Genomic DNA, 68783 nt, shown 5'->3' with positions numbered 1-68783 from the left:
AGAGACGGGGTCTCGCTCTTGCTCAGGCTGGTCTCGAACTCCTGAACTCCTGACCTCGAGCAATCCACCCGCCTCGGCCTCCCAGAGTGCTAGGATTACAGGCGTGAGCCACCGCGCCTGGCCTGTTTTTTTTTAATTACAAACTCAATTGAATTATCCAAGAGTGTTCTAAGAAGTGACAACAAGTATGCAAATCGACAAGAAGTACGAGAACAGGAATCTATAGATTTTTATTTGCACAGAGGATACATATGAAATTTTAATTCCGAGATGTGGTGCCATTTAGTTGCTTCCTGTCTTAAATGTCTTCAAAATTAAAATCCTAAGTAAATAAACTCCTGATTTTGGGTTCTTGTATAGTTTTGAACTTACAGCCACAGTGAACCAAGTTGTGATGCTTAGGCCAGGGACACGTGTCAGATCCGCCTTCCCTTCCTTTGTCCTCCTCCACCGGGCTTGGCCCAATTCCTGGTGACTTTCCCATGCATTAGCCTTGTCTGTAATTTATTTGCTTGCTCTGACGGTCAAGTTGACCCAAACATAAATCAAAAGAGCCCAACAATTAATTGATTGTCAAGCAGTCAACTTGCTTGGCTGCTTTGTGCGTTAAATTGACTATTAAAACATCTTGTAAAATACTATGACATTGAAGACCCAGCCCAATCAAAGTCCTGGTGACGAGGATCTTAGTTAAAATACTGCAGTGTAGGGACCCTCACGCCTTTCTTCTTCCAGAGTTAAAGCTCCTTTTGCAGTTGGTTTCCACCTCCTGCTTGCTTGATAGGCCTGGGTTATCTTCATCCTTCCCAGAAAAAGTCAGGGATATATATTACAGGTCCTGTCCTTGAAAACACTCTCTTTAGACATTACAGAAAGGTGGATATCAACTTCGGGAAAAGTTTGTCTCCAAAATTCTGTTTATTTCTCTTTCTTGGCATAACATGCCTTATATATATTTGCATAAGCATTTCACCCTAAAGGGAGCTTTTTCAAATTCATTTTCTTTTTCTTTCTTTTCTTTTTTTTTTTTTTTTTTGAGACAGAGTCTCGGTCTGTTGCCCAGGCTAGAGTGCTAGAGTGCCGTGGCGTCAGCCTCGCTCACAGCAACCTCAAACTCCTGGGCTCAAGCAATCCTACTGCCTCAGCCTCCTGAGTAGCTGGGACTACAGGCATGCTCCACCATGCCTGGCTAATGTTTTTTTCTATGTATTCTTAGTTGTCCCGCTAATTTCTTTCTATTTTTAGTAGAGATGGGGTCTCACTCTTGCTCAGGCTGGTCTCGAACTCCTGACCTCGAGCGATCCACCCGCCTCGGCCTCCCAGAGTGCTAGGATTACAGGTGTGAGCCACCGCGCCCGGCCCATTTTCTTTCATAATTTCACCATATCTCCATGAAGTTGGCAGGAGTCACTGTCCCTATTGCACAGATCAGAGTAGCTGTGCAGTGAAGCCAAGATCTTCTCACCTTGTTTGTGTTTATTCTTTCCCTTTCTTCTTCTTCTATCCCTTATACCCAGCCCACCCAAATTGTAAACACTTGAATGTAAATCATTTAGGTCCTATTAACCTCTTACTAGTTTATGGACCCAGCCCGGTAGTTCAGCCACAGGGACCCAGTAGCCAGTTCTCTAAGCTGAATCTGATAGAATAAGGTAGACCTTAACAGACTTCTAAGTCACCTCTGCTTCTGAGTCATACATTGTGAGTTATCATATATTGAGAATTCCTGCATGTGAAAAATGAGATGTCCCGAAATTATATTAAGCCGAAGAAATTTCCCTCAAACAGGTTTATTAAATGCTTGTTAGGGACACAGGAATGATTTTATTGGTTTGGGTTTGCATGAACCATTGCATATGAATTAGCACACAAAGTTTATTTTTATACAGCCAAAGATAAGCCTGGATTCTGTGCATGTGCTTATTTTTGAGCTAAAGGGTCTTCTTTTATAACAAAAAAATGGAAAAGAGAAAACTTTATATTGAGCATTGTATTATTGGACAGAGAGTGTGAACCAAGAGAAAAGGGCTAGCGAAATGGCTCTCTCTAGGAAAGAACGAAAAAGCTTCCCCACAACCAAAATCTTTCTCCCTCTGGAGTAATCCCATGCCTCACAAGCAGGGAGGCAGTGACGTAGGTCTGCATGGGGAGAAGTAAAATCAAGAAAGAAAGAACAGAAATCTAATACCACTGAAACACAGGATAAGTTTCCTACATTTATCTGACCATTTCTGAACCTCTACTGCAAAAGGCTCCTCTCAAAGGGAAGACTCCCTGCAGATAATATAAAATAATGGCACTTAACGAAAAACTTAAAAAAGAAATCAGGGAGGAACTGCGATACATTGAATGAACACTTTTCTTCACTCACCAGGTAAAAATAAGAAGCTCCTGTGTCCCAAATTGTCTGAGACTGTCCCCATCATGTGTCCTGTCCAGTATAATTATTAACAGCACCCCTTTCACTCTCCAAAGTATCTCTGGTTTGTATGGTCACCCTAGGTATAAATAATTGCTATTCACAGGATCAATTTACAATCAAATGTATATGACACCTAATAATTTCTCAAAATATCCAGACAGCTGAAGAAGTATCATGTAATGTTATCCACCACGAACTTTACTATTTAAATCTCCCCTGCCTACTTGTTGTATTGAAAAACATCTGGAATCAGAATGGAGACTCTAAAAACAACTCTGACATTGCCAAATATGCTACATAATCCCAACTCACAAATGTCCAGCTCTGAACACTAGCCTGCTCTCGTCTCAAAATGGACCACACTTAGGATTTGATCCCAGGCGATTGATCCTTTCTACTTGTCAGCATTTTTGTTGGATGTGTCAGTGAACAAAACCATTGACAACTGATGCTGCATCAGAAGTTGTATTTTGGTTTCATTTGTTGCTGCTGCTGAGGAATGTAATTGGAGGCTTGTTTCCTTCATTTGCCAATCTTAGCAGTCCCACAACTTCTGCTAAGTTGTTCTAAGTCATTTCTAAATTGGAAATGTTTCGATAACATTTTCTTTTCGAGTCAGATGGATAATTAATTTTCTGACCTTTGTTTCTGGGTTGGTCATCCGTCCCATAGGTCTCAGCCTTTCCTCTAGCACACAGGACACATGATGTTCACAAAGAGTGGTACCAACAGTTTCCTGTGCACTAAATGTAACCTCACCCCTTCCTCTCCCACTCAAACGAGCACGCCAGAATGCAAGGACGTAATGAGTGGAAACAACCCAAATGCCCATCAATACATGATTGGATTAGTAAGCTGTGGTATATGTATACCATGGAATATTACTCAGCTATAAGGAATAATGAAGATACGACATCTCTATGGTTCTCCTGGAGAGAGTTGGAACCCATTATATTAAGTGAAGTATCCCAAGAATGGAAAAACAAGCATCACATGTACTCACCAGAAAATTGGTTTCCCTGATCATCACCTAAATACACATCTAGGAACGACACCAATCGGATATCAGACTGAGGTGGAGGGTGGGGGAGGGGATGGGGGTATGCCTACACAATGAGTGCATTGCACACCATTTGGGGAATGGTAACACTTGAAGGTGCTGACTCGGGAAGGGGGGGCTGGGAGGGAGGGATATATACCTACATGATGGGTGCAACTCGCACTACCTGGGGAACGGACACGCCTGGAGCTCTGACTTGGGGAGAAAGGCGGTACATGGGCAACGTATGTAACCTGCAATTCTGTATCCCCCATAACAATAAGATGAAATAAAATAAATAAATAAATGAAGATTAAAATGAAAAAAAAAGGATGTAATGAGTATGAAGTTATCAGACAGCTAATGATGAATCCACTCCAACTTACAGAAAGTCATCTACAAAGTTTACTCATTCAGTTATTACATCTAATAAGCTGCTTGCAACACTTTCCAATTGATCCCTGTACTGGATTTATAAAACACTTGTGCTATTCCACTTAACATCTGGGAAGATGTGTTCCAAAAAGAACAAAGCATGATATAAAAAGTGACACCTGCTGATACCCAACATATAAAAAGATACCTCTTAGATTGATAGCCACTGGCAGAAAGGAACTTTCCCTTTGATTAAATCACCCAGCCCATCAACGTGTACTTCAGGCTTCCTTTTGCAAGATTACCTATTCCTAAAGCTATTCTTTAAGGATCAATGGGGCACAAATGTGTACACTGGCGTTGTCTGCAAAACAGAAATGAAGAGTTTTAATGGAATTTAAAATATTAAAAAGGGCTTACAAAATCTAGCCAGAGATCTAAATGCAACTCATATATTTACTCCTCAGTGCCCTGCACTGCGATACATGTTTTGGAAGATACATAATTGATCAAGACATACTCCCTGTGCTCAAGGAGAAAATAATAACACCTACTAAAAAATAATAACAAAAGCAAAACAGCAGTGACAACAATGCCTAGAAACTATTCTAAGCCCTTATCGTGTATTGATTCATCTTATTCAAAGAATGAAACATTCTGTAAAAAAAAAAAAAAAGTAGGTATTATTGTTGTCCTAATTAGACAGGTGAGGAAATTGAAGCACAGATAAGCTAACTGACTCACCCAAGGTCCTATAGCTAGAAATGAGCAGCGAGGAACCCACCAGAGCTGGAAACGCAGCCTGGTTGCTTGCAGAGGTGCACTGCTCTGAACGAACAGAGACAAAGTACTCCCCGCTACGCAGCAGAATAAAGGAAGGAGAGAGACTACCTTTTGGAAGGAATGATCTAGTACGGGCTCCCCTGCAAATAAAGAGCATGAAAAATAACCAATGATCATCTCATTTTTATACATGCTTTTACTCTGCCAAGATTTTAAAGATTGTGTTTCCTGTACGTGCCCTGGAGTCTAAGGAGTATGCATGGCTCTGGAAGCGTATGCATAAAGCCATATGTATATGCACATAATATATGTGGGTTAGAATAATTGATCAAATGGAGACCTGTTTGCCCGCCACACACACACATACACACTCCCTAATACTCCAAAGAAACAAACAAGGCGAAATATTGAGTAGCAGAGTTCTCATTCCATCTTAAGATCTTGATGATATCAAGACAAACCGCAGTGGCTTTGCGCTGTTTATGAGATCATGTAACCTCTTGACTGAATTATAGCTTTATAATCACACTCTCTCTGTTTATTACCCCATGTACAGCAGTCCATTATCTACAGAACTGTCAGGAAATATCTTCCCAGCTGCTGAATTACCCTAATCACAATTCTCTTCTTACCCAACCTGCTCCGGGCCAGGAGGCTGCGGGAAGGAGCAGAGGGCAGGAGGGAGTTCTGATGTTCCGGTGACAGCGAGAAGAGGGTGCTTGACATTTCCTCCACACTCTCCACCAGCCCTGCCGCCGTTCACTCTCCACTTCACCCTAAGCCTTTATTAACCCAGTATGGAATATGGCAATTTCCTAAGCCATGGTCATTAAAGTAAATACCACTTCTCCCCATAAGGCTCCCATTAGCGGCTGTGTTCCTCATAGTTGTTTAGCTCATGATATTTCATGCCAAATATTTTAGAGACAGTGTTCAGAAATTACCAAGCAGCGAGACTGTGAAACGCAGTGTTCCCATCTATCAGGGAAGGGAGTCAGACTGCTGGGATGTTGTGTTTTGTGTTCACTTTACATACATTACGTGCTTCTTGCTGAGCCTGCCTTTCCCACAAATATTGAAGACTGAGCTGACTAATGACTCTCTATTAACACAAACTCATGTTGGTGATTATGCATCTTTGCAAAGTACTTAATAAACACTATTAAAAGATTTTGCTTTACGGCGATGGCAATCACGCCAGGTGTGATATTGTGTTATTAGACAAAGGCAATCTTGGAAAGCTTTCAAGGTAATGTTTAAAAAGTAATCCTTTAGTAGGTTGCCTAGCAAGATGCCCCATAAACACTTAAAACACATAAGAGGTTTGAGTTCAGATAAAGAATGTGTTGCCAGATGGAGACAGTAATTACCCTGTCCCCAAACTCAAATTGCGTTTGCCCTGCATTTTGCCTACAAAGTTGACAATGCAGTATCTGGCTTTTCGACTGAGCACACCATTTCATATTTCCTGCTGGTACACATATATTAACGAATGGGTGTTTTTATTAACAACTGTGTAAGACAAGAATACCTACTGCCTGATATAGATCATAAAGGACAAGAATAAAATTTAATTTGCAATAACTCTTTGGAGCCAGAGTAATAGTTGCCCAGGAGTTCTTTGTCAGAGTATCTTGGCTTTCCATTAAGTACTCAGCCACTAAATTCTTTTCAACTCTGGCAGAAGCAGCCAGGGAACACTTTGGGAGCTCTATAAAAGGCATTCTCCTAATCTTCAAATCGTTGGAAAAACTCTTTAGCATCTGTTAAAATATTTTTTCCTCCTAATCTGCCTGAAACTAATAGGGAGAAAATCCTGAGATGTTTCTTAATTAAGCAATAAGAAATGGTGACGGGTGGTCTGTGCCGACTTAATCACAGTTGTAAAGCACAAAAAAGGGAAAAGAGTTAAGTACCCCTACACCCTCAGGCATCTGATATTTCCCTGAATGTGTCTTACTGCTGTTATTAAGAAGTCTTTTCTTATTTCAGAATAGGAAGATCCAAATGTGGAAAAACCCAAATTCAAAGGAAGGGTCAAGGCTGTGAGTGGTGCATCAAAAAACCCAGCAAACTCTTTCCTGTGGCCTGGAGAGGGGATGAAGGCGTGACGAAGGGGCCAGTGCTAGGGCAAGAGGCCCTTGTTTCTGTTCTGTTATTAGTTAGCCCAGTGGCTTCCAGGGGTGGCCTGCAAAACTGCCTTCTTGACCAAGCAGGCAATGCAATTATAGGAACTGCAAGGTGAAAGGCAACAGGGAAGGTGCTGGCTGTGGCTAAGAAGCATGAGCCAACTCCGCCTGAAGAAATTCCTCTGCAATGCCAAGGTATGCGCTCAGCATGCATCTGGTAAGGAAAACAGGTCTGAGACCAAAACTTCTGTTTCCCCCCCTAGCAGTTTGCAACTCCCTCTTTTAAATCACCACTTGCCAGGTACGGTGGCTCACACCTGTAATCCCAGAACTTTGGGAGGCTGAGGCAGAGGAATCACTTGAGCTCAGGAGTTCAAGGATGCAGCAAGCTGTGATCATTGCCACTGCAATCCACCATGGGCCACAGAGTGAGACCCTGTCTCTAAAAAAATTAAAAAATAAAATAAAAACACCATAAAGATGAGCATCTAAGCCCTTAACCTATTTTTTAATCCCCATTTTCAAGCTAGGACTTAGACTCTCTACAAACTCCTTACTAGCAAATCCTGAGAGTCTAGCATATCACTTAAACATGCCATCTGTTCAGACCACTGACCTAGGAGTTTTTCCTGCTATGTTTAGTCAAACCTGAGACCAACAATAGGAATTAACTCTGGAACAGTCTTTTATACTGTTATTAATATATACTATACTTACTGACAAAAAATTTACCCATGCCTTGGTTGACCTCATTTTATTGAATGACTTAACAATAGCTATATTAGCAACAACAACAAAAACCTTTATCTACTCTGCCATGGTAATTGTCAATTTTTATCTGAAAGGGATCAGAATATGCCACCCCAATGTAGGCCACTTCAGCATAAGGATTATTTTGAGCTGAAGACAATTGAAAAACAGCAGACATAAGAGGAACTCTCTGCCCTCTCCCTTTCAGCCTAAAAGCAGGGCAAAAATTTTTCGTTGTAAAGATGATATAAATTTCCATTTGTAAAGGTGTTCCCCTCTTCCTTACTGGAAAGAGAAGATTACACTTATCTGCATAGCAACCTCACCAAACAACTCTTTTGTTGTTGTTGCTGTTGTTGTTGAGACAGAGTCTTGCTATGTTGCCCAGGCTGGAGTGCCGTGGCGTCAGCCTAGCTCACAGCAACCTCAAACTCCAGGGCTCCAGCAATTCTCCTGCCTCAGCCTCCCAAGTAGCTGGGACTACAGGAGTGCACCACCACACCCGGCGAATTTTTTTTCTATTTTTAATAGAAATGGGGTCTTGCTCTTGCTCAGGCCTGTCTTGAACTCCTGAGCTCAAGCAATCCTCCTGCCTCAGCTTCCCAGAGTGCTAGGATTAAAGGCATGAGCCACCATGACTGGCCTTAAACAACTCTCATCTGCTGTACATTTCCTAGTCACCTTCCCACAATTTACTTACCCTAACAGGACCAATCCCCCCTTTCCTTTATCTAGTCACTTCTCCACAATTTATCCCCCTTCGTTAGGATGGTATATAATCTCCAAATTCTAACTACCCCTTTGAGTTACTCCTCAGTGAGTTCTCCTGTGTGTGTATGCATTGCATGTGTAAAGACATTGCTTTGTTCTTTCTGTCAACCTGTCTTTAGTCAGTTTAATTAACAGGCTCCAGCCACTAGAACTAAGAAGGTAGAGGAAAAACTTTTTCCTCCCCCACGTATTCTTATAAAAACTAGATGGAATAAGTGTGCATGTCACCAACTTACTTCATGTTATTTACCGTTTCACTTTCATTTAACTTTTTACTCAAACAAGAGGCCAAAATCTGGTGGTTTGAAACACTACATTAAATACTGGAATTAAGTACAGTGCTGATGTTCTGTAATCCATTATTTGTGGATTCCATATTTGCAAATTCACCTATTTTCCAAAATTTGCAGCACTTTTACAGCACTTTTACAGCACTTTTACAGTCATTTGCAGACATGCATATGTACAGAGCTGTGAAAAATTTGTCATCTGATGCACACATCCCAGCTGAGGCTCAACAGAGTAACGCTCTGCCTTCTTATTTCAACTCTCATACTAATACTAGTGTCCTTGTCACGGTCTACTTAGTGTCATGGTTTTTTTTTGCATTTTTGTGCTTCCTGTTGATATTGCAATTTACAATGGGCCCCAAATGTAGTCCTAAATTGCTATGTAGTGTTTCTAAATTTAAGGAGTCTGTGATGTGTTTCACAGAGAAAATACATGTGTTAGGTAAGCTTTGTTTAGGCACGTTATAGTGTCCTTAGAGGCAAGTTGAATGTTGTCTTTAAATCGAAACACACATGAAACAAAGTTATGTGCTGATCTCTTAATGAAAATGTTATGACCAGAGGCTCGCAGGAACCTAGCCCCGTATTTCCCCTAGGCACAATGAGTCAGTCTTCACTGCAACTTCATAAAACTTAACCACCGTGAATAATGAGTAACCAACTGTATCATCAAAATTAGTTGCCTCCTGTTCTTTGCTACTCAGCTGACTCTAACCAAGACTGATAACAGTTGCAATGGTCTTGAGGCTAAGTCACATCCATTTTAATAGAGGAGTCTCTCTAGTTTCCTCCTTAGCATCTTAGATTATAGATTTTTTTTAAAGGTCTTCTGATCTCAACTACAATGAGACCTCCCCAAGGCAACGGTTTCCAGCCTTCCCCTCTACATATGTGGCTTTCAAAGTCAACAGGTGAGACTGCTAGAGCCCAGAAGAGCCCAGCTCCTGGGGTTTTGGCCTGCCTATAACTCCACCCTAAGGACAGAGAGGGAGTAAAATGAACTATCATGAGGAATACTTGGGAGCCTCTTCTAGACTTCTGGTGGCCTGGGGATTCCACTGATGTTGTATAAGCTTTTGTAGAATAGAGTGGATTCCACTCTGACGTCAGTACGTACCCAACATGCAAAGCTGCTCAGTTTCCCAGGCTCACTGAAAACAAAAATGTGGGCACCTCGGGCAGACAAAAAGTATAAGTATAAGTACTACAATGTAAACCTTTTTTTCTTTCTTTCATAATCCCTCAACTTGTCATGGTGGCTTTTTTTTTTTTTAATTTGCTATTTAATGCTGTTCTAAGTAAAAAAAAAAAAAGAAGTTAAAATATTAGCACAAACTTTATTCTTCATCTTTATATTGTGCACTGCCAGTTTTACAGCATTTAACTCATATGTGGAAATCATTGAAATCTCACAATCTGTATTTCATAGTTTGTACAGGCATATGGATTCTGTTCTTACCAGAACAGTAAAAACACAGCACAAAACTAACCCAAGGGTTTTCATTTCATATCTTGATACACAGATTCTACCAACGCTCTCTATCTTCAGTGTATTGATGAGTAAGGAAGAACTGAAAGGAAAGAAACTATAATATGAGTTGTTCTATTTTGCCTTTTTCTTTTTTAACATTATCATTTTCAGAGTAAGTGGTTGACTAATAGGGAAGTAATACACCTAAGGAAAAATATGATAGGGTTCCTTGGTCATTTGCCTTGCTTAGAACACGGTTGCCTTCTTTCTGCCTTCGAAGCAAGTCCTCTTTCCAATGGAAGCTCAGCCCTTCCATGCGTCAACACCTGCACTTAGTCATAGCTGTGGCTTACTGGTACTCACTTTGAGTCTTGCTGAGCTCCCACTGGAATTCTGTGTTCATGGAGCATCACAAATACTACATGTGAAAGAGGTGACAAGGAACAGCAAACTCACGATGCATCTATCCTTTGCTCATATATATGTTACATTGTCCCATCATACTTTACATACAAAGCACAAATTCAAAGGTAAAATTATCAAGAGTTTCCAGACGGTGACAATAGAGCATCGAAGTGAACCCAGGGCCCTTCTGAGCATGGGACCCTGTGCAACCACACAGGACACGACCCATAAAACTGGCCCTGGCACCCAGCCCAGGCTGGGCCGTGCAACTGAGACTCATGTGTGGCCTCTAGAGTTATTTACAGAAAACATCCACTAACCTAGACAGGGCAGTCTTGAAAACAAGGACCCATTTCCTGGAAAACAATGAACCTTTGCAATAGTGAATGTGGTCATTCAGCTTGAGTAGATGCCAGTTATCAAAACGGAAACTCCGGACCTTTGCTTAGAGCTGGCTGAGCAAATCGCAGGAAGTCACTGAGATGATCTCATGTACAGAAAAAGAAAATCTGAGATCCGGATCTGAGTGAGAGGCCACACAGACCAGCTCAGCTCTGAAAAATACACGCATCTTTAGAAAGAGATGAGTATTGGTTTCAAAATTGATAGTGCCTGCAGGGAGTGATTTGAAGAAAAGAGGAGATTTCTGGTGTATAAAGTGGAAAACTGCTCAAGGCAGGAAGATTGAAGTCAGGGCAGGGCGGTAAACAGAACAAGAGAAGGAAGAAGGAAATGAGCCTGTTTTAGAAGCGGCCACCTGAGTACCTCCCAGAATGAGGGAGGGTAGATTTCATGTGAGGTGCTGTTAGTTGAACCCCATAGGTGAGAATGAAAGTTTAAACTTCAGAAAACAGGAGGAAGCCATTGCCAAAAACTGAGACTGCAGGTGGTGAGGGGAGGATTTAGAGCCAGATTTCTGCTTCTTAGCTCAGTGTTCTTTCTGTTGCATTAGGCAGTTTCTCCCCTTGAGCCTGAGGGAGTCTTGACGATCATTTGATCTCAACACCCCTCCCCCCAATTTTACAGATGGACAAAATGGAGCTCAGAGAGGTCAACTTGGCTGCCCAAGATCACTCTGCCGGCACACAGAAAACTTGGGATTAGGTCTCCACAGTCTCTTCCCTCCAAGCCCACAGTTTTGACCCTCCCCACATTCCTTTTCCTGCCTCATTGCCATTTAGTCTTTCCCGTCTTCCTGATCTGTAGGACCATGTTGCTGATCTCCTCAGTTTTATTTTAATGGTTTGGTGATCGCTTCCTGCAAATGAGTTTCCAAACTAGTAGTTCCAGCTCTGATCTTCCTCCTGAGTGCCAATTTATACCTTTAATTCCCTAAAGATCACTAACTAAAATAATCAAAACTGTCATTATTTATTCATTCAATGATTCAACCAATATATAAGTTACTTCTATATGCCGGGCACTCTTCTGGGCACTGGAAATGAACCAACATCCATGTCTTCACATTGCTTACTTTATAGTGTGGGAGACAGACAATCAACAAAGTGAATAAGAAAAGGGATAGGATGTTAGATAATGTTAAGTGCTAAGAAGGAAAAATAATCAGAGAGAGGGATATACAGTGCCAAGGTGAGGAGTTGAAATTTTATGTAGGGTATTCAGGGAAGACTCCACCAACCAGGTGACTTTGGGGTGTAAGTATGGAGAAGAAAGAGAGCAAGCCATGCACGCACGTATCAAGGAGGAAAGTATGCCAGAGTGGGAACAGCATGTACAAAGGCCCTGGGACAGAACATGCTATTGAGGAAGAGCTAGAAAACTGGAGTGGCTGGCACAGAACGTGCAAAGACAAGAAAAGTCTTAGGAATTAATTCAGAGAATTAATTCAGAGAAAGGGGCAGATCATGTGTGCCCTTTAAATCTTGTATGGTTTTGGCTTTACAATGGCTTGTAAAGGAGTGAGGAGAGCGATGCGGCGTGGCCCGAGAGGTTCAGTGGGGAGCAGCAGAACGACTGCTGTTGCAGTGGGAGGCTGTGTGAAGAATTTCTCAGCATATTGCATATCATATATTTCACTTGTTTGTTTGTTAACTGTCTGTCTCACCCTTCCTCCTGAGTCCAAGAATGCATAAACATAAAGAAATAGATTTTTCCTGTTTTGTTCACTGTTATATCCCAAGCTTCCAGAATAGTGTCTGACACATGATCAATGCTCAAAACATAAATATTTAACACTTGAATGGTGTCAACTCTGTTGATCTTTTACTTTGTGATTTCTAAATTTGGTGTGGTACTTAGAAACATTTCTTTCCTATCATTACATTATAAAGATATTAACTTATTTCTCTTCTAGCACTCTCATAATTTCATGTCTTAAATTTAAATTTTAATCCATCTGCAATTTATTTTGGTGAAAGGAATAAAGTTAGGAAGCCAACTTTATAATTTTCCAAATGGCTAGCCATTTATCCAAGCTCCATTTATTATGTAATCTGACTTCCTCCTACTGAAAATCTGGTGAGATTTAGTTCTTATTCTGATATAAATATGAGCTATTAATAAAAAAACTATTTCTTATGCCTACTATGCCCAAAAGCAGAGGCATCTATGTACCATATAAAGTGGTTAACTATAGAACACTAACTAAATTTTTTTTTTTTTTTTTTTGAGACAGAGTCTCGCTTTGTTGCCTGGGCTAGAGTGAGTGCCGTGGCGTCAGCCTAGCTCACAGCAACCTCAAACTCCTTGGCTTAAGCGATCCTACTGCCTCAGCCTCCTTAGTAGCTGGGACTACAGGCATGCACCACCATGCCCGGCTAATTTTTTCTATATATATTTTTAGTTGGCCAGATAATTTCTTTCTATTTTTAATAGAGACAGGGTCTCACTCTTGCTCAGGCTGGTCTTGAACTCCTGAGCTCAATCTGCCTGTCTCAGCCTCCCAGAGTGCTAGGATTACAGGCGTGAGCCACCGTGCTCAGCCCTAACTAAATTATTAATACCTGCTAACACAGGGAATAAGAGTTATGTCTTTTACTTTTCATAACCAACAATTATTCCCTTCTGATTAAAAAATTGGGAGAAAGAAAAGGAACAGATAGGAACAGAAGGGGTCACAAAATAGCCTATAGTCTACACAGGGACAAACTTAGGTGGTTCACTTCTGCTTCTGTTGAACGGGATGAAAAAAGCAAGCAAGAAGCTAGAAACAAGAAAAAAAAAATACTTTTTCTCCCATCCCTGTGAAATATTGCCATTTCACATTGAATATTTCTCATTTCACTGAAAATGAGAAATGGAAAAAATGGCATAAGTGACCCATCAGGAAAGAAAGCCTGTGGGAGTCAAAGACATTTTGCTAGAAAGTCAATAACCAATATTTATAGAGTTCAGAAGGATGTAGCACTCCTGGATCAGATTCAGGATCCAAAATTTGGGTTGAGTTATAAAACCAGATGCTCCATCAGAGATTTAATTTATTTTGTTGGGTTGGGTTGATTTCTTTTTCTTTTTTTTTTTTGGCTCCAAAGAAAAGGATAGCTGAATGCCACTTGGGACATCCTAGGGAAGGTGAGTCACTGAAAGGAGGTTTCTCTGGGAGTGGATGCAGGGTCCCATGAAAGACCTTGCTTGGCTTCTCTTGGAAATAAGAACAGGTAATGCCATTGACTCCAAAAAAAGTATAATCAGGCATTTTGAGTTCTAAAATGTATGCAAGAAAACCTGCCAGGCCCTAAGGGAAAACACTGCCCTTTCTCTGCAGGAAAGAGATGCCAAATGCCTTGTTCCTGAGGCAACTGATGCCTGAATGTGGCACAGCTGCCACCTGAGAGGGCCACATCTTGCACAAACGGGGAGGACAGAACCCATCAGAGGGCTACAGTAGACAACTGTGCATGAATCCTTTCAGAACAAGCAGACCAGCATGACCTGCCAAACTGTTTACAACCAGTTTTCAGGCCGGGAGTGGTGGCTCACCCCTGTAATCCCAGCACTCTGGGAGGCTGAGGCGGGCGGATCATTTGAGCTCAGGAGTTCGAGACCAACCTGAGCAAGAGCAAGACCCCATCTCTACTAAAAATAGAAAGAAATTATATGGACAACTAAAAATATACACAGAAAAAATTAGCCAGGCATGGTGGTGCATGCCTGTAGTCCCAGCTACTTGGGAGGCTGAGGCAGGAGCATCGCTTGAGCCCAGGAGTCTGAGGTTGCTGTGAGCTAAGCTGATGCCAGGGCGCTCTAGCCTGGGCAACAGAGTGAGACTCTGTCTCAAAAAAAAAAAAAAAAAAAAAAAAACAGTTTTCAAAATCCACATGATGGGATAATGAGAAGTAGCAGCAAGGGTGAGTTAATAAATCACCAGTGCTTTTCTCCTAAGGGTGGAAGTCAGACTGAGGACTACACAAGCCCAAGGCAATTTTGAGAAACTCAAGAAGGAAAATCTAAGAAAGAAATTCTAGATTTCTCACTAATGTAGCAAGTGGGTCATATAGCAATTAATTGGAAAAAAGAGATGTGATCATATCTGGGCCCCCCTCCCCCCCAGTTCGCAGTCTCAGTCATGCCTGTTACCTTTGGAAAAACCTTTATAATTAGGGTTAGGAATGTGATTTCCATTCATTAAGTGTCGAATTGGTAACAGTAATAACCAACAAAACGGCCAAATTATTTCTGCCTTTGTTTCTTTAAATTTTGTTTTGTGAGTATATAATCTCCAAGGGGAAGAATGTAGCTTATTTTTCTTAGGTTTAATAGTTTAAATAAATAGACATTCTTCTGATATTTTAGGGCTTAATGAAAAGAATAGTCCTGACTGAGATTGTAGATTAAAATTAGCCTCAGCCAAATACCATGTGCCTGACAGCAGTCAATTCTATTAATAATTCTAATGATAGTAAATATCCAATGATGTTGGAAAGAAAAGTCTGAAAATAAATATACATTCCCAGAGAGTTAAAAAAAAAATTCTAAAATTCCTAATTACACCCCACCATTTTGATATAATTTCTGATGATATGTTTGCAGGATTTTGTATTATTCTCTCTATTCTTTGCTTTCATAGTTAAACCCACAGTTAACTAGTTTACATTCCACTGGAGCTAAATCTACCCCAATGGGTTTGGGTTTCCATCTTTGTCCCAAATGTAAGTTTGTGAAACTCATCACTAGTATTCATCTTTCTTCTTCTTTTTTGCTTCATTTTCCATTCACTTTTCTAAAACATTAAGGGGTAAACATTAAATAGGCAGATAAGCGCACAAATACTGCGGGGGAGAAAAGCCTAACAATTGTGTCGAAACCAAGCTGTTGCCTGGCAGGCAGCACCTGGTGCAGGAAAGCTCACGATTTCATGGGTTCAATGATATATGCAAATCCCATATGCAGTTTGTAAGGCAGGCTGAGAGTGTCAGTGCATAATTTCTGGAAGAATGTGTTCTACTACAACAGTCAGATGTGTGAAAGACAACAAACCAAATATGCATTGATAAAAACGACCTCTGCAAAGTTAAAATTACAAATCAAAGCTTTAAAGGATCTGGGTGCGTGCTAAGCGGGGAGAAGCTGCTTCGCTTCTCTTGCCTGTTCTGTAAGGTAGTAAATAGCTCAGGCTCCACGCTGAGAGGTGGGGGAGCTCGAGGGCTCTTTCTCTCCCGATTCCCCAAACCCTTTCTGCTTCTCTCCCACCCCAAAGCTACATCAAAGATGCAAACCAAGAAAAGGGCCCCTGAACATCCGATGTCTGTCTGTGGTAAATCCACTTGGGTCGCCATTCAAGTCGTTCACCTCTTAGCAAGAATTGGAAACTGGGAACATTTTCTGCAGCTTCACTAGCACAAAAAATGAAATTGGTAATGAAGCAGAAGCACCATGCCAATTGCTTAAAGTTCACTCACATTTAACATTTCACACACCATTTACGTTCCAGTTCTCTCTCCACCAAGTGGAAAAGGCAACGGTGCCCTTTGGGGATGAGCAGGAGGGTCGGCTCTCCTTGAAGTGCCTTCTCCCTGTCACTCCCTTCCTTCCCCTTGCTCCTCACTCAGTGCGAGGGCTTCACGAATACTGAAACCACCCTGTGCCTCAGTGACCCACCCGAGCACCAAGAAATCACGCAGGGGCTTCCATCACAAATAAAAGAGCAACAATCTCATGGAGCTACGCCCTGCTCAGTTATTCAGGTGTCTTTGCAGACTCTGCAGAGCAGGCGTTCTGGATCCAGGATTCCCGGTCTCCCTCAGTGAAATTTAACCTGCAGCACTGGTTTCACATACCAGGCATTCCAAAAAGATTTGACAAATAGTATCAACCATTATTGAGCGAATTCTCTGTTCCAGGCTGTTATAAGCTAAATTGTGTCCCCCAAAATTTACGTGTTGAAGTCCCAATCCCCAGTACCCCAGAATGTAACCATATTTGGAGACAGGGTCTTTAAAGAGGTGTTAAGTTAAAATGAAGCTGTTAGAGCAGATTCTAATCCAATCTGACTGCTGTCCTTATAAGAAAAGGACATTTCAACACACAAAGGGACACCAGGCATGTGCACACACACAGGAAAGACTGCAAAGAGACAGCAAAAGGGTGGTTATCTGCAAGTACAAAGAGCCCTACCAGCTCCTTGATCTTGGATTTCCAGCCTCCAAACTGTGAGACATAAGTTTCTGTTGTTTAAACCACCCAGGCTAATCTATAAGCACTGTTTTGAAGAAGTTACTTATATTAATTCAATGCATTCTTACAATAGCCTGTCTGTGTGTGTATGTGTGTGTGTGAAACAAGAGAAGCATTATTAATATCCTTTTGCAGACAAGAAAACTAAAGCCCAGAGCAGTTAAAAGTTAAAAAAAGATTACATGGCAAATAAATGATTGAGCTAGAATTTAAATGCCTGTTCTCTGTCTGCCTCCAGAGGCCACATGCTGAACCACTACATGCTACTGTTCCTCTATACTTAATGGTGTCCTTCACTATGTCTTGATATATTGCTCTGTTTCTCTTGCAATCTTTAAAGAACAAAGAAAAAATTTTTTTTACTCAGCTGAAGACATGGATTATGGTGTCTTGAATTAAATAAACATAGAGGCCAATGCCTCTGTTTCCTTGCTTTCTTTTTACATTCCTTGAAGATGAGTTTATTAGCTAGGATTCTTTGTATTGCAAAAGAACCCAACTCAAACTGGTCTAAATTTAAAAAAAAAAAAAAAAAAAAAGATTGGCTGCTTCAAACTCTCTCTCAAGCAGGTAAAATGACTACTGTGATTCCGGGCCTCACATCTTTATACTGTATGACTCAGGAGTGAGACCAGGTCTTTTGGCTTTATTTCCCAGAACCCTCAACAAAGATTCCTTTCCAGTTTTTGGCTTTCAGTTTTATATTCCTGACTAAGACGCTGTGGCCAAGGGTATGGAATAGAGTAATTAGTTTAAGACAATTAGGTTCCCACCCACATCTCAGAGCTGAGGGTCTCAGGCTGGAGGGGGAAGGAACTTTCCAGAGCCTCGCTAGAGGTTGCTGAGGCTGGGGGAGGAGGAATGGGGAGTTACGTTTGATGAGTACAGAGTTTCTGTTTGGGACGTTGTAAAAGTTCTGGGGTGATGGTTATACAACATTGTAAACATACTTAATGCCTCTCAATTGTACACTTAAAAATGATTCAAATGGCAAATTTTATGTTCTGTTTATTTATCATATTTTATCCTCAGTGTGTCCCATTGCCTTGAAAATGGCCTGTGAGAGCCCTCCCTAACCACTGAGCCAGTGCCAGCACCAAGAGAGAATTATATTCGGATTGTATTGAAAACTAACTATTAATAACTTGTGCCTGGACTCAGGAAATGCGGTGTTATTCATGGGAGCTGAGCACCCTTATCTTAGACTTCCAGAGAGTTCATACAGGGAGATAATCAAGGTCAAATCACTTCTTGGTGGTTTGAATGGGGGGGGGGGGAATAGTGGGCTCTTTAACTGATATGTTCTAATGGCATTGTTAGTATTCAGAGGAAGGGAACAAGTTGGGGGGCGGGGAGCTGACAGATATAAACGGGAAATGAGCCGCCGCCCTAGAGGAGTCCTTGTCTCTGCTGTGCCTACGCATAGTTACCCAGTTAGGTGTGTACTCAGAAGCCTCGGTAAACCCAGAGAGCACCAGGGGTTTTCCCTCTGACAGCTACAACAAAGGTGAGCAGATTGCTCTGCGATAAAAGCCACTCAGCTGCATCCTCTCTCGGCGAGGGGAAAACCGACCCGAGGCAGCATCTATCTAGCTGCACGGCGAGTTCGCCCCGTAATTGGATGTTCTGAGTAGCTGTTGCTTGAAAACAATGAATTTACATCCATTACTCCCAGCGTCAACTTCAGAATGATTTTATCAGGGCCTGCTTTTGTGCGGCTAAGCTGCCAACTGTGGGCTGTGACAGACTGAAGCAGGAAAGGCACACATTTGCATGTTACTGGGTCACAGGAGCTCTTTGATTGTCGGAGACCCGATAACGCTGTCACGCGCCGTCTGACGCGCGCCAGATCTGCGCTGGTGCCGCTGACAGCAAACGATTTAGAGTCAGCACAGGATCAAAGACGCGGGAAAATCTCCAGCAAAAATGTTAAAAACACAGAGGAGCCGGCATCTTGATAAGAGGACGTCACCGAGGAGAGATAGGCGCGGAAAGAAAACGACCTTGGGTCTATAAAAATGTTACAAGCCTCGGAATTGTAACATGCCAGAGATGAAAAGAAAATGTGCTGCTCAGATATGAATTTTCAAGCTAGGAACGGCTGAGAGTTGTGTGCCTGCCACAGCTGAGGAAGAGGAAAAGGATGCTAGCTAACTGCTCGGATGACGATGGAGAGGACATTTCTGTTTTCAAGGCCGATTGTTTGCTTGTATAAACAGGGCGAATGACTTGCACCAACACACACATGCTTTAGCTGAGCATCCCTCCTTGACGTGAGATGCATGACTTGAAATATAAAGTTTTTTTTTAAGAAGAAAAACTGATGACTGGCAATAATCAAGACCACACCTGCCATTTGTTTTTGTTTTTTTTTTTTTTTTTTTTTTTTTTTTTGAGACAGAGTCTCACTCTGTTGCCCAGGCTAGAGTGAGTGCCGTGGCGTCTGCCTAGCTCACAGCAACCTCAAACTCCTCGGCTTAAGCGATCCTCCTGTCTCAGCCTCCCGAGTAGCTGGGACTACAGGCATGCACCACCATGCTCGGCTAATTTTTTCTATATATATTTTTAGCTGTCCATATAATTTCTTTCTATTTTTAGTAGAGATGGGGTCTCGCTCTTGCTCAGGCTGGTCTTGAACTCCTGAGCTCAAACGATCCGCCCACCTCGGCCTCCCAGAGTGCTAGGATTACAGGCGTGAGCCACCGCGCCCGGCCCACACCTGCTATTTGAAGAAGCAAATAAAAATATTGGAAATGAAACTTTAAGTAGAAATGACAATAAAAAAAATTTGCTGTGTTGGAAATTAAGTCTTCAGCAAAATGTGCCATGTAATCCCATAGGTATCAATGGGAAGCAAGTTAATGGTGGTCCTCGGGGGAAGACTGCATCTCCTGCCAGCATTTGAAGCGTTTCCAGTCTGACTCTTCAATTTCTCCACTTATGTTTTTCCTTTTCCTTACTCTCCATAAAAACAGCTACTATCATCAGGTCTGGAATATTCATCCAGAGAAGGATAATAGCAAGTAGATACAACTGGAAAATTAGAGCCCCGATTTTCTCGCTTAAACAAAAAGTCCCAGAATAAGCAAATAAATGACCTACCTCTGTTTTCCCATTAATTTTTACCTATGTATATGTACTAGAAGGGAAATCTTTACAAACCTTGAGACCATATTTTCTTTATCACTGGAGTCCCTTCTTCAATCACCTAATATAAAGCCACTGTGGGCTCCCAATAAATATTTGCTTTGGACTGACTACAGTGGCTCATACCTGTAATCCCAGCACTTTGGGAGGCCGAGGTGGGAGGACTGCTTGAGGCCAAGAGTTCAAGACTAGCCTGGGTAACATAGCAAGACTCCCATCTCTACAAAAAATTTAAAAAATTAGCCAAGCATGGTGGCACATGCCTATAGTCCTAGCTACCTGGGAGGTTGAAGCAGGTGGATCGCTTGAGCCCAGGAAATCAAGGCTGCAGTGAGCTATGCTCACACCACTGCACTCCATCCTGGGTGACAGAGCAAGACCCTGTCTCTAAAAAATAAAAGAATTATTTAAATTGGTTTTATCACCATCATGTCAATAGTCCCGTTTTAAAAAGTGAATTTTCCACAGTAAAAGACATTTTCAGACACTACTCACATCCATACTTGATTTCAAATATTTATATCTAGTTTTAATACACTGATCCGATATTTGCTTTAAAAACTTTCCCCCAATTTTTCCTCTTAATAACAGGTTTTAAGAGAAAAAGAAGCTACCCCAATCTCCAGCTGCAGTGTGATCATATAAATAATATCTAACTAAATAACATTCTATGCCTATTTGCCAAGGCTGAAAGAGTTTTGTCCAGTGGCCTGAATTGTTCCCCCAAACTTTTATGGCTTGCTGGTAAATATTTAACATTTCAACATAGATTTAAAAAGGAAATTGTGAGACCTTGTGCAGGAAATTATTTGCTTCTAACTGTTGTGCTTTATCTGTTCTGATTTCTGAATTCATGGCAAATCTTCCAGCATTTTTTTTTCCCTGTGGCCAGGCAATTAAGCACGGTAGAGGAAAATAGCTGTGAGAACTTTGTGCAATTTTCTAATAAAACACAAGAGGGCAGGTTTTGCTTTATTGTAAGCCTAATTCCACTCCAGTGGTAATCAAGATGGTCATTGTGCTAATTGCAAATTCAGAAATGCTCGATAACATTCCAAGTGAATGAGTAATCAGGATGTGTAACTCTGGCAGTGAAATCTCTATTATTATAATAAAGAAGGCCAAGCTCAAGCATTTCTACTTAGCATTATTTACAACCAGAACAATTACACTTGGGAGGCACTGGGATAGTTTTAGCTGATGTTTATAAACCGCCAAAGGAGCAGAGAATGGCTAAAAAGATAGAAGGACCAAATTCAGTCATATTCCATCCAAGAAGTCTGACTTCAGTCGATGTGGCAAATAACACGGTGGGTTAATGGTTTTTACCAAGGAGATGTAGTCCTGGTGAACATATATAGAGCCTGGACTTATGTTTTTGTTTGCTTTGTTTTGACATGTTTTAGAAAACTTTAAACTTATCCTCTAGATCATGATTCTCTTGTGTGTTGTTTTCAAGATTTCATTAAACTTACCTGCCAAAGCAAAATTAAATTCACAGGGGTTATTTTCAGCTTGAACTGCTGTTACAGCTAAAGTCAAAGCACTGAGTCATCTTTGGAGACTTTCTAAAGCAATGCTGCTTGAGCCATCCGGGAGAGAGACACACTGGTTTGCCCAACTAAATAATTTGCCTACTAACTGCTTCAACTGAAACAAAGTTTTTAGGATGTCAAACCATGGTGGGCCCTAAAATGACATATGTGAGGAATTAGAGGAGAGGTGGGGGAAATCTTAACTTTCTATCTAGCCCCTATACACGGTAGAATTAAGGCCTACCAATGGTGGAAAGAAGATGCATCTAGAAAGAAAATACGGCTGAAGAGCGTCCCCTTGTGTTAGGTTGCATAGAGTCACATTCCACCTAGCATTTGTACAACTCAGAATCTGAAGGATAGGTTGCTGCTAATTTCATGGCAGAGAACAAGAGTCCACTCTTGTCTATTTTGTGCAGCACATGTTAAAACAGATGCCAGAGACCCTGAATGAAAAGTTCTACTTTGAGATTAGTTTATTCACTCATTTATTCATTCAAAGAATATTTATAAAGTACTCAGGATAAGCAAGGGACTATAGAAATAGGGTTAAAAACCTTGGATTTTGTCCTTACCTTGGAGAAAGCAATGACCTCACACTAGGAGTGAATTGGCTATTTTATGCACCTACATCAGCTAACCACCACCACTTTCTGAATACTTAAGGTAAGGTCCTTTGATGTTAATATAATGACAGTTGAGCTGTAGAGAGGGATGTACAACTGACCTCTAACTTCAAGTCTAGACGTGGAAGTGAACACCACGTAACCATTAATTCCTTGGCTCTAACTTCCTCCTTCTGAGTTCTCCAATAAGTTGACTGACCTTGAAAGATTACCTGGATGATCACCAAGTTAGTACCCCTCCTCTCTGGCCAGTGACTTGAGATAGCCCCCCACTTCGACCCCGGGATCAGTCATTAGACTGTGGAGATATCACAGGTAACTTCACCTGTGAAAAGCTGGCATCTCCTTTTCCAACCTGTACACTAGAGATCCAGGAAGTAGCAATTGCTTAGGGACATCAGAAAGTAGAATATCAGTTTAAGAAGTTATTTTCAGAAGTCAAATAGTTATTATGCATTTTACATGTATATATTTATATAGATTTGTTGAGTGCTCAAAAGATGGGAACTGATACGTACAAATGATGAGTACAAACTGAAAAACAATAAGCCCAAAAGATGAACAATAATCTGCAAAACATTTATTTTTATTTTACTCTTATTTCTACTTCTTGTTAATGCGAGATTAGAAGTATTCATTAGAAGTCTTATAATTAGCAATGTTAAATTCTAAGCAAGATACAAATGAATATGAAAGAATTTTAGAATTAGAAGAGAATTTAATTCATAAAAGAAAGATGTTATTGAATTTCATTTCTGAATTTTGGCTTTATACACGCATTTCTATTCAAATCATAATTTGTATACATATAATTTTTTAATACTGAAGATGTAAGCATACAAAGTGATCTGTTCATTTTCTTCAAGGTTGAATTTTTTTCTCTATCATTGAGAAGTATGGCCCTGCAATATTCAGTGACATTTTCTGAGTTTATTTGCATAACATTCAATGTAAGTAAATACCAACTTTTTATTCTGCAGGTTTATCCTACTTTTAGATTTGTTAAAAGGCATTCACAATTGATTTATTGTGAGGTTAGAAAATGCTAGAAAATTGTATTCCTCTTATATGAACTACAAAATTAGAAAATTATTTCTCTTAGGAAGATATTATAAAACATAATACTTATAAAATGTTGCACACACTATGGATAAAAGTACCTAAATGTACATGATTACTATTTATTTCTACCTCAGATAAATCTTGTTTTAGCCAAATCTTATGAGAATGTGATGTATAAAAATTCTGATACACTTGAAAGATAAGCTAGAGATGGTTATTTGCTTTATAGAATTATTCATAATAGTTCACCTATAAAAAGTAATTTCCCCTGGTGCTTTTAACACATAATTGATTTATACATAACTTTTCAGGAACATATGTACCATGCACAATTATATCTTCATTTTAATGTATTTCTCTTTTGGTTTAAAAGCAGGATTTAAAAATGTGTTCTCCAACAACCCTGAGCTCAGAGCATAAAACTTCCAGAGGGGAGCGTGTTAATGATGCACTGTTGTATTTTCCGTGAATACTATTCATGGCAGGAATTGAGATCTATGCATGTAGCTGTGGCTAAAAAGCCCAAGCAGAGCTTCACTCCATGAAGGACTCTGGGCAATCATGATTCTCGTTGCTGTGCTGAGCCTACTGTCATATATACACCTGTAACTTTATGAGACTCAACCTCAAATTCAGTTCCAACTGGGCTTTGTCCACTTCCCTGGCTTTAGCAGTCCTATTCCAGGGAATAACACCAGTTCTTGGTGAACCTTGCACCCTTAGTCCCCTGGCATGTAGAAGGCAGCTCCAGGGCCTTCTTAATACCCACACTTTACACACATCCATTCCAGTAAGAGGGGCCGACATGAGCCCACAGACAGGCCACCCTCTAGATGCACAAATATCAGATATAAGCAGATGAAATTTGCCCCGAAATTTCAACAACCATTGACTTCTCAGAAGTGAGGCCTGTCAAGATAAGTCTGAACATCATAATACAGATTGCCTCATTCTTATTTCTCATGATCGAATGATTGCTTAGCAGAACATCACCATTTAATTCTGAATTGTATTTTGTACAGACGGTTTGCTTTCCAATGATAAGACTTCATTGATTAGCATTCCTAACTGTCAGTACAGTGCAGCATTAATGATTCTAAAGTCGACCCTTAAATACAAGCCAAGTGCATTACATGGGAATAATTTTTCATCTGAGGCTACCTAGCAAAGGAATTGGTGGTTCAGGATCAGCCGAATGAGACCGAAGAGTAATGCGACTCTAATCAAATTGTCTCACCTTCAGGATTAGAGTCTCCCCAGCCTTCTCCAACCAGCCTTCCCTGAACAGAGGGATTCTATATTTGTTAATAGATTTAGAACAGTATATTAATTAAGCTCTATAATTTTATTCTTTTCTCTGTTTATCACTATAGGATCAATGTTTATCCAACTATTGAATCTTGTAATAGGTCTAACTGTTAAGAACTGCAGATTTTTTAAAAAAAATCTGTAAAGTCTAATTTACACAATAGAGCTGCATTGATCCTTCATTTAATCATGCCACATCCTACATGCAAAAAAGGCTTATTTTTATCTTCAAAGCTGGAGGGTAAAAAAGCAGAGAAAAGAGGAAAAAGAAGCTAAAGGGAAGATGATCAGGAGGACACCCAGAAGCATGCATGTTTATAGCTAAAAGGGACCTGGGAGAGTCATCTAGCTCCTGCCACCACCACCTCCACATGATTACAAATGAAAACACAAGTGCTAAGAACTGGGTCACGGTCTTGTCAAGGTCTCAAATTACACTGACTTACAAATTTAAATGAATCCACTTAATTTTTTTTTTTTTTTGGTGCTTTCAGAACAGGAGGAGGCTGAATGGATATGGGGAATTATTATCAGATACCATAAATTGTCAACTCTATCTTTATTTCTTTTTTTCTTTAACTTTTATTTTTATTTATTTATTTATTTACTTGAGACAGAGTCTCACTCTGTTGCCTGGGTTAGAATGCTGTGGCGTCAGCCTAGCTCACAGCAACCTCAAACTCCTGGGCTCAAGGGATCCTCCTGCCTCAGCCTCCCAAGTAGCTGGGACTACAGGCATGCACCACCATGCCTGGCTAATTTTTTCTGTGTATTTTTAGTTGTCCATATAATTTCTTTCTATTTTTAGTGGAGACGGGGTCTCGCTCTTGCTTAGGCTGGTCTCCAACTCCTGAGCTCAAACGATCCACCCGCCTCGGCCTCCCAGAGTGCTAGGATTACAGGTGTGAGCCACCGCGCCTGGCCACTCTGTCTTTATTTGATGATAGAGATAGCCCCATGCACTTTAGCTTATGTTTGTTAAACAAACAAGCAAAGCAGAAATTACAGCTAAGCATCTTCTGTATTTGGGATCATCATTACAATAGGAGGACCCTGCCAAAGACATTGAACTAAAAGAACGGTGAGGATTACTTTGTTTATTGTCAAGGTCAGACCTATGGTTTGGCCAGCTTCTCTGTGTAAGGCAGAAACACGCTAGGCTTCTTCTGTGTATCTCTTGTTGCTTAAATGTGTCTCCATTAGGGGTGTATATCCTTTTCGAAGTCTTCTATATTGAACGAAAACCAGCAGCACAAAAAGACCAGCCAAAGCCACCAGTATCCCCATGACCACTGAGACGGTTGTGGTCCAACCTGGAATTTCTTCAACTAAAACGAAAGCAGAAGAGAAGGGTCTATAGTCAGAATTTTCATCAGCTGAATCCTCTTCGAAAGAAAAGAATAAATTTATTTGCCTCGCACATGCTTTTTTGTTGATAAAGCAAAACTACTCTTGCTAGAATAAATTTATCTTCCCCTTTCTCAGTATTTATCATATCCACAATTGTTTTTCTTAAGCAAGTCGGAAATGGCATTCCATTATTTAAATACAGCTTATTGCATTTTTAAAATTTGTTACAACAAATGCTTATGCAGACTAAACCCTCCAAGGAAGTATATAGCTACTTTTGTAAGTTAGAAACTCATTTGTAAAAGTGCATGCTAAAATGGTATCTGGGGAACTGCAAAATATACAACCCTCAGGTAGAGAAATTCTGCTATTGTCTCTGCCTTTTTTATAGGATGATAAATGTATGAGAGGGATCTGATTGGCTATTATAACAGGAGACATTCAATAATAGAAGCAGATGATATTTGCACCCATTTAAATCGTTGTGAATAAAATCTGGATCTCCACATAATAAAGCCAGTCCTCTACTCAAATATATTTTAAAAACACACTTTCACAAAATTAATGGATTTCATTTTAAAGATATGCCTATTTTTCATTTCTTTAAAAATTATGTTTTCCTTAGCCAGCTGTTTTTAAATTCAGTTCCTCTGAATTTGTTCTATACCCTACACTCATCAAAGTACTAAAATTCTCTCTCTTGGCCAGGTGTAGCTTCTTGTGCCTGTGATCCCAGTACTTTGGGAGGCCAAGGCAGGAAGACTGCTTGAGCCCAGGAGTTGTAGACCAGCCTGGGCAACATAGCAAGATCCCATCTCTAAAAAATTTTTTAAATTAGCCGCTCATGGTGACACGTGCCTGTAGTCCCAGCTACTTGGGAGGCTGAAGCAGGAGGATCACTTGAGCCCAGGAGTTTGAGCCTGCAGTGAGCTGTGACCGCGCCACTGCACTCCAGCCTGGGTGACAGAGCAAGTCTTGTCTCTTAAAAAATAATTATATGAAGACTCTTTTTCTGGTCCCTTTTCCTCTAATCTCATAGAAGGCCCTGTCTCATCCTGATGGGATTCCTCCAAGAGGATTTTAATTTGTCTCTTCTTGCTACAACCCAGCAGCACCTGTTGCCAATTTCGTCTTCTTAAAATAGATTTTTTATTCTGGCATTTCTTTGCTCAGCAACGCAAAATGACTGCCTTTTGTTATTGTCCAGATCCTCTACCTAGCTTTTCAAACATTACTTTAAAAAAAAACAATTGTGGTAACATGCATGTAACATAAATTTACAGTCTTAACCATTTTTAAGCGTATAATGCAGTGGCATTAAGTACATTCACGTTGTTGTGTGACCATCACCACCATCAATCCTCAGAACTTTTTCATCTTGCAAAACTGAAATGTTGTGCCCACTAAATGGTACCTCCCTATTCTCCCCTCCCTGCAACTCTCAGTCATCACCATTTTTCTGTCTCTATGAATTTGACTATGCTCTATTCTCACGTAAGTGGAATCATGCTACGTTGTCCTTTTATGTCTGGCTTATTTCATTTAGCTTAATGTCCTCGAGTTTCATTCTTGTTGTAGCATGTGTCAGAATCTCCTTCCTTTTTAAGGCTGAATAATAAATATTCCATTGTAGGTATATACCATATTTTGTTTATCCATTCATCCATTGATGGACACTTGGGTTGCTTCCATCTTTGGGCTATGTAAATAATGCTGCTATGAATGTGGGCGTACAAATACCTCTTTGAGACCCAGCTTTCAATTCTTTTGGGTAAATACCCAGAAGTGTAATTGCTGGATCATATGGTAATTGTACATTTAATTTTTTGAGGAATCCCCATACTGTTTTCCATAGTGGCTGCACCATTTTACATTCCCACCAGCAATGGAGAAGGATACTAATTTCTCCACATCCTCACTTGTTATTTTCTGGTTGTTTTGTTTTGTTTTTACAGTAGCCATCCTAATGGGTGTGAGGTGGTATCTCATTAGGCTTTCTGCCAGCATTCAAGACCCTGAGTTCTTAGGGTCTCTCACAGATCTGACCTTAATTCACAGTAACGCTCTGCCCAAACCTTCCACCACAATAAGGCTTGAGAGACATCAGAAAGAGATAGACTGAGCTCAGAAACCATCTTGATTAATTTACAGGCTGAGACCTAGGGGAGACAAAACAGGCACAAGTGGGGAAAAAGCACCAGCAGATAGGCTGTGTGTTTTTTAGCTTCTTGAAAACTTCAGATTTTCTTTATTGTTTTACTTTTCTTTTCTCAACCTGCCTTAAGATTCTTTAAATAGCACTTGGAGCCATGTTGGGGCCTGGGCCCAAAAGAAAAATGCGTATCCCCCATATATACTTAAACAAAATATCCTCCCATATTTTGAACCAAGTGAGAAAAGTCAATAAAAGATCTACAATTTAAAAGCATGACTTTAAAAAAATTAACTCAAGAAACATATACCTATAGTCGCATGTCACCCCATCTGTGGCCAAGCCGATGTCAACCCTCATAAACCTACCCAGCAGGGGTGGGATAGGCTAATTGGAAACAACTGACCCAGTTACAAAATAATGTGAGTGTATAAAACAAACAAACAGCAACAGTCTGACTTTATTTAAAACTTTGATGGTGTATTATTCATCACGAATTTTTTTCATTAATTTTGATTTTTTAAAAATACTGCATTATTTTGTTACTTTCTTCTATTACTGAGTTTTCTGGCCTCCCCTGAATTTTGTGCTCAAGGCAAATGCTGTACTTGCCTCACCGCCAGCCCTGCCTTCAAGGAATGGTCTCTCAGTGCGGCTAGTTCCTGTCCACATGTGGTTAGTTCATTTGTACTTTATTGGTTGGGCATTTCAAACCTTCATAGGGCCATTTTTGATTAATTCAGAAAGAATCGTCAAATCAAGTGTAGGATTAAATAGTTCCCCTGTGGAATAAGGTCTCTCAATCACTTTCAGCTTTCTAAAGCAACAATCGGCTAACTATTCTTTTTCGGATGTTTAATTGGTAGTTTAAAGGCTCATTTTGCTAAAAACACATATTCTAGAAAATGGACAATAAACTTAACTAGACCTGAATGTTTCAATTAAAGGTCTTGGTTTACATTAAAAAGAAAGAAAGAAAGAAAGAAAGCTAGCTCGCTCCTTTAGAAGATGAATGAATCACCCATTTAGAAGACGTGTTAGTTACCTGGCAGATCGATGGCATAGCTGTAGCCAAGTTGGTCTGCAGTTAAAAACAGTTCCTCATTCGTCACCGGAGGGAAGAAAGGAACCATGTTGTACATCCTGTTGTGACCAATGGGTGCCAGCTCCTGAGGCCAGGCATCGGCAGGAGGATTGAATCTTTTCATCCACTCATCAAAGACGGCATCAGTAAAGGCATGAAGCACCTGCAAGAGGGTCAAACGTGGTGTTTAACATTGATCAGTCTGTTCTAATCAGACCAGCCTGACTGGAGCGTTCTCTGAAATGGAATGGAGGTTCTTCACGTGAAGATCTTCTGCATACCCAATCCAACCTTAATGGCATGTACACTGGTATTTTTAATTAACGTACGGACATATCTCTCCAAGCAGGAGAAGTGAACAAATCAAAGTTCATGTTGTGGCTATAACATCGATTTGGGAACGTTTGAGGCCTTCAATATTATGTGTTCATTATCAAATTCAGAAAAAGGCAAGTATGATAAGATATCTATTCCAGTCAACGTTCAGATGCTTTGGTTTACCAGGAGAGAAAGAAGAAGATGCATTTACAAGTTGAGTATTTTTAATGTAAAAATCCGAAATTAGAAGCCCCGAACTCCAAAACTTTTTGAGCACTGACATGACCTTCAAAGGAAAAGCTCATTGGAGCATTTTGGATTTTGGGTTTTCTGATTAAAGATGCTGAACTGGTATAATGCAAATATTCCAAAATCTGAAAAAATCCAAAACACATCTGGTCCCAAACATTTCAGATAAATGACATTCAATCAGTACCAGGATTATAATACAAATGGACAGTAAAAAAGAAAAAGAAAAGAAAATCTCCAAATTGGGGTTTCAAATTTTTTCTTACCAGAACCCTCCTTCTATGTATTCATTTTATAACCCTCTCACTTGAATTCTTGGTGTTATGCCAGCAAAAGAAAGTCTAAAAATGTAATATGCATACTGCTCATTTTAATTTTCTCAAGAAAGCTGTTAAAGTCCTTTTAAAATACAGTAATTATTATATATATTAAAATATTAACAGCAAAATTTCCACATTTATAGCCCTGATTTTGCAACAGGATATAAAAGTGAGAGTTCAGCCCAGCCTTCATGTCTGGCCATTAGAGCTTCTCTGTCATTCCCAGACTGGAAGTTCAAGGGAGGCCAGGGAGAGGGTCTGCCGTCCTTCCCCCCAGGTCACCAGGGCTTGTCGCCCCAGGGTCTCTCAGATGGAGGCAGTGAGGTACTCCTTTCAATAAATTCATTCCTCCTTTCACCACTGTACCCTCCACCTTATTTGTAGCACTGATCAAAGTATACTATAAATTGTTATTTGTATATCTATTTTCCCTAACAAGACCCCTAACTCCTTAAGGTCAAAGATAAAGACTGAAGTCTCAGGCTTAGTAGCAACCTGGGCAGAGTCAATGCTTAATAAGTATTTGTTGGCTGATGACACAGGGGCATGCAAAGTAGATTTTATTTATTTAATTTTATTTTTTTTAGAGACAGAGTCTCTCACTATTGTCCAGGCTGGAGGGCAGCCTTGAACTGTGGACTCCAGCGAGCCTACTGCCTTGGCCTCCCAAAGCACTAGGATTATAGGCGTGAGCCACTGAGATTGGCCTAAAGTAGTTTTATTTGCATAAATGGTTTACCCTTATTCACTTGCTTTCCCATACACACTTAATCAACTGATTCTGCTAAAAAAAAAAAAAAAAAAAAAAAGAAAGAAAGAAAAGAAAAATCCTTTCCTAATGAATTGGTAGAATAACTCTTCAGGCTTATATATATATACAATTCAACCTAACAGAACCATTTCTAGCTGAAGCTGTTTCCTCAGTCTGCAGTGCTTTCCTTATGTTTTCTGGCATCAGACTCCTTGTGGTCCCTGTCCTGTGACAGCGACCCTGATTGCCCCCAGTCTGAATGCTTTGCTTCTCGTACAAATCTCAGCCTCTTTGACTGAATTGCCCTTCTGCCTTGTATTACTCTTGTTTATCTTAGTACCTATTTTCAAATCTCACCCAAGGTTCCTTCCCTCCTTACCTGTACTTAGTTGCCCTATTCCAGGCAGCAGGGAGAGCTTTCTACCTGTGTTGTCTCCTGAGGCTACAGTCAGGATAGAAAAAGGAATCAGGTGACTTACGAATAGGATTTTTTTTCCTGAATGGATTTTTAAAGTTCATGGCAGAAGTAATCATCTAAAAAACCAAAGCATCAAATGATAAGACCTGGGCTTTTGGAGAGATAAAAGACTTTCAAATTCTCAAATCTTGGCTTTGAGTAAGGAAAGTCAAGCCCCAAAGGAAGAAAGGCATAGAGTTTACTGCGTAAGCATCAGCTTTGGAGAAATACATGATAATGGAAGTGATCAATGTTTCCCACGGGCAGAATCAGAAAAAGTTATCTTTGACGAGGGGCATCAGTCCTGGAAAAGGAACTAAGCATTAGTTGTACCCTGAAAAGGGTACATCATGCCATGAACCCTGGGAACTCCAGCTAGGATTGAAAGGTTTCCAGAAAGCGAAGTTGAGCTTCATCCTCCATGTGTAGGCTGGGGAGCCTGAAGGCCTGAAAGAGAAGTCTTGCCTGAATCACGGAGGCCAAGAAATAGAAGTGGAATGTGTAAGGGTGGTGAGCGGGTGAGCGCTGTTGGTTGCTTAACCAATATCCATTCTTCCCTTTTTCCTCAGGAACTTCTTTTATATTTTGGGTGAAGCAATGTGCCAAACTACCCATGAGATTTAGATGCAAGCCACTATATGGAACTTCTAGGAAAGCTTTTTAAAGGTGGTTGTCTCAGCTGAAAGATGTCCCTTTTTGCTTTTCCATTTCTCCTTGTTGCTCCCTGGAACATGAGCATGATGGCTGGAGCTACAGCAGCCATCTTACAGCCAATAAGCAAAGTTAAGAAAGGAAGCCACTCACCAATAATGGTAAAACAAAAAGACAGAAGGTGTCCATGATGACTGTGGAGATACTACACCAACCCTGAACTCCCTACCACTGGAGCTCTCTTACATAAAGAGAAAATTAAATCTCTTTTTTGTTCAGGCTTCTGTAATTTGAATTTTCTGTTCTAAGAGGCTGAACAAAATCCTAAGTGATAGACAGAAAAAGGGCCTAGGGGTGTACACAGGAGTAAATTTTCCAAACAAGGCCATAGAATATCTCTTGACTCACATGCTCCTCTTGAATTTTGTCAGTCCCTTATCAAGGATTGGGGTTCAGCTGGCCCTCCCCATCAAAACTTGGTGAATTTCTGACTCTCTTGTAACCAATAAAATGCAGCAGAAGTGACATTTTGTGGCCTTTGAGGCTAAATCATAAATTGTACTGCAGCTCCTGTCTTGTGCCTGAGCCCTGAGCCATCATATAAGCAGTCCAAATGTCCAGAGGCAGCCATAGTGTAAGGAAGCCCAAACCAACCCACACAGAGTGAACACATGAGAATTCCTGAGATTTCAGGAAGAAAGAGAGATGGCTGGAAAATCCATAGCTGTTCCAACACCTGTTCCCAACTGGCTGCACCTGCATTGAAAGACCCTGATCCAAAACTGCCCAGTCAAGCCCTTCCCAAATTTCTGACCCACACAAATTGTGAGAAATGAAATGGTCATTGTTGCTTCAAGCCGCTAAGTGTTGGGGTGATCTGTTATGTAGCAATGGATAAACAAAACAAAGGGAAAAAGCCTGAGTATAGTCTCACAGGCTCACCCTTAGCCCAGAATGTGGAGAGAAGGGAGTTACCTGGTCCTCAATGAGAAGGCAGAGGTACTGGGAGAGGTCAGTGATGAGGCTTAAGCTGAGAAGGACACAGCCTATGGACTTGATTATTAGGGATCACAGAGGTCTGCAAACATCTACAGTGGACACCAATACATGGCAGGTGAGAAAACAGAGAAGATAATACATATAAAGTACCTAGTACAGTGCCCTTTATGTAGGAAATGTTTATGAAATGGTTGTTATCACTATGACTATATCATCAGTACTATTATTATTTTAACTAGAGACAAGGACTTACGGAAGAAGAATAAATGAATTTGCATTTTTCAGGTACATGGGGCCTACTAGTATGTCTGAAATCACACACTTTGTACATATAACCCGTGTAAAGCTAGGCATTTTGGAAAGCACATGGCACACAGCTAGCGCTTAAGAAATAGATTCATGGCCGGGCGTGGTGGCTCACGCCTGTAATCCTAGCACTCTGGGAGGCCGAGGCGGGTGGATCGCTCGAGGTCAGGAGTTCGAGACCAGCCTGAGCAAGAGTGAGACCCCGTCTCTACTAAAAATAGAAAGAAATTATATGGACAACTAAAATATGTATATATACAAAAAATGAGCCGGGCATGGTGGCACATGCCTGTAGTCCCAGCTACTAGGGAGGCTGAGGCAGGAGGATCGCTTAAGTCCAGGAGTTTGAGGTTGCTGTGAGCTAGACTGACGCCACGGCACTCATTCTAGCCCGGGGAACAAAGCAAGACTCTGTCTCAAAAAAAAAAAAAAAAAAAGAAATAGATTCATATTTATCAGTGCTTGCTCTATATCAAATACTATTCTAAACACTTTACCAATAATAACATATTGAATCCTCAAAACAACCTGATTTGGTAGATACTATTTGTGTTAGTTTGGTCAGACTACTGCAACAGAACACCACAGACAGACAGAGGTGGCTTAAACAACAGATACTTACTGTCTCACAGTTGGAGACAGTTGTCTCACTTTTAGGAGGCTAGAAGTCCAAGACCAAGATGTCAGTAGGGTTGGTTCCTTCTAAGTACTGTTAGGGGAAATCTATTCCATGTCTCTCTTGTAGTTTCTGGTAATTTGCTGGCAACCTTTGGAAATCCTTGGCTTATAAGTCTCTGTCTTCATCCTCACACATGTGCCTATGTCTGAATTTCCCCTTTCTATAAGGACACCACTCATACTGGACCTACCCTACTCCAGTATGATCTCATCTCAATTTAATTCCATCTGCAACTACCCTATTTCCACCAAGGTCACATTTTGAGGTATTAGTGGTTAGGAATTCAACATATGGATCTGGGGGGACAAATTCAATCTACAACAGTATTATCCTGCTTTACAGATAGGGAATACAAGGCACACAAGTGTTAAGTGACTTGCTCAAGTTCACACAGCTAATAGATAGTGGAACAAGAATTTGAACCCAGGAAGTCTGGTTCTAAAGTCAGAGTTCTTAGATACATACTTTGCTTTCTCTAACCACCACGCTGTAGTACGATTATTAATACAACTCTCAGGGCCAACTAGAATAAGAAAATTGACTTTGAAGCCATATCCCCAAATCGTAACAGTAGGGAAAAAGCATAGAGTTTGACCCATGAGTCCTACACTGACCATGAACTTTTAGATACTATCTGAATTCAAGTTAGAGATCAAATTGTGATTAGAACAAGAGATAAAAAACTCTCAGGGCTTAAGAAAGATGCAGATTTAGTGCTGCAAGAGGCAATTAACTTTTGGAAAGTACAAGAATTCACCCTGTACAAAGTGTAAATAATTAAGGAGAAGAAAAGACTCCAAACAATTCATAAACTGGAGAAATAAAAGAATAGGGGAAAATAATGAGACAGTATAGCTCTCAGAAGGGCTATAAAACATTTTATTAATACAATAAATGCTCTAGTAGGAACTATATACAGACTACCTAATTTATAGAATGTAATTTTTTAAAAGGCTGGTATGTGCTGAGAAGATGAAAAGAATACAATAAACAAAACTGCTACAAGCAATAACATATTTACAGGCTAGAAAGAGAAGTAGTACAACCTATAGAATAGGTATTTTTGCTAATGTTGTGGACATTGTTTCTCAGCAAGATACTTTGAGTTGCTCTTCAGAAACTAATTGCATCTTTGTTGCACACAAGTTGAAAATAAGCTCAATGAATATCTCTGTAAAGGCCAAATGTCATTTGAGGATAAGAAATAAAAGCAAAAGTTGAGTAAAAATACATTGTTACCCTTTATCTGCTCTAGAGATACATAGCTATATTTTGGTATTAGAAATTGAGTGCTTCAGAAATTAGGTTCCTGATTTTGGTATACAAACCTCTTGTAGCTTATTTCAACAAAATAAGGATAGGTACATGAAGGAAAAAAAATACTGGATTTCAACTTTGGAGTAATATTGAAGAAAATGTGATTACATGGGTTTTCAAAGTAAAAATGTTTTAATGTAACCTTTGCAGAAGAAAGTAATCAATCAATAAATATTGTACTTGCGAGCAAAAATAAAATAATATGCAAGAAAGCAGGCATCTCCTTTTCAAGATAATTAGAGGATAAAGTTACCATCAAAGGGCCTTCACCTAGATGGCTATAAATTCAAATTCCTGCCACACTGGTGAAATGAGAAAAGATTCAGAGAATCCGGAGAAAAGGGGCCACAGAAACCTGAGGCTGCCTACAAAGATGTGTGCACATTATCAAACACTGGCACACTGGGTTTTCATCACTTGAGTTCATGTGTTACCACCCAGAAGGCATCATTTGTAATCAGACTGAATCTGATTGTGGTAACATGATGCCACTCTGGTCCTCTGAGAATCAGAACTGAGAATTCAGATGTGATCACTCAAAAGTTACACGGTAGACATAGACACAGAGCCCTATGTGGGAAATCCAATTTAAAACTGAAGGTAGAAGGCACAAATAAAAAGTTGGATCAAAATTTCTAAATGCTAGAGTTCCTAAGGGTATATTCCTAAAAACCATATTCAATCATGCTTATTATTGTATGGAAATATGTATTTATTCTTATCTTGTTCTAGCAAAGAGTTGAAGGAATGTATAATCAGGATGTTGGTTTCACATTCCCTAAATAAGTCGTATGTAATAGGCCTGAAATAGCTAAACAACACCCAAGCTCTGTCACAGGGAGGTGGGTACTGCACAGAGAGCATATTTTAGTGGCACATAAGAAACAATCTCCTATAGCTTGAATGTGTGTGCTCCTCCCGTCCAAATTCATATGTTGAAATCCTAACCCCCTCCCAGCCAGCTAATCTAATGGCAAATGAAAAGAAGAAGAAGAAGAAAAAAGAAATCCTAACCCCCATGTGACGGTGTTAGGAGGTGGGGCCTTTGGGAAGTAATTAGGTCATGAGGATAGAGCTTTCATGAGTGGGATTAGTGCCCTTATAAAAGAGACCCCAGAGAGCTCCTTCCTTTCAGCCATGTGAGGACATAGAGAGAAAATGGCCAGCTATGTACCAGGAAGAATGTCCCCAACACTGAACCTGCTAGTGTCTTGATCTTGTACTTCCCAGCTTCTAGACTGTGAGAAATAAATGTTTAAGCCACTCAGTTTATAATATTTTTGTTATAGCAGCCAGAAGACACAATCACAGAAAAAAAGGGACATTTGAACAGTAATAGTGTCTTCTAGGCAGTGTCCAACAAGGACAGTGTGTTTCCCATTTTGCTATAATTTTCTTTCCCTGTCCTTCCCTAGCCACCCTCTTATCACACCTTGAGAAGACAGAATGGAAAGTATTTTTCAGGTATTTTGAAAGAATTACATAGGAAACACCCTCTTACAGAGATTTGTATAATAGCATTGTATGCAAAATATACATATGCATACATAAAATGGATACAAGATACATTATATAAAAGATATAATAATAGCATATATCTATATTAAGAGCATTAGAGCCATTAGAAATTCAGCTGCTAGACGCTTGAGGAAGGAAGCTTGCACTTCAAGGATTAAACTCTGAACAGATGCAAACAGAGGACTACAAGCAGGTTCTGCTATTAGTATGTCAACTTTAAAAGAAGGGACCAAGCAGACAGTACATGTTGGAGAGAAAGAACCAAGGTGATGTTAGAAGAGATTCTAGATAGACACAGAGCTACTCCCAGACTGTTTTGGCTACAGAAACATTAAAACTCTGGGAGAGAGGAACTCACATCAATGCTAGAACCACCTTAGATTTATATATAAATTGTGGTTTGCCATTATATTTATACTTTATCAATAATGAATTGTATAAAATTCATCCCTTACTATAGGTTTAGTTCTCATTCGAGTATGTGTTTATCCTTATAAAGCCTAGAGTTGAAAAGAACCCATTCAGGTGACATTTAGCACCTGTCAAGTTAAAGAAAACAAACCATTGCTCAGACTGAGTCCAGAGAAATCCTGCCAATCTGGAGACCCTTCCAAACAGGCATCCTCTCAGATACCTTGGCTCTTACAAAACTTACCAAGGTGTTATGCTACTTAGGAGGTCATGTCTGTATATCTGTTATTTTTAAAGTGTATATTATTATAAATAAATAAACGTGGCATTTTAAAAACATAAATACATTCTCATGATAAAACCGATGGCCCTAACGTTTCAAAAGCCATGCAAAATTATTCAGACCTGCCCTTTGCCAACCAGTATTGTTTCCTATTAACATGATCAAACAGTGCTAAATTTCCTCAGCTATAATGCAAGCAATTATGAAGGGATCAAGTTAAGAATTGTCTAAACTGACAAAAGGCAAAATTGTAGCTGAAAGACTGGACAAAGGGAAATTTTTGAGCAGAAAACTTTTCTTATAATGTTTGATCAGCCACTTACTGGTCGGTTTGACCTTAAATACATTTCTTAGCCTCTCTTAACTTTATTTTCCCCGTATTTAAAACAAGGAGACTAGTCTACCATACACAGTTCTGTAAAGTTAAAAGATAAACTTTGTGTAACACCTAGCACAGAGGCTGCCACAGAATAAATGCACAATTAACATAACATCTTCTAACAAAAATTTATGGAGCATTCACTAAGTGCCAACCATTGTTCTAGAGGTTGAATATGTTGTCAATGATCACATTAGTTTCTTAACTAATGAACACTAAAAAATACATCTTTATATGGTGAGATTATGAGGTTTTCCAAAAAAATAAAGTATCAGTACAGAATGTTGTATTTTGTTACTCACTTACATAGAGAACAAATTACTTTCACTAATTCTGACTCCTTTGAATCTTTAGGTTTTTCTTTTTTTTCCAGAAGTCATGATCCTACATGAATAGACAGATCACAGAAAAGGAAATGCAAGTAGGTTTTTTTAATGTATGAAAACACAGTGACCTTCACTTATAGAAGAGAAATGCAAATTAAAACTTACTGAAATACCTTTTCACCTGTCAGATTGACAAAGATGAAAAAGTGTGATGATATAGGGACAAAGAGCATAATGAGAGAGAAAGGGGGAACTGTTGCTCTGGTACATAGGTGTTAGGAGGGAATATCGTTCAACCTCCTGGAGGCAATTCGGAAATATCTTTTAAGTTTCAAATGCATTTATTTGTCCTACAAGCCAGTAATTCTATTCTCTTTATTTATCTTACATGTTCAAGGTTATCTGTTGTAGCATTGTTTGTAAAGCAGAAGATTAGAAACCCCCTAAATGCCCATCAATGGGAAACCGGTTAAAATTTTTAAAAATCAAAATTAAACATTTCAGGATAAATCCATGGAACAGAATACCATACAGACATAAAAAAAAATGGATGAGAAAGTCTTTTATGTACTGAAATGATTTAGAATATGTAAAAAGAGAGAGAGAGAGAGAAAGGAAGGTACAAAAGTGTTTATAGCATGCTACCATTTGGATAAATATACAAACATGTTTGCTTATATATTTATAAAATATACCTAAAAAGTTAGAAAAAAAATGATACTATCCAGCTGGGAGATACAGGGACTTTATTTTGTACCTTTTACATTTTGGACCTCTTATGTGTATTATTTATTTATTTATTTTTTTTTTTTTTGAGATGGAGTCTCCCTCTGTCACCTGGGCTAGAGTGCTGTGGCATCAGCCTAGTTCACAGCAACCTCAAACTTCTGGGCTCAAGTGATCCTCTTGCCTCAGCCTCCCGAGTAGCTGGCATTACAGGTGCGTGCCACCACACCTGGCTAATTTTTCTATTTTTAGTAGAGACAGGGATCTCGCTCTTGCTCAGGCTGGTCTCGAACTCCTGAGCTCAAGCAATCCTTCCGCCTTGGCCTCCCAGAGTGCTAGGATTACAGGTGTGAGACACTGAGCCCGGCCTTATATTATCTATTTTAAGATTTTAAGATTAAAAGATTTAGAAAACTATGCAACAACCTAAAAATTAAGTAAATTAAGTGAAAATGATATATTATAGGTAATGTGTGCATTATACAGATGGCCCTCTATATCCATAGGTTCCACAATGGCAGGTTGAAAATATTTTTTTAAAAAAATTAAAAAAGCAATACAATAATAAAAAAATGATACAAATAAAAAATACAAAATAACAACTATTTACATAGCATTTACACTGTATTAGGTATTATAAGTAATCTAGAGATGATTTAAAGCATATGGGAGGATGTGCATAGCTTATATGCAAATATAAGGGACTTCAACATCCGCAGATTTTGGTATCCTGAGGAGGTGGGGGTCCTGGAACTAACCCTCAGGACTTTGAGGCATGACTGTAATTGTAACTATATAAAACATATGAGAATATGAAAGGAATAAGCAGAAAAATTGAAATGGAATTATAAGCATTTTAAAACTTTTTCACCAATATTTCTATAATTATAAATAATAGAAAAGCCATTAAATCATTAAACATAAAAATTTGACATAAAAATAATTTTATTTTAATTTCTAAAAATATTAGCCTAATTGTGATTTTTCTTATTTAAAGAAGAATAAAATGGACCCATTTTTAAGTGCTTCACTCTTGGGGGGAAAAAAGCTATGTCCTATGCTTCTTTTTAAAAATGTCAACTGAATTCGTACTAACTCAGTAGGGTATTTTATACTTGTTATTGTGACCTTTTGATTTCACTAACTCTATTGTAGCCTAAAACAGTAGCATCAGAAGGGAACTGTGTAGTTCATTAGAAATTTGTTTTTAGAAATTCATTTTCTCTTGCTGTATATTCCTAAAGCGATGGACCTATCTTATCCAATCAATTAGCATTGTTAAAAAATACTACTGGTAATCCGGCTACCCCTATGTCCTATTCCATTTAGAATTTCAATGTTCAAAGTGGAAACCAAGCACAGGCTGTTCAGTATTAACTGTGCAACTTATGGACCATCCCCAGCCACTGAGGAATTGAAGGAACTTAGAACTCACCAAATGTACTTTCTAAAAAGATAACATCCAAATATACTCTTAAGAATGGTATCTTTAGGAATCAGGAAGAAAATTCCTAGTGTCTAACATAGTTTCTTTCCTGGCAGTTAACTCAACTATTTAACTTTACAGTCTGTTGAGTTGGTTTTTTTTTTTTTTTCATTTCTGAATTATATCTAAATTTAATACTGAAGACAGCACTTAGCATTTCTGTAGCCTAATCTTATTTCCCGTGATAAATGTGTGCATTTGCTCCAATTACCTTAGGAATTATTAGAATTTCAGAGATTGGTTCAGAGTTTTTCCTGTATTTTAATGTTCTGCCTGCTTTTGCTCATTATTGTGATCACATACAACTTTATACCTCTATTGCTTGAAGAGATTTCACAAAAAATAATTTTAATAAATGTCATGTGCAATATATTTGCATGAACTGCCTCGTGAATTTGAAATTCCAGAAGCTATAACTCTGTTAACTGAAATGCTTTAACCTGGATCTCAATATGTGAAAAATCATTTAAGGCCAAATTGGCTTCAACATAAAACTCTTTGAAAACAGCCTAAAGTAATGGTGAGTTCTGGAACTAGGGCCAAAACATTATTCCTTCTGTGTCTTCAAAGAAAGGCTGTGGCTTTTTGTTTATTTATATGTACATGACATTACCAAAGAAAAACAAAATTTTAAACATTAAAGACATTAAAGGTAATAAAGACAAAGACAATTAAACATCTAACATCTCTGAACCGCATGTAAGTCACGGAGTTTCTCATCCATAAAGGTGTAATGTGAGCTTCCACCTAGAACAGGAAGAGAAAAGTGACTAAAGAGATATCCCTACCACAAAGAAGAGACATTCATCCTTTAGAACAGGGGTTGGCAAACTAAGGCCTGAGGGGCAAATCAGGCCCACAGCCTGTTTTTGTAAATAAAGTTTTATTGGAGCACCACACTCAATAAATAGCTTATGTATTATCTATGGCTGCTTTCATGCTACAGCAGCAGAGTCAAGTAGTTGCAACAGAGACCATCTGGTCTGCAAAGCCTAAAAATATTTGCTATCTGGCCATTTATAGAAAAATGTTGCCAGCCCCTGTACACTTAGTGGGCTTCCTAGAAGGAAGGAGACAAGATTTAGCAATCCTGGAGACTTGAGATGCTGAAAATCAAATTACTAACATCACCTTTAGTGGGAAAGAAAGGTTTAGGGTATAATCCTCAATTTATCAGAGGATTCCACTGTTCTACTTATAATATTTTAGAGTACTGGATAAGAAGTATTTTGACATTTTTCCTTATGACTATGGATTGTGTGTATAAATCATATATCTGGCAATGTATGTTTTACTAATAATTTAATTAGAGATGTACAGTATGGATAAATAGATGTACGGATATATAGCAAAGAAAGCAGACACCAGAAATGCTTGGCATAAACTGATGGCTGAGGTAGTAGCAAGAAAAGTGATCTGAAATATCAAGTGAAAACCACTGAACAATGCAGGATCCCAGAGAACAGCAAAGATAGCAAACTCACAGATAAGCCCCCACCTTGTTAGAGGCTGGGACCATCAGCGCATACTTCTGACAACCCCTTTATTTATTGCTACCACACAAACATGAGGGGAGACACATTTTTTTCGAAGGAAGGAACAGCTCTACCAGCTGCTTCCATCTCAGGAATTCTTGCATCTCACCGGACCACGCTTTAATCTATCTGGGAGCCCCAGAAAGCTACTTCACACCATCCTTCCCACCACCAGGCAAGCTCAGCGTCATTGGAACCTACACTTTTATTCTCCCTCTTCATAGCTCCTTCTTTTGTACCCTGGGTTGAGTAAAAATAATAAATCATCTTTGAAATAACTCTGCCTTTGTGCTTGTTAGTAAATCGCCTTAGGACACAACTGTCTGCTTTGGAGAACCAGAGAAGGAAACTTAATTAAGGTTTGGAAATTCAAACCCAACACACGGTTCTCTAATTCTTTCCCACTGACTACCATAAAACACAGTATTATTTTTATGATACCATTCACAATGTACTTGACAGTTTCTAGAGCAACTTCATATTGCCCTAATCTACTAAGAGTCACTTTAATGAGCACAACACTCTCACCGCCAGATCAGGTCATGAGACCTGTACTTTGCAGAGTGGGAAAGAGAGGCCCTGCGTAGTTCAATTACATTCCAAATATTGCACAAGTCAGTACCAAATAAAACTGATTTGACTCATAATTCAGTACTCTTTTACTATGTCATGCAGCCTCCCAGGAGTCCAGAAAAACAAACCGCCAGAAACTGACAGTTTGAGCATACATTGTGCTATGTATGGGTTGAACTGTGTTCCCCCTAAATCCATATGATGAAGCCCCAGCCCCCCAAAGTGACTGTATTTGGCTATAGGGCCTCTAAGGAGGTAATTAAGGTTTAATGAGGTCATAAGGGTGGGTCCCATGAAAGGATTAGTGTCCTTGTAAGAAGAGACAGCAGGCCGGGTCTGGTGGCTCTTGCCTGCAATCCCAGCACTTTGGGAGGTGGAGGAGGGAGGATCACTTGAGCCCAGGAGTTCAAGACCAACCTGGGAAACATAGTGAGACTCTGTCTCTACAAAAAAATAAGAAAAATTAGCCGTGTATGGTGGCACGTGCCTGTATTCCCAGCTACTCGGGAGGCTGAGGCAGGAGGATCGCCTGAGCTTGGGAGTTCAAGGCTGCAGTGAGAGATTATCAGACCACTGCATTCCATCCTGAGTGACAGAGTGAGAAACCCTGTGTCTTTAAAAAAAAAAAAAAAAAAGGAAGAGACAGCAGAGAGTATTTATTCCCTCTCTCTCTCCACCTGTGAGGACACAGCTGGAAGACCCAGGGAAAGAAAGAGCCCCCACCAGGAACCAAGCCAGCCGCACCTTGATCTTAGACTTGCCAGCTTCCAGAACTGCGAGCTATAAATTTCTGTTGTTTAAGCCACCCAGTCTGTGGCATTTTGTTATGGCAGCTTGAGCAGACTAAGACACGTTGCTAAGGTTAACATTAAGGTGTGGAAATTTCTGAGAAAAAAATAGCATTTTTGACTACAGTACAATCTAAGTGGATAAAAATATAAACTCAAAATACTAGCAAAAGGAAAAGATGTAAAATTTTTTCTTGTAATTGCTCCAAAACAGACATATAACTATGAAGACAGTGTCAAAATAGATGACGGTGAGTCAAGTGTCTCTAAAGCAGACACAGGACCGGGACTCAACTGCTGGAACAGGAATGTTTATGTTGTTTAAACCTCCTAAGCCAACTCCAGTGAGCTGTACTTAAAGAAGAAAACAAGCAGCCCCATGAGCTGACATAGGGGAGCTGGCCTGGTACTATTTAATATTAACCCGCCCTCCTGTTGGACATAAACAATTTCACAGAACATCAATATCAGACAAGGCCACTCTGTGATCGTGATGGATCAGGACAAAAAAGAGAGAGAATTTAATAACCATGCCTGTAAAAAGTTGTTGAAGTTATGTGTCATTGTCATTGATGTCATTGTCATCACAGCTCACTGCAACCTCAAAATCCTGGGCTCAAGCGATCCTCCTGCCTCAGCCTCTCTAGCAGCTGGGATTACAGGCCCACACCACCATAGCTGGCTAATTTTTTCTGTTTTTAATAGAGACGGGGTCTTGCTCTTGCTGAGGCTGGTCTTGAACTCCTTGGCCTCAAGCAATCCTCCTGCCTTGGCCTCTCAAAGTGCTACGATTACAGGTGTGAGCACAACCTATGAGCATTGGCCAAGCCACAAAAGGCTTGACATCGCCTTTCTTGGCTAATTTGAGCAACTGCTTCTGTTTTACCAATTATGGCTTCAGCCTCAGTCTAGCCTCCCCTACCTATGGATGTGAATTACCGTGTTGAGATACGTGATCATAGTTAACCCTGTTCCTCCTGACGGTCTCTGATTCAGAGCAAAGCTTCCTAAAATCCTCCCCCAAATCACCCAGTACAAGCCCAAATCCTTTCAGTTCTTTCCAGCACCCACTGACTGAGACCCTCCATGGTCCTCCATTCTCCCCTTGAGGAGTAATGACCCCACCGTGTTCCGCTGTGGCTGCGTTCCTAGAAGGCTCTGGCTGGAGGGCATTGATGGGGTAGCTGAATGATGCAGCGCTGACTTGCATTTCCTCGTTGTGTTTGTCTTAGGAGAGTCCCTGGTGAACATATTTTAAAACTAATAAAGCTCAGAATTCTAAAATTGACAATTTCATTGTCAAGTTTTGTTCAGTTTTTTTCTTTTGTTTTAAAGTGAGAAAGAAATCAGACTCAAATCTACCAAGGGAATGCATCACATTGAATTTTAAACAACCATGAGGCTCTCCCTGAGTCAACAGCAACTTCCTCTAATGGCTGTATTTCATCTCAGAGGCATGAATCTGACTAACAAATTAAATGACATCAAATGTGAGTTTTTGTATTAATGCCATTGTTGAAAGTATTTGTCATTTCTGTCTGTCCAACACTCCTTCTATCTCTTCTTTCCCTTTCTTTCTTTCTTTTTGTTTTCTGTTTTTGTTTTTGTTTTTTTGAGACATAGTCTCTCTCTGTTTCCCCCAGCTGGAGTGCAATGGCATCATCATAGCTCACTGCAACCTCCAACTCCTGAGCTCAAGCTATTCTCCTGCCTCAGCCTCCCTAGCAGTTAGGACTACAGGCACACGACACCATGGCTGGCTAATTTTTTCTATTTTTAATAGAGACGAGGTCTCGCTCTTGCTGAGGCTGGTCTCAAACTCCTTGGCCTCAAGCGATCCTCCCCCCTCGGTCTCTCAAAGTGCAACAACAGTTACAGGTGTGAGCCACCATGCCCGGCCCACTCTTCCCCTTTTCTGGCTGATAGAAACTTTCTTTCCTACAGGTAACATTGGCCATGGTTTTTATGGGTTAATGCACTACAACAACATTCATTTCACCAGCGAAAAAATCATTTATCATTATGCTAATTTATGAATCCGCCTCTGGATTGTAAACTCCTGTCTAAGGTCATCCAAAAGCTAACCATCCTTGAAGTATGGGTTTCTGATTAGGGGCTTCAAATGCTATCTAACCATCTCTACAGCTTAGATTAAAATTAAGTTACATTTGCATGCACTGCATTGTTCACCCAGAGAATAAAGCACCACCAAACCTTAATCTTATTGAAAAACAGATAAATCTGACATAGTATGTAGAAAATTTTTCATCTATTCTGAATCTTTGAACATACCACAAAGATGGGATCATTGGCAGCTGAATGTGGCAAAGCACTTGTCCCGTTCAGGAAGGAATGAACCAAATTATGAAGGCTCCTCACTTGAGAGTTCAAGGTCCCATCTGCTCTATTGAAACCTTCCAGGGCATTCCTGGGAAAAACCAATATGTCAGTAGCAACAGGCAAAGATAAATAAAGATCTTTTTTTTATTTCCAGCCTATATGATAGTCTTCCAATTTGAAATTGGGTAAGGATATGGGAAGCTCTGTCATAGCTAATAAAGTAAGAATCAGACCCAACTTTTTTTTTTTTTTTGAGACAGAGTCTCGCTCTGTTGCCTGGGCTAGAGGGAGTGCCGTGGCGTCAGCCTAGCTCACAGCAACCTCAAACTCCTGGGCTTAAGCGATCCTACTGCCTCAGCCTCCCAAGTAGCTGGGACTACAGGCATGCGCCACCATGCCCGGCTCATTTTTTCTATATATATTTTTAGTTGTCCATATAATTTCTTTCTATTTTTAGTAGAGACGGGGTCTCGCTCTTGCTCAGGCTGGTCTCGAACTCCTGACCTCCAGCGATCCACCCGCCTCGGCCTCCCAGAGTGCTAGGATTACAGGCGTGAGCCACCGCGCCCGGCCCAGACCCAACTTTTAATGATAATCCTCTATAAGGGGGAGGGAAATTCATCTTTAAAGAGACTTTGTGAGTCTCACTCTGTCATCCAGCAAGCTGGAGTACAGTGGTGCAATCACAGTTCACTGCAACCTCACACTCCTGGGCTCAGGTGATCCTCCTGCCTCTCAAAGGGCTGGAATTACAAGCGTGAGCCACCACACTCAGTCAAGGGGAAGGAACTTCTAATCAATGCTATTTCTGTGCCTGCTCAGTTGAATTATATCTCTTTTGTTTACGATACGACAACTATTTACCTTCATCTCTGTATTTCATGCCCTTAGAGGGCAGGGTCTGTGTTTTCCTCAGATTTTTTTTGTTGCCAGGGCTCAGAACCATGCCCAGTACATGGCCTATGATCAATAAATGGTTTTTGATTTAACTTATAATCTCATATTCCTATTTCTCAACTAAACAGACCTTCGGCTTGACTGAAGTGTATACAGCATTCTAAACATATTCCCAAGCTCCCCTTATCCTTCTTTCTTTCTCCCTCCCCATTTTCAGGAAATTCTAATTATCCATACTCTAACTTGGTGATCCTCCAATTTCAGAATCACTGAAGAAAAACGGATATTTCGTGCCCCACTCCCAGAGTGTCTGATTCAGTAGGTGCAGGCTGGGTCTTCACAATTTGCATTTCTAATCAAATCTCAAATGTCAATTATGGTGGTCTTGGCACCAGATTTTAAGAACTGCTCCCTTAGCTTAAATCTACAGGGAATGCAATCTGTTTTAATAGGATCTTTGTCATAACAAAAAACTAATGCATACTGCTTTTCAAAACAATCTTAAATTTTACCCTTTATCTACCTTTGACAGTGCTCTGAGGGCTGTGTCCAGTCCCAGGACAAACTCTGAGCCCAGCTACACTTAGCACAACCTCTACATTTGTGTTCAGCCTATCCTGCCCCTAGCTCCATAAAATTACATAATTTATACACAGTTAGAGAGAAAATCCAGTTTTGAAGAAGACTGTGAATCTATCTACCACTCCTTCTTGGAAGCCCTATCCATCTTTGTTTAAAATCTTTTTTACGTACATATTTGTTATCATTAGTAAAGTCTTTTTGGTGGTAGAAAATTAATAGTTGGTCTTTAAATTTTAAGTATTGTAACATCACTGCTGTGCTATAATTTGAGTTGGCTTTAGTCTGCAATAATCCTCTGAGATCTCAGACCCCAGTACTAAGGTCTATGGCTGATAAATTTCTAATGCCAACATTTAAAAAAATAGAAAAGAAAAAGAAAAAGCATGGGTATTTAAAAACTGCTCTATTTAATAAAGTACCCTGGTTCCACAGATTATACCTATATATGTACAGAAATTAGAGATACAGAGGATGGTTTTGACCAGCTGGGTTAGAAGATATTAAAACTACATGGTTAGTTACAGTAGATGGATAATGATTTTCCTAACACTAACTCCTTGCTAACCTCTCTTATCAAGCCTCGTTCCATTACTTAGCTTTGTATATCCCTCACAAGACTTGGATTTCCTTCCAGTCTGTTACAACCATTGGCGTGAAAATCTGTAAGTATTCTAAATGCCAGTCCCGCAGAGCTCAGGGTACTCACCTAAAGCTGAAGGTAGAGTTCTGGAAGAAAGGAGGATTGTCAAACTTCTGGAGAGACAGACAATCTTGTATGTCTTTTAAGGTTGGCAATTTCTCACTGTTTCTTCCCACTTGATTTCTTCTCAGCAAACCTTCGTAGGTTCCATTGCACAGCGTGACCCGGCGGTTGTAGTCATCCAAGCTAAGATTCGTAAGAGATTAACAATCATAGTATAGTGGATAGGATGCTAAATTTGGATCGAGCAAATCCATCAAGGTCATAGTCATGGTAAAATTTTATGACAGTTACCTTACGAGGGGCAAAAACGTGGTAAAAGTACGACCCCCGAAAGTCATGATGGATCAAGACATTTCAAAACTGTAGGTGCACCAAATATGAATGCAGGCATAAATATAAATAATAATTACCATCCCACTGGAAAGACATTGAGGAGGTGTACAAGGCAAGATAGTGACGCCAACTGTGTGCATTTGAATGGTGAGCAACAGAAGAGAGAGTAGGGTGTCCATGGTACAGAGAGCTAGGCCAGTTTTGGCAGAAGTGGTCTGTAAAGAAAGGAAAGCATTTTAGGCAAACAGAGGAGGTCAGAGTAAAAGTGGATGGAACCGTACAGAGGGGAGGTATTAGAAGAAACACTGCGTTGGAAACTGGTCCAAGGCAGGGGGTATCAATAGTCACATGGTAAGCACAGAGCTGAGAAGGCCCCATGTCCATAAAACATTATATCCTACATGCCTATTGTGGCCTGGAATTCACCTCCAAAGCATTACCTCATTGGCAGAGATAAAATTTTAAAGATGTTACTGTGTGAGTTTTAATGGAGGATGGAATAGAGTGGATATATGAGAACAGAATCGACAGACCCGCAGGATGAAAGGGGCCAGGACCGAGCACTAAGCAAGAAAAGGCCTCCAAGGCAGCAGTTCCCAAAGTGTGCCCCAGGGAGGTGGGCTGTGAAATAAGAGTTCCAGGGTCAGATAACTTTAGGCTCCTCTTGAAGAAGAAGAATATGTTTATCTATGGAAGGCTCAAAGGCATTCTAAAAATTTTTTAAAAACCTTTAAATCTCAGTCATCTCTAAATTTATTTGATCACAGAAAACTCTTTTCTCATACCACCTATTCCTACGCCGAGGCGCGATGGGAGATGGCGCTTTATGGAATTGAGCTAAGTCACGGAGAAAGCACGGCTGACGTCCCTACACGTGGAGCGCTGTCCCGCTAGCTGGGCCAAGGCCCCTGGAAACACGAGCCCGCCCAGGTTCAAGTGCTGGCAGTGACCCCCGGGAGGTGAGCAGGGCTCTGCACCCAGGGGCACTCTAAGGACCCAGGAGGGGAGGCAGAGTAGTGGGGTCAAAAACGTGGGGATTTGAGAGAGAAAAAAATAGAATAAAAAATAGAATAAAAGAAGGTAGGGGAGCTTCCTGGGGAATGTTTCTCTGAGATGTGTGCCAGGAAAGAGAAACAAATTCAAAATGTCTTTCAAGACAGAATTCTTCATGGGCTGCAGGCCACCTACCTGGTCATGTGGTCTTTTGTGGTTCAGAGACCAGAGACCATCTTTCTCTGGTCCCACACCCCTGTCCACCTCAAGTAACCAGCGTCCTGTGGTCCAGCCATACCAGGCTGTTTCCAGAGACTTTTCCAGCTTCATACATGATGTTCCTGCCACCAAGGACTCATCCACCACCCTCTCACTCTCCTCATCCTCCCCTGCACCTGACTGAGGTCTGAGGCCCTTTCTATCTCAGAACCACTGTCTCTGCCTCTTGTGGACGTGCCCTGACTCTCTTGTCTTTGCACACACATCTAGAATAGCATGCCTCACGCTGAATTGTAATTTGTTTGCAAGAACTCTCTCTTTGTTAATACCCAGTGATATTTTATTCATCTTTGTATCCCCAGCAGTATTCCATCACCTAGAATATGACCGGTGCTTAGCAAATGTTGGCTGAATGCAGGAACTACTCCTAATTTTAAAACAGTTGATCTCAAAATGATGGCCAAGCATACTCAAGTCACAAATGTGATTTTGATACATCTATTTCTTTTTGTTAGAGCTTAGAATTTTAAAAATTCCACCTCCCACAGGAAAATTGTTTTCAGAAACATGAAAACAGAACCCCACATGCATTAGAAACAGAACTATAAAGTGACTTCTCCATCTCCCAGACATCAGAAAAGACAGTCTCTGGATACCATTGCAGGGACACAAATGTCCTTACCTGTCACAGACAATTTCCCAGCTGGAGAATCTTGAGTTTTGACTAATCAGAGTCGGATCATCTCCTCTTGCTGCCCCAAATAGCTGGTCTGTACACACGTCACACTCGTTCCTCCCAGTGGCAAAGTCCCAGTAGGGCAAAGCAAAGGACTCATTGCCAATGAGTCGCTAAAAGCAAAGTGCAGACCCAGTCATTTAACTCAAGCCATCAGATACAAGAAGAAAGTATACGAGGCCAAGACTGATCTGGGTCTCCACCAAATGTATAGCAAGATTAAAAGTACCAGATGGATAAATGAAGAAATTGTAGTGTGTGTGTGTGTGTGTGTGTGCATGTGTGTGTGTGTGTGTGTGTGTGTGTATATATATATATATATGCCACATGCAATGGAATATCATCCACCCTTTAAAAAGGAGATCCTGCCATTCATAGCAACATGGATGAATCTGGAAGGTGAAATAAGAGAGACATGGAAAGAAAATTCCTGCATGATCTCACATTTATATATGGAATCTTAAAAAAAAGAAAACAAATACGTAGAAACAGAGAGTAAAATGGCGGTGGTCACCAGGGACAGGGAGAAATGGTAAGAAGAGGTAGGAAGTAGGCCAAAAGGTACAAAGTTGCATTTATGTAAATGAATAAGTCTAGAGATCTAATGTACTACATAAGGTCTACAGTTAATAATACTGTATTGAATACTGGTAATTTGCCAAAAGAGTAGACCTTTGGTACTCCTACCACACACAGCAAAAAGATGACTGTATGTGATGCTGGGTATGTTCATTTGTTTGACTGCAGTAATTGCTTCACTATGTGTATGTATATCAAGATAAGTATATCAAAACATCATGTTGTACACCTTAAATATATATAACAAAATATTTTTTAGCTTAAAAGGACTAACTGTATGGTACTGACCAACCTGGAGATCTCTTTCCAGCCACAACAAATGGTACCGGTGCCAGGTAACAAAGGCAGGTCCTTGGTGTGAGAAATCTATAGCCTTGTAGGGATGCCCTGGTCCTGAAACAATTGGGAGACATGTTAGAGACCACAGAATAGAATTTCTTAAATGCTAAACCTTACCTGGGATACATCTAAAAAGCCAATAAGTCTATGATGTTTTAATAATAAAAAAATTTTGTTATTTATCTCTCCAAAAGCAATAACAATGACAGAGGAATTTCAGCAGCAACTCGCACTTTTAGCATAAACTCTCCTTCATCTCCCAAAAGTTTGATTTCCAGCAGAAATCTAGGAAATTCAGGTCACTTTCAGTGTTAAGAGCCCCTTAATTGTTTTAAGCAAAAACTCACTAAGATGAAATAGACTATACAAAAGAATAGGTCATTAAGACTTAAATGAAATATACTTTTAAAAGACATTTTCTAACCTACTCCTTACAAATATATATATTTGTAAGGGGGGATTGATTAATAATATAGCAACCACACTTTGTCCTAAGGCAGCATTTATATAACCAAAATGAACTTCCATGGATTTTGCTTCATCCATCAATCAGTTATAACAACTGACAAGCTGATAAACCTGGTCGCTGAGACCAGAAGAGGGAAAAATACATCTAAACCATTTTGGCTGGCCACTGGAACTGCCAATTTTAGCAAAAAGCTTTGGACAATTTAATGATCTCTTTACTGCCTGCTCCATCTTTCTTCCCTCTTTCATAACAGCTTTTGATGGTTATGTAGAAACTCCAGCTAACCTGAGTTCTTTTTCAAAGTACCTATAATAACTTCAGAGAACTGAACAGACATGAATATAAATTTAATTCCTAGGTATGACCAGAAACTATAGTTTTCTTTTCCTCTTGAGAGACTACCCTCTCATAAAGCAAAAATTCCTCTGAATGATGACAGGAAAACTATAAAGGTTTATAGCCAGAAAAGCCTCCTTATCTATCGATAAAGAAAGACAGATGCTTACCTGTGAGGCAAGTTTTAAAAGGCTCACACTGAGAAAAGAACAGCTGTTGTTGATGTTGGCTACACAGTCCTTTTTGCAATGTTTAATCCAGAGCAAAGTTTCAAGTTCTCAAAACATAAGGATGAGGGGACATCGAGTGATAAGGAAGAAGTGATTAACACAAGGACAAAAAATTCCAGATGAGAATCCCACTATTCAAAGTGAGTTCAATGTCCTCAGCCATCCTGATCCCAATGAAGGACCCCAAAAGTGGGGACATTTCCAGGTATAAATGCATGCATTTAAGATGGCTAGGGGAAGAATCCAGAATGAATTCAGCCCTCCTGGAATAAGCTGGTATCTATTGCTTTCCCTTGACTGAAAAATAACTAAAAAGGACAAAGCTGAACCTATTAGATCAATGAAGTTTATAACAGACAACTCCCCATTCCAAGTCCTACCCAGGCCCCAATTTTAGGACCTGGAAGGGCAGGGCATCATTTTCTCAAGAATCCAACATAACTTTGGTTCCAAGGGCTAAGCAGGAGAAACTCTACGTGACTCAGCTTATACTATTCCTTGATGATACAATGAATGATTATCTGAAAGTCTGTCTATCAAGTGGTAGACTACCTAAAGTCTATCTAAAGTCTACCATGTGAGTTTAATGAGATACACCCTTCCAACATGAACACTCTAATTCTGCACAAAGAAGCTCATGTGCTTTGGCACATGTTCAGTTAATTCCTCTAATTCGAAGAAAAGGTCAGAGAGGGCTTCCACAGCCAGATTTACAAATGTTTTCTTCTGGAATCAAAAGGAATTCACCTCCACTTCACCAACTCATGCCTTTGATGATTAATAGCTTCATAGAGAACAGTTTAGACTTTGAACCAAGAACATAAAGTAAAGGAGAGAACATTTAAAGTGTCTGCAGTCAACATACAGGAAGAAACTACTCTGTTCTAACTTCAGGCGCTATTTGATAATTCCACGACTTTCATACACCTAACCCTGCCTTGAGGTTCTCTCTTGTTAATTAACTTGCATGAAATTACTTCCCATCACCATGCCCTCCCCCCACCCAATCACAAACCTGTAATAATATACCTTGAGCCAAGGGGGGAAAAACTCACCTAATAATGTATCTCTAACAGAATAATAATGGAGCCACACAAAAAAATCGTAAATGCTGCAGTTGGCGATCTGCGGCTGGGTCCCATTGGGCCCGAGCAGGCCCAGCCAGTGTTGCGTGGTGATCACGTAGTCGGGGTGTGCGCTCTTCTTGGCAAGGTCTAAGGCGCCCAGGAACTGCTCTCTCTCCTGCGGAGTCAAGGCATGGACATTCTGCCGGACAACTGGTGGTTTCTTCCGATCGCAGTTGGGACCGGTCCAGCCAAACTTGCAGTCTCCACAATTATAGCCGGCAAAGTTTCCTAGTTTACAAAACAGGAAAAGATGGAAGAGGAAGTGGGTTTATGTCATTTGGAAGAAATTTCTGAATTTGTATTCTGGGGTTGAATGGAAGAGAAGAGGAAGGTGCTTACAGAGAAAGTCGGTGTCCTGTCCTTGGTCTCTCGAATATTTGTGTCTCCAAAGGGACTAAGTACTAGAGAGTTTCCTAGACACATCCCCAGCAAAGAAACAGGATACCAAGTGCGTTACGAGCTGTAATGCGCTGAACTGTGTCCTCCCAAAGCCCTAAACCCCGGTACCTCAGTATGTGGCAGTATTTGGAAATAGGGTCTTTAAAGAGGTCATGAGCAGTAAATGAGGTCCTCAGGGTGGACCCTAATCCAGCATGACGGGTGTCCGTAAAAGAAGTGGAAATTTGGACACAGTCCCAGAGGGAAGACCATGTGAGGAGACGGGGGAAGATGTCCATCTGCAAGCCGAGGAGAGAGGACTCAGAAGAAACCAACTCTGCCAACACCCTGATGCCAACCTCCAGAACTGTGAAAGGATGAACGTCGGTTGTCGAAGCCGCCCGGCCTGCGGTACTTAGTTACGGCAGCCCCAGCGGACTCACACAGGGCTCGCCTTCCTCTCGGGCTGGCAGGGGTGTCCCTTCCCTCTTCCTCTCTAGGCCCCAGCCCCGGGTTGAGGGGCGGCCTTGGGCGGCCAAGGGGCGCAGCCCTGTTGTTTCTGCGGCACACACAAAAGGACTGACACAGAACAGGTCGCGGATTTAGAGAGGGAAGAGAATATACACCAAGCTAAATTAATAAATAAATAAGCTGATTTCCAGGGATTTAGATGAAATCTCACGTTTAAAAAGCTGGTTTATTTCACAAAGGAGACAGGCGTTAAGACAAAATCCATGGAGGCTGGCAGGCCGCAAAGGTGACTTAGCTGCCACGATGTCAGGAAGTGCAAATCACTGCGGGGATTTCCTGTCCGCTGCACGGACGTCCCGCTTTATCAAAGCCCGGGGAGTGAGTACGGTACCAGTAATGCCAAGTCAAGCATCTCTCTGATTAGCGTCTGAAGTTCAAATGCTTTTCGCTCGCCCTTGACTTTTGCTTTCTTAACTTTCCAGATGGCTGCTTTGGGTACGCCCAGCACCCCCTTCCTTGGGTGGTAAGTCAGAGAGTAAAAGTTTAAATATGATTGGAGCAAAAGATTGAAACAAAAGAGATAATAACGCTCATTTCCTAGAAGGTTAAGATTAAAGGGGTTATGTAAAGCGTTTAACAGGTGACCACCAGCTCATTTAATCTCCTCCTCCTCCTCCTAGTCTGTCTCATGCCCCTAGGCCTATGCACTTGCTTTTCCCTCTGCCGGGAACCCATTTCTCTCACTGTCTCCCTAAATTCCTCTTTGCCAGGTGACCTACACCCCCTTTAAGCTTCATAGTGGACAGTGGAGTCCTCTATAAGGTCATTTTTTTTTTTTTTTAACAGACATGGTAGGTCTCTGTTGCCCAGGCTGGAGCACAGTGGTGTGACCACAGCTCACTGCAACCTTAAACTGCTAGGTTCCAGCAATCCTCCTGCTTCAGCCTCCCAAGTAGCTGGGACTAAAGAACCACACCCTGCTAATATTTTTATTTGTTGCAGAGACAGGGTCTGGCTGTGCTGCCCAGGCTGGTCTCAAACTCCTGGCCTCAAGCGATCCTCCCACCTCAGCCTCCCAAAGTGCTGGGATGACAGGTGTAAGCCACCACTCCCGGCTGTAAGACCATTCCTGATGCCACAATCAAGATGCTCCCATGCTGTGCTCCCTTGTACCTGTAATTCTCCTTTCATCGCCTTTATCACATGGATTGTCAACATCTCTACATTTGTTTCTGCTCCAAGCAGTGCCTAGGCCTTTGCTTGGCCTTGTACAAAATGGATGTTTGTTGAGTGAATGAAGGAAGTTAAAGCATGTAGTAGATGAAGCAATAAACATACATTTTCTCTCCCTTTCCTTGTGGATTAGCAGCAAAAGCAGCTCCTGTAAATAATTTTGATAAAACTATTAAGACCAAAATAGAGGTGAGTAAAAAGTGCTATGATCATAGGAAAGAGAGTGTTATTTGAATATCTCAAGGAAAAGAAAATTTTCTAATAGCATGAAAAGAAAATGATTAGCATTTATACTCTGTAAAGAAAATGCACAGGCTTTCTATTAACCTAATGGATTTTTTGATGATTAAAGAAAATTTCCTTAAAAATGTAAGTAGGGAGAATTTTTTAAAAAAATTATAATTGTGGCCAGGCGCGGTGGCTCACGCCTGTAATCCTAGCACTCTGGGAGGCCGAGGCGGGTGGATCGCTCGAGGTCAGGAGTTCGAGACCAGCCTGAGCAAGAGTGAGACCCCGTCTCTACTAAAATTAGAAAGAAATTATATGGACAACTAAAATATGTATATATACAAAAAATTAGCCTGGCATGGTGGTGCATGCCCGTAGTCCGAGCTACTCGGGAGGCTGAGGCAGTAGGATCACTTAAGCCCAGGAGTTTGAGGTTGCTGTGAGCTACACTGACGCCACGGCACTCACTCTAGCCCGGGCAACAGAGTGAGACTCTGTCTCAAAAAAAAAAAAAAAAAAAATTATAATTGTTTATTTGGGTTCTATGTTCTTTATAATATACAGAATATTCTACCTACCCTTCCCATAGTTCAATTATCTGTATTTTCCTGTTTCAGCACCATATGAGAACATAAGTAAAAAACACTTAAAAAGACAAAATTCTACCTTTCCCAACACTGAAAATCATGTTTTTGAATAGTTTGAGTTAAACATTAAAATCTTTATTGATTGCTGGAGTGAAACTCCTAAATATAAATTATGTATTTAACAAATATTTATTGAGAAGCTATTGTAACATTGGATGCTATGCAAGATGCTTCAGGTTTTATGGAACTTGGAGTCTATTTTCCCTGGAACTACCTTACTAAAATTCTATAATATCTATTTTAAAAACAGATTTATTAAAGCATATCACCTACTCTGGTAGCTTTTATAAGAATAGAGCATTTGTTCAAAAGTGATTGAACAAAATGCTGTGTCTGAATAATAGTAACTACCCAAATTAAATTTCAATCCAATTTCCAGCTGCTTATCTATAGTCAGCTGATTGGAGCTAAGTGTACAGTTAGTCATCTCTCTGCAATAGGAGAGGAACTTCTTGTTTCGAAATACTAGAAATATGGGTGATAATAATATGTCAGTGTAGGTTCATTGCACCAAATGTGCCACTGTGGTGGGGGATGTCCATGGAGGATAGTGGAGTCGGGAGGGGCAGGGGACACATGGGGACTGTCCATAATTTCTGCTCAATTTCCCTGTGAACCTAAAATTGCTCTAAAAAGTAAAATCCATTAATTTTTTAAAATACCACATCTACATTTTGTGACAGTGAATTTGGTACATTCCTACATTTAAAGGCATAAAACTTGTTTTGGAATTTTGGGGTCTGATTGCTGAAATTGAGTAAGTCATAACTTCTGCCATGAATTTTAAGACTACTCTATTTTCTTTACCATAATTCTTTTTGGTTGACAGAAACAATACCATCAATAACTAACTGTATCTCTCACTTAGTTATTCACCCAATAATTTATTAAACCCTTACTACCTAAAGGGCAGCCGAAACTACACATGTCTTGATAGTGGGGGAGGCTAGGAGTGGGTGAGGGCAGGGGCATACAGGGAATCTCTGTACTTTGACTCAGTTTTGCCATGAACCTAAAACTGCTCTAAAAATTAAAGTCTATCCAACCCATGGAGAAGCAGGAAAAAAATAAAATAAAATAAAAAAATAAAAAAATAAAAATTAAAGTCTATTAAAAAAAAACAATATGCCTTCCTTTATGCTTCCATAACTTTTTGTATTATATATTCAGACAGGTTGCCATACCCAGTAACTTTGGACTTAAACTCCCAGAGCCTGTCATGTTGGGATAAGAGTTCCGTTTCATAGAGTTCTTATGAAACACAAGCACGTTAATATGGAGCACTTAGAACAACAGTGTCTGATACGTAGTAAGTCCTATGTCAAGCGTTATTACTAGTACCATTAGATACCACTTATCAGATAGTACAGCAATGATTTGTTTGCATATCTGTCTTCCTTCTCACTACACTGTACACCCCTGAAAAATGATGTCAGTTTTTTCCCCCTCTCTGTACGTAATGGGACTAACAGGTGCTAAATAAATGTTGGTTGGGTAAGTGATGAAGGAATCAATGAATAATTGAATAAAAGGCATTAAACATCAGGAGATACAAATACAGAAGATCCCCAACTCATGATGGTTCAACTTACGATTTTTAACTTTACAATAGTACAAAAGAAAGCCATAGTCGGTAGCAACTGTACTCCAAATACCCATATGGTCATTCTATTTTTCACTTTCAGTATAGTATTCAATAAAGCACATGAGATATTCAACACTTTATTATACAATAGACTTTGTGTGAAATTATTTTGCCCAACTGTAGGCTAACATAAATATTCTGAATGTATTTAAGGTAGGCTAGTCTAAGCTATGATGTCCGATAGGTTAGGTGTTTTAAATGCATTTTTAACTTATGATATTTTCAGTTTACGATGAGTTTATCAGTATGTAGCCCCACTGTAAGTTGGGGAGCATCTGTATAAATAGGCACAATGCCTTTGTCTATTGTAAATGAAAGACACATGCACAATGAAATGGGAACACAAGTCTAACAGTTGAACAGGTGGGAGAAGTGAAAACAGAGGAATAAGCCAAGCTCTGTGGGACAAAAAATAAATGACAAAATGATTAATCCCGACTCAGAAGATCAGAGATGCTTGGTGATGCAACTATGGTGAACAAGGAACTTTAATATAACCCGAGTTGCCCCCAAGAAGCAATGTACAAGTACTAATAAGAAAGCATGTGTCTGAATATGAGCTCACCTGTGACCCAGAAATATATTCAATTAAAAAATTCTTTTTCTACCATGTCTTAGAGAAAATATGCCAAAGCTCTACAGTCAGGTCCCTTTCATTTCTGAGCTTTCAAACCCAACCTAAAGAATCTGTTACAATGCCAAAGACAACTGAAAAACGTAACAACATGAAAGCCTATTGTACAAAATATTTATTTCTAATTTAGATTTCCTAGTGGCATCTTAACATTAATTTAATATCAGTTAATTTTTTCCCTTAATCAACCAATAGTAAAAAGTATATAAGAAGAGGAACATTTTAGAAAGAATTGTGTTATCTTATTTGGAAATGGAGAGAGAGGGGAAAAGGATCCCTAGATGGCATCAATCTATCTGCCATTGAATGTGTCCTTGAGCAAAAATTAAATTTGAAGAGTCAAAGTCCTATACCTACTTAGGACTGGAAAGAGAGTGAGAACATCTAAATACCACACGTTCCTACATGAACTGCATCAGCTAAATCTCAGAAAGCCATTAGACTAAATAATCTTAAAGACCACCGATTAGTGAATTTACAAGGAAGTCTAAATAGCCTATTCCTTTTAATTAGGGATTCTATTATTTTAATAACAATACTTTATACTTGCATAGGTCCTTTCATCTACAGAGCTCAAAAGGACTTTACAAGTATGGTTTCATCATTATCCCCATTTCAGAGATTGGAAAATGGAGGTACTTAGTCACTTGTACAAACAAGAAGTTCTCAGCCAACTGTTCAAAAACTATTTGGTGCACAAGTTTTTCAAAAGCCCAAAGACACAGCTGCCAATTGTGTATTCTCATAAATACCAACTGGCAGGTAAGATTTACAAGGTGAATTGCTAACGTCAAAGTCTCTTAAAATTCAGCTCTTCCTGACAACTAAGTTCAGTAACTTTTATGTTTCAGTGTATCCCTACAGAGACTAGAGAAACTGTCTATAGAGAATTTGAGAATTTAGGGCTTTTTCTTCTTTTTTAAAATCTCAGAGTTTTTATTTGTTTCTATTTATTACGCTAAAATCCTTTCACCAGCTTCATGATTGTGGAAACCATGCAGGGTTTATTTTCCAATGAATTAACAAAATTCAGGGTCATCAATAGTCTGGTTGCCAGAAGCTAATCTACATCTCTTCCTTAAGACATTTTGGATGACCCAAGAGTGTCCTGGGGACTCCATTTGCAAAAGAATCACGAGGCTACCAGACAGGAGGGTCTTTGGGAGGCTCCAGATCAGAAAATCATGGAGACAAAGTGAGCCACAGCCTGGAATTGAGGTCCGGGAGCAGTCACAGCCTTGACAATGGCTGCAGACGAAGACCATATGGCTTGAGGAAGCCCTGCTTCCTTGGACTGGTCTTTGGACGTGTGATTTCCTCACAGCCTGGACTTACAGGACACGCTGGGGATCTCTTTTCATGTTTTGAAAGTAGATGTCTGTGATCCTAAGTTCCTGTCACTTCTGGAGCAATATTTATAAGTATTTCCTCAGCAAAGGGAGATAGCAATGGTTTCTTCTACTCTGCTGTTCTCTATTCTTTCTATTCCCACCTTAAAAAAAAAAGAAAAAAATCTTGCTAGCCAGGTCAAAAGTATAAAGGAGATGGTGATAAGAAGAGTCAACAATTAATCTGATTTCCTAAAATCTTCTGCCCCGAGATTCTATAAAATGGAGATTTCCTTCTTTTGAAAGTGGTGGCAGTTTATCAATGATTGACATAGAAACAATTGTTCTGGAAGTATTTTTCGGTTTTGGACAAAGAAGTTACTGTGTTAGTGTGGTTTCCAACCCCACAGGTACACAGGTAATATGAAACCGCCTGTTCCACATTAGACTGAAGAACTATGAGAATCTAATCATGAGACAATGTCAACAGAATCAAATTTTCAATATGCTATTAAAAACCGTCATCATTAATACCCAGGGCAAAACTAGGACGTAAGATTTCCTTTGCATCACAGCATTAAAAATATGACTACAAAATGATTATAAAGCCAGAATATTCAAAGAAATAAATCTAATGTCGTTCTTTCATCAACATCACAGGGCTTTGTATATTCCCTTAGTAAGACCTCTTCGTGGCCTAGCGTAGCTCACTGTGTATTCTCCTATGTTCCAGCATCACATGAGAACAGAAGTAAAAAAGATTTTCAAAAGGACAAAGTCTCATGCAGCCGGCCACCACTGAACAGTGTCCAAGGGCTCTGCTGAAGTTGCCGCTTATGTTTTTTGTGTTTCAAATGCCCGGACAGCCTTTGAGAGTTTAGTCCTGCTGTGCGTGGCTGCTGAAAGCCAAAGGGAAATGTGACTGAAGAGGATTTGAGAAGGCCCGGAAGAGCCGGAGGAACATGAAATGCACAGAGATTTCAAAGAAACAGGTAATAAGAGAGACCGGGGTCTACAGGAGGGACATTGGGCAAATTTCGTAAAGCCCGGTTCAAATTCAGATAAGAGTGAAAGAAAGCCATTGTTATCTAAGAACAACCCCCCCCCACCCCCCGTTTCCCAGCTCCCTGAGAAAGCTCTGTCTTGCCGCATCTCTCCAACTTTGGCAAAGTTACAGCCCAGTCATAGCTTTAACGAGAAAGGTGCATCCTGCTTGAGATCTGTTCAAGCCATTAGAAATGCTGAGACCAGGACTGCAGAACACCCGCCTTCCAGCCCTGCCCTCCAGATGCCAAGCCTCACCCATCCTCTCTTCAGCAAGTGCAAACCCATTTCGGGGTGGAGGGGGGCACCAAATCCATCTTGAAAGGACTTGCTCTGAATTTCAAAGCTGCCTCTCAAGCTCTTTAACTGCCCCTTCCAACAAACAAGCCAATGTATGTTGGCATGCGTTCATATAACCAGGCTTGGCCCATGCAATATTTATTTGGTTTTCGTAACTAGATGCACTACAGGATGTGAGGAATATATCCAAAAGCAGCCACACTGACTATGCTTCTTACCAACACCCAATAGTCTCATCTCCTCCTCAGAAGGGGCTCCTTTCCCACAGGGCCCTCCCCACCAAGCGTGGAGTGTGGGCTGGGTCTGCCCACGGGGGGCCTCACCTGTGCACTTGCAGGTCCGGTTGAAGAATTTTCTTGGCCACTGCTCACGGTCATCCTGGTTTCGCAGGATGTAAGGACCACTCCAAGGCCTGGTGTCGGCTTGCACCTCTGTGCACTGCCCCCGGCCTTCCTGAGAGCCACAGATGTTGGCCAGGTCCACACCCAGCGGCGGGCAGCACTCCTTGTTCAGCAGGCTGTCCACCGTCATGCAGACGCGAGGGAACTGAGCCCAGGCTCCAGGCAGGATCCCGCAGCCCAGGCAGCTGAACAGAACCCCCCAGCAAAGGGGGCTCATGGCTTTATTATTGGGAGATCTCTCTCTCTCTCTCTCTCTCTCTCCACTCCGTGTCTCTCTCCTGCCTTTCTCCTTGTCTTCCACTCTTGAGCTCTTGAATATTCCCTCAGTTCTTTTTTTCCAGCTATATATTTTTTTGCATTCTATCCCTCTCCTCTTAAAAAATTCCCGACAAAAATCACAGAACCTACACGTGTGCACGTATGTGCATGCACATGCACACACTCTTTTATGGGATTCAGACAACTAACACAAAGTTAATTTCATTAGAAGCGCTTCTAACAACCAAATTTAATGAGGGTAGCACTTCTCACCATCTTCCCCCGTTAAATCAGGCTTTGTCTAATTGAGTTAATTGACAGAGCATCCAGTCACACTACTTAGGCTGGTATTTCTAAACCTCCTCCTTTCCTCCCCAGCTCTTGACTTTAATTGCCTTGAACTCAGTTCAAAAGCCAAACACCGTGCTGCCTTTATTCTGCCTGGCTTGCCAAGCCACGGGGCCCTGTGGGGTTTGTGTAAGGGCTGGGAGAAGCCTTCATTAGGGGGATTAGTATTAGAGAAATCCTCATCGTTAGCACATGACCCAAAGTGCACAATGAAGGAGATAAAGTTTCTGGCTTTGTTTCAGGAGGGCAAAAACATCTTCATTTGGGCTCATGTGCTCCAGCCAAACTTGTGACCTCAGACATCCCGCGGAGTCAATAGATGCAGTGAGCTCCTCGTCAAAGCCCCTTACAGACAAGCTCACGTTGCTAACGACAATGCACTCATGACTGTTCGCTGACGTGTGTGCGAGGAAGACCACCACATGAGGTCATACTGCTTCGAAAATAAAGAAACATTTATTTAGGACTGGTGTACAAGGAATTGCTTTGTTCTACGATTAGGGATCCTCTTTCCTCCAAATAATAACTTACTCTTCTCCTATTCAACACATCGATGCAGTAGATTCTTTTCTTAATAATTGCACGAAGTAGCATGCCACCAGAAATTCACAATTGTCATTATGTGATTGAATGGGAGGCAGAGGGACAATTTGCATGCAAACATTTTGATTAATATTAAAGTTCAGCATTATCAAGCTTCAGTCTAGAAAGTAATGCCTGCCCGGTGCTTCTGGGGGCAGCAAGGGGAGTGTACAGTGGCCGCCAATCAGAGTATCCATTTACTCTTTCACAATGGAAACAGGACTGTCTTAGTGCCTGTTTCATAGTGGAAACAGAACTTAGTGCCATAAGGAGGTGAAACTGCTTCCGCCAGTTTCCAAGAATATACCTGGACATAAAGACACACACATATTGTTATGTTTCAAAGCAAATTCCTAAGGTAAAAAAAAAATTCATATATGTATTCCCACCCCATTACTTCTGTGCCATCCCCATGATAGTAAGTTGTTGTGACTAATTGAACAGCAGTTCTTATGTCTGACTCCACACCAATACCAGCCTGTACCCCAGCTCCATTTAATCAGAATCACAGAGAGTGTTCCCAACATCAGCATTTGTTATAAAATCTCTAGGCAGGCTGGGTGAGGTGGCTCACACCTGTAGTCCTAGCACTCTGGGAGGCCGAGGCAGGAGGATTGCTTGAGGTCAGGAGATGGAGACCAGCCTGAGTAATAGCAAGACCTCATCTCTACCAAAAATAGAAAAAATTAGCCAGGCGTGGTGGTGTGCAGCTGTAGTCCCAGCCACTCGGGAGGCTGAGGCAGGAGGATCGCTTGAGCCCAGGAGTTTGAGGTTGCTGTGAACTAGGTTGATAGCACGGCACTCTAGCCCATGGAACAGAGCAAGACTCTGGCTCAAAAAAAAAAAAAAAAAGAGCAGTAAGATCAGAAATTGAGGGTCAGCACTGGGAAACTCTCATAGCAGTTTGACATTGGCACAACTTTCAAGCACATGATCTTTCGTCTCTTTCAAGAGGGCAGAGTCCAGTTGAGGGGGGTGCCAGACTTGCATGGCGATGAGAATGTAGCACAGACTAAAAACCAGTCATGTGCACATGGATCGCATGTTGGTCTGTGGCTGAAAATTTTTATAAAAATCCTTTACCATAGATATCATAAGATCCTCCATGGTCTGTCCCTAGCCCACCTCCCTTTCTCTTGTTCTGCAGTGGCAGAACACAATAATCACTCTGTTTCTCAAATGTTCCCCCTTCATTTCCACCTTGGCCTTTGTCCTGCCGTTCCCTCTGCCTGGAATGTTCTTGCTCAGAATCTTCCCCTCCTGAGAGAGGACTTCCCTGACATTGTAACATGTCTACACCCAGCCACCTGCTCTCTACCACGCTGCATTATTCTATTTTCTTCATAGCACTTACCACTTTTTAAAATCGTCCTACTTACCGGTTTATTTGCTGAAAGTCTGTCTCAACTTGAGCATAAGTTCCAGGAGAGCAACAATCTTAACTGTGCTGTGTTTTCCCAACGCTTAGAACAAGGCTTGGCAAGTAGAGGCTACTTGGTAATAGCTGAAGAATAAATATCCTTAATTCTAATTTTTATGTTCATCAGAAGAGCCTCGTTATTATAGTGATTGGCTTTATACAAATTTAATGCTATTAATTTAAATATGTAAAATAAATTTAGACTAAGAAATATCACTATTACACTGGGAGTTCCATGTAGGATTTAGTTAAACTGCTAGAAATGTTTGAAAGCCACCGGCCCCAGCCCACACTGCACCCCTGACCCCTCGTCACCAGGACCCACAAACTCCCTCCCCAATATTTCTGACAAGATATCACCAGTGTCTGCTTAAACCTCTCTAGTGAGGAGATTCTCACTAGAAGGAAAATTCTTCCTTTTTAACAAGTATTTAATATTAAGTATAATTTAAATGTAAATTTAAACACATATGCTTTTTAATAAAAATTTCATCCACCAATACTTCCATCAAAAGCCCTTCATAATCCCTTCAGGCCCCCCTAGAACAGGTACAGTTCATTTTCCATAGACATTTCTCCCTTTCTTCTCTTTTTCTTTTTTTCAGTCTAAATATCTTCAGTTCCTTCTAATTTTCTTTCGTAGGACTTAGTTTTAAATCCCCCATCAGCCTAGTCTGTCTTTTTCTGGACAGCCCAGTTTCCTATCTGACCTTTTAATGCATATTTCCCATGGCTTCATTCATTATTCCTGATATGATCTAAGCAAAGATGACTGGGGAAAACCTTGCCTTGTGAGCTCTGCTTGACAGTCACATTACCCCATCAATTTTGTATCCATCGGCTATCTAAGTCACGCTGCAGTGAAGGGCTCAAAATCTCACTGGCTTATGAAAGAAATGTTTATTCCTTGCTCTGTGTCCACCACACATATCTACACCACTGTGCTCACGTCAGGAGTCAGGGTGAAGGGGCATCTTTGTTTTGCAGCTGGAAGAGGACAGGTGGGCCACTGCTTGGAAGTGGTTCACCTCACTCCCTGTGCTCACAGTCCGTGGGCAAAAGCAAGTCCATGGCCTCCCAGGCAGCTGCCCTCAAAGACAGGGGCTCTGTAAGGAGGGCCTCTTTAGGGAGAGCCAGGAAATATTTCAATTCTGCTGCATTTAATCAACTTAAGTCTTTTTTTTTTTTTTTTTTTTTTGAGGGGGAAGGAGAAGAGAGGGGAGGAGAGAGTAAGGGAAGGAAGGAGGAGAGGAGGGAAGGAGGGAGGGAAAAAAAAGTGTCCAACTTAAGTCTTTATGTCATTTTCACATGGCCTTCCCATGGCTGCTCTAAAGTCAGATGCCACTTCTGCCCCCATCCCTTCTTCTGTTCTTAAGGAATCGCTTTTGGGGCTCTATATTAGTTTGCTAGGGCTGCCATAACAAAATACTGTAGACTGGGCGGCTTAAACAACAGAAATTTACTTTCTCACAGTTCTGGAGGCTGAAAGTCCAAGGTGCAGGTGTGGGGGGTGGGGGGGTGGATTCTTCTGAGGCCGCCCTCCCAGGCTCGCAGGGGGCCAGCCTCTCGCTGCCTCTTCACAGGGTCTGTCCTCCGTGCACGTGTGCACCTGGTGTCTTCTTGTGTGTCCAGATTTCCTCTTCTTACAAGGACAACAGTCAGGTAGGGTTAGGGCCTACCCGAACAGCCTCATTTTAACTTAATCACCTCTTTAAAGGTCCTATCTCCAAATATGGTCACATTCTGGGATTCTGGGGGTTAGGACTTCCACATTGGAATTTGGGGGGCACAGTGCAGCTCATAACAGGGCTTAAATGCAAGCGTTTACTTTTGCCTCTATTAAATGTTGTCATATTAAATTGATGTGCCAAACAATGTGATTTCTCATTCCTGCCTTTGTTTTAACCACACATTTGGTTGGCCTGCCTTTATCGTCTTCATAACGCTATTAATTGATGAAAATGATGGAGTCAAAGCCCATGGGAAGACCCTGGGGCACACCACTCAAACAAAGGTCTCCCACTCTGAGGGAAGGAGGCACAGGATGGACTTTAGGGGGGTCATTGAACATCCTGAAATTGTATGGGAAATTTAGTATGGGTCTGTCTCTATGACGAAGATTCGTAGCTTTTGTTAGCTTCTCAAATGGATCCACGACCTTGCCCTTGAAACTTCAGCACAGGTGCAATCCAGGAGAGAGCTTAGATACGCTGGGCACCACTGGTGCTTCCCAAGGGTGTCATGGCCACTAGCACCAGTCTGCTTATCCACAGGAGAGGAACTTAGGCAGTTTACTGCCTTTCTCCTGGAATGGCAGAGCTCCAGAGCTCTCCTGTACTTACCTGGGCTTAGAAGAAAAGGCTTAAATATTTAATGGAAAAGGCTTAAATGAGGCTGCAACCCCATCGGCACAAATACAGCATCTGGCACATAGGAAGCATTTTAAAAACATTTGTTGAATAAATGAACCTTCATCTGTAGTGTCCTCCCCAAATTCATAATCATTCCTGATAAAAGCAAGTCACTCTTTATCTCACAGAAACACCTAGCTTGAGGTCCCACACCTTGAAAGTGCACAGAGAAAACAAAATGAGCCAGGGAATAATAATACTAATGCTTGATAGACGAGAAAGGACAAAGAGTATTGACGATTTGACCAAGAACAGAATTGCTAAGAAGTGATTGAATGATTTTTAAAAAGATAAAGAAATTTACTTTGGATTTTGAAGGCTAGAGCTGCAGGTTATGTGTATGTTGTGATTTGCTCAATGTCATTAGGTTTTGTGGTCCTTTTTAGTTTCTATGTGTTACTTGAGGTCCTGTTTTTCTTTTTTATTAATATTTCAGAATTTATGGGGGTACAAACATTTTGGTTACATATAATGCCTTTGCCTCGCCCAGGCCAGGGCCACAAGCGTGCCCTTCCCCCATACAGTGCGCTCTGCCTCCATTAGTTGTGAGTTTACCCACCCCCACTCCCCCACACCTGACCGGCACCCAGTGAATATTACTACCATGTGAGCACCTTAGTGTTGATCAGTTAGTACCAATTTGATGGTGAGTACATGTGATGCTTGTTTTTCCATTCTTGTGATACCTCACTTCGAAGCAGGGGCTCAAGCTCGATCCAGGATAATATGGGCTGGGCGTGGTGGCTCACGCCTGTAATCTGAGCATTCTGGGAGGCCAAGGCAGGAGGATTGCTTGAGCTCAGGAGTTCAAGACCAGCCTGAGCAAGAACGAGACCTTGTCTCTAGTAAAAATAGAAAAATTAGCTTGGTGTTGTGGTGCACACTCGTAGTCCCAGCTACTTAACTCAGGAGGCTGAGGCAGGAGGATCACTTGAGCCCAGGAGTTTGAGGTTGCAGTGAGCTACGATGGTGCCACTGCAGTCTACCTGGGGCAACAGAGCAAGACTCTGTCTCAACAAAAGGAAAAAAAAAAAGGTAACAAGGCAGCCTAATGTGTTAAATCCCTGCTGGGCTCCAGGCACTAGGCTGGGGCTTGACACATAATATTTCCAGTTATTTATTCACAAGTTATTATCGCAATTTTACAGAAGAGGAAACAGAGGCTGCCAGACCTCGGGTACCAAACCCTGCCAACAGAGCTATATTTTCCAGACTCCAAAGTCATGTTTTTCTCACTACGCTGAGTTGCCAAACTTACCACCTTCTCCGGGGGAGTCACCATAGTGCCTCCCACTGAGGTGCTGCTGGCAACTTACATTTTTTATGCCCTCCTTTTGGCCAGGTAACTGTGCTCAGCTTGCTTCCCTTGCCTTTTGTTAGCTCATTTACATTACAAGGAACCGCTGCTTGAAATTTCAGTATTTCTAATTTAAATGAATTATTTTAATATTGCTACCCAAAATGGAAGCCCTAAGCAGATCAGAATAGAATTAAAAAAATCTGCATTCTGATAGAGGGGACTGATTGAAGTTGAGAATAAGGGCTGGGCTCCTTCTAGCCCTGCATTAACTAAATTACCTTTTGGTGTCAAGCCATCAGCCTACGTTAAGGCATATGATGAGAAAACATCATGTGAAAGTTGTAAGGTATTTTTTATAGCATGGATTACATCTCACAGTGTGATTTTTATGAAGATCCAGGGAGAGATTTCTTTCAGGGCTCAGTATCCAGGAAAGCTGTGTTTCCTCACAGCAAGCAGCTTGTCCTGGACTTTTAGACCATATGAATCTTAGGGTGGTGTTTCTTTCTCTCAGTTATGAAGCTTAGAGCTAAATTTGCAGCCTCCACATCAAGCAACCGATTCATGCAGTATCTAGTTTGATATTTTTCTTCCCTTATGTTTCTGGGTTCTGAGATTCTTATTTTATCCCTTTGCAAATTTATGTATTTCTCTAGCTTGTCTCAAATCCTTTGAGAAATGAGGCAGATACACACATACACACACACACACACACACAAGCACACATATATTTCTGTGTATGTGCAAAGGTAATAAACACCCAGCCAAGCTGTTTGCAAGACAGGGCTTAGGGAAGAATTCAAGAAGAATCCCCAATGAGTTGGTATAAGCTAAGAAGACCTCAGATCATAAGCAGGACTGTAATTAA

At 40.6% G+C, this 68783-nt stretch overlaps 1 protein-coding gene across 1 annotated transcript; it reads right to left on the bottom strand.

The window, feature by feature from the left end:
* Positions 1-25901: 25901 nt before the first annotated feature.
* DCT (dopachrome tautomerase) lies at positions 25902-61813 on the bottom strand. The gene is made up of 8 exons (XM_069467098.1): positions 61519-61813; positions 53216-53515; positions 51079-51179; positions 50154-50320; positions 47930-48109; positions 45697-45832; positions 29294-29495; positions 25902-26074 (listed from the first exon to the last, which is right to left on the bottom strand). The coding sequence occupies exons 1-8, from the start codon at positions 61811-61813 to the stop codon at positions 25902-25904; spliced, it is 1554 nt and encodes a 517-aa protein (XP_069323199.1).
* Between the last annotated feature and the right edge of the window lie 6970 nt (positions 61814-68783).

Source organism: Eulemur rufifrons, chromosome 4 (genome assembly GCF_041146395.1).
Source record: "Eulemur rufifrons isolate Redbay chromosome 4, OSU_ERuf_1, whole genome shotgun sequence".
In the NCBI taxonomy this organism is placed as follows: domain Eukaryota; kingdom Metazoa; phylum Chordata; class Mammalia; order Primates; family Lemuridae; genus Eulemur; species Eulemur rufifrons.
Note: the sequence above shows the minus strand (reverse complement) of the source record. Positions and strands in the feature narration are given on the sequence as shown.

Excerpts from the sequence above, each read along its gene's own strand:
- DCT (XM_069467098.1), bottom strand. The coding sequence starts at position 61,813 with ATGAGCCCCCTTTGCTGGGGGGTTCTGTTCAGCTGCCTGGGCTGCGGG. Across the intron at positions 48,110-50,153 it reads TGGGAAATTGTCTGTGACAG|CTTGGATGACTACAACCGCC; the intron begins GTAAGGACATTT and ends TACGAATCTTAG. Across the intron at positions 45,833-47,929 it reads AACTCTACCTTCAGCTTTAG|GAATGCCCTGGAAGGTTTCA; the intron begins GTGAGTACCCTG and ends GGTTTTTCCCAG.